Source organism: Artibeus jamaicensis, unplaced genomic scaffold, assembly GCF_021234435.1.
Source record: "Artibeus jamaicensis isolate MK-2021 breed Jamaican fruit bat unplaced genomic scaffold, CSHL_Jam_final contig_332, whole genome shotgun sequence".
Lineage (NCBI taxonomy): Eukaryota > Metazoa > Chordata > Mammalia > Chiroptera > Phyllostomidae > Artibeus > Artibeus jamaicensis.
In genome coordinates this window covers 4,183,564-4,243,103 of record NW_026521788.1, presented here as the reverse complement: position 1 = coordinate 4,243,103, position 59,540 = coordinate 4,183,564, and the positions used below count along the sequence as shown (strand labels likewise).

Below are 59,540 nucleotides of genomic sequence, written 5' to 3'. Positions count from 1 at the left end.
GCTTTAGAGAAGCATCCAAGACTGCCTTTCTATCTCAGAGGCAGGTGCAGGAAAACAGAGCAAGTGGGAATGGGGACTTCCATGTCCAGGAAGGACTTCAGGAGCCAAGGGCCTGCCACAACCTTGATTTTGGAGAACAGGGCTTCTAGCCAAACCACAAGAAATGACAGAGACAACCAATGGAGAAATGCATCCATTTCCTGAGAAAGGGCTTTGAGCTGAATCTTGACAAATAAGAGGATGCATTAAGAGACCAGAGATGTCATTAATAGACACCTTTAAGCAAACCTCACAACTATAAGAATACTTTACAATGTAGGCAAATTTTAACACAGAACAAGAAATTCAGAAAAAGCTCTGAATTACTCATAAGAATTTATGAATTCTCACCAAAAATTGCCTACCTGCTTCACCAGATCTAAAACTGCTCTGGGGGGGCGGGGGACAAATTTAAAATGCAAAAGCTCATGAATCAAATGGAAAAGAACAAATTGCACTGACTCTAAGGAGATATGCTAGGAATTCTTTTTTTAATACAATGTCTTCATTTTTATTTTTTCTTCCAGTTTTACTGAGGCATAACTAACATGCAATACTGTCTAAGGTATATAGCATAATGGCTTGACATATATACATATTGTGAAATAATTACCATAATAAGTTTAATTAACATCCATCACCTTATATACTTACAAATGAAATTGTTTTCCCTTGTGATGAGAAGCTTTTAGAATCTTCTTTCTGAGCAAATTTCAAACACAACATACCACATTAACTGTAATCACCATGGTATACTTATGTCCCCAGTACTTACTTATCTTATAACTTCCAGTTATCAGATGACCACTGTCACCCAGCTCCCCTGCACTCCTGGCTCTAGTGACCACAAATCTGATCTCTATTTCCATGAGTTTGGAATTTTTTAGATTTCACATATAAATGAGATCAGATAGTATCTGTCTGACTTATTTCATTTAACATTAATGCCCTCAAATTCCATCCACATTTTCACCAATAACAGTATTTCCTTTTGCAATTGAACAATATTCCATTGTATTCATCGGCCACATTCATTCACCCATCAGTGGACACTTAGGTTGATTTCATGTCTGAGATACTGTAAATAATGGTGCAGTAAACCATTATTTACAGATAAATAAATGGCTTATTTATTTAACTGTAAATATTTATTTATTTAATAAATTAAATAAATGAATTAAATACATAAATATATATTTATTTATTTATCTGGGGGCACAGATATCTCTTCGACATAGTGATTTCTTCTCCTTCAGAGGCATACGCAGAAGTTGAATGGCTGGATCATCTGATAGTTCCATTTTTAACTTTTTGAGGACACTCCATACTGTTTTCAGTAATAACTGTACCAATTTACATTCCCACCAATAGTACGTAAGTGAGCCTCTGTAGTTTGGATCAATAGAGTCCTTGCTCTTAAGCCCACGACTAAACAAATGAGGTTCTAGAGTCAGTTGGACCTGGATTTGTCTCCTTGAGCGTATTTTAAGCTCTCTGAGTCTTCCCTTATTCCTGCGGTTAAATGCCATCTCTCACATGGGTGTCCAATGGAATAAATTAGGCCAGTCCCATAAAGCCTTGAGCAAAGATTCTCAATTGAAGTTAGTCAGTGTTGTTACCAGTGACAGCAGCTCCCCTGAAGCCACACGGGGCCGGGGCCATTTAGATTTCTGGTTCTCTAAGGGCCATATTTATGGTCCTCCTTCTGGTAAAATTTCCTCTGCCTTGAGCTTCCTTCCGCAGGCTTCCTCCAAAACATTTTGTCCCAGTCGAGTTCTCAACCAGAAAGGTCAAAGGGCATCTTGCTAGAATCTCCTTTCTCTTAGCAGGAAACCAAAGTAGCTGAAAGTTAGCTGTGTTTGCCCAGATCAATGTTCATGTCCTGTGTGCAAGCACAGGTTCCCTTGCTTCTTGTCCTCAGAAGTCCGCTGCAGTCAGTTCCGGCAGATTCTGAGCAGCACACCAGCCTCTGCCAGACACTGCAGGAAGGACAGCTGGGCAATACCTGGCCTACGACCATGAGCTAGATGGTTTTGATCTTGCCTCAATCCCTCAAAATTGTGCCTAGTGTCTTTCAAAATCTTAAAGCAGGCTTCTCTTGAGTGCTAGGTTTTCGGTCTCTGCTTAAACATTTAACATACTTTAATCTAGATAAGTACTTTAGGCATTGCAAAGTCTGCAGCACTTCCAGGCTCACACAGCCTCTCCCTAATAGAAACTTTTAGAAATCCTAGCCAGGAAGTGGCCAAGGCTGAAGTACAAAGGAATTAGAAGAAAGGGCACCAGAGGCTTTGGGGATGGGGGAGGGGACGTGAATTTATTTCCTTCTGCTGCTGGAAAGTTTTCGTCAGTTCAAGTTGCAAACCAGGCAGAAATGTTCTTACAGGCTTTTACTTTTCTGTTGAAAAGTTGAAAAGTCGGGAGATTGCAGTTATTTAATTATAGTTTTAAATGGAAGGCATCTCTACCAGAACCCCATAGTGGCTGTTAAAAATGGATTCAGCTAATTATTTCCCAAAGAGCCACAGTCAGGCACCAAACGAGAGCCCACATCTCTGAGGGGCCTCCAAACCTCCAGAGAGGCTGGGCTTGGTTAGTCCCTGTGCCCACACTTGCTTTTCTGCCTTGTTTGTAATCCTCAGACATCTATGGACAACAAAAGAGCACACATACCGCACCCACAAAACAAAAATTATGAGGAACATTTTTAAGGATAAAAACACTACAAGCACACTTAAAAACCTTGGAAAAATACCAGCTAATATAAGGGGGAAATTCATATAGTCTATTAGGTATAGCCAACCAGAAATAAAACATTTCAACATTGATAAAACAAATCTGGGAGAATTTGTTTAACTTGAGAGTATATATTACATATAGTTTCGTCTTTTAACATTATATGGTGAGAATTTTCCATTTTTAACATTCTTTTATATTATGAATATTGAAGGCTTCATAATAACGTTGCACAGTATGGCTGCATCGTGATTTTCCCTGTGCCTTTCCCCCGCCCTCCTCCCTTCCTCCACCCACCCCTTCCTGCGTTTCTCCTCATTTCCTCTTTCTGTTTTTCCTTAGTCCTTTCCCTTCTTCCTCCCCTCCTTTCTTTCTGATTTCTTCTTTTATAGTCTAACCAAATTCATACATTCACACTATTTAAAATAGTCTGCAAGGCAGGAGAAACAGCAGTCCCCCACTGTATCTCCCACTTCCCAGTGGCAACCGTACATAATTCTTTTAGTGATTATTATGTGGTTCAATGCCTTATACTAAGTAATGCTTGTATTGTAAATTCTTGATTTTAAAAAAGGGTTTAGGCATTATCTATTGGCTTCCCAACATAGAACTCCCTCCCCCAACACACACACACACACCTCCTCTGCTACATCCTTCCATCCCAGTATCCCAGTGACTGTGATTAGATTAATATTCCGTGATTCAGTTATTGCAACCACGTAAATGCTGTTCACAACTGAGCCATGTCTTGTTTACAGTGACTTCAAGGCCTGCTCGGACCTTGCCTGCTTCTAGGGCATGACAAGTCAGGATGATGAGGAGGAGCATTACTTCCAGAAAGAATTCAGTAAGGATCTCACTGCAGGGAGAAACACGTGCTTCATCTGCAGAAGGGTGACTTTCAGCATTACCATGGGCTCTGCAATGATACTGCCATTCATATTCTACCGGACAGCCTTGACCATCAACAGGACCTTGACCGAGAAGGAAACACTGATGGTTAACCTGAGAAGAATCGCCAATAAACGGCAACCTGAAAATGCCTCAGACGCCGTGGGTTGGCAACCCCCTAGATTCATTCATGAACGGAACAGAAAAGGGTGGCCTACAGCGGCGGCTCTGAGAGTTCTGGGATGCTGCTGGACAGCCCGGTCACGGCCTCCGGCAGGTTTGTCCCTCTGCCTCCCTGGCAAAGAAAGTCCGCGAGGAAATGGTGGGGCCGGTGGGGCCCAGCACCCAGGAGAGCAGAAAGCCCTAGAAAGCGTCTATGGCAGGCCTCTGGGTTTCAGAGAAAGGACAGGGAGAGGCAGGCCAGGGTGGGGGGTATCCTCGTTTGGTGGTCACCAAGGGGAGGGAAACGAGGAGGCAGAGAAGCCCCAACTTGAAAGAGCTGGGGCTGGATGGCTAGGTTGGTCATTTTGCTGTCTTTTCCCCCCAGGTTTCAGTATTTTTCTCATCCAGATCTGGAAATCACTTTTCCTCTGTCATACAGATATTTTAACAAAACTCCTTTGAGGGAAAGCGCTTACCCTGGGACTTCGTAATCCTGGTTTCTCAGTTTGCTTCACCCAGACCCCGCACCCGCCCGCAGTACGGCTCCGTGGCCTGGCGCCCGTGGGACCCTCAGCGCTGCTGGGAACGAGTGACTAGGACACCACCGATGCCGGTCCCCGTTCCTCACTCCTCACACTCCAAAATACATTCCATGTAAACCAGGGTTTGACACGTTTAAACAATAGACATCATAAAATTAATGCAATGTTCTTGAGAGAATTGTTTTAATCATGGCGTCTGGAATTTGTACACATGAAGCCACAAAAGGTGTGAGACATTAATAAGTTTAGCTATATTAAAACATATAGTGCATAGAAAAGATGCATTTAGGATGTCCAAAAATAAATGACAAACTCAAAAACACTATTTCAACACATTACTGGGTAAAGATTCATTTAAACATATGAAACGATGGTCAGTGTTGCTCCTATTAAGAGCAAATAAAGCAAATTAACACCAAAAGGAAGACCAGCTCAGGTCAATAAGAAAACACCTTTCCTAAGAGTGCATACCCATCTTCGCCTCAGAGATTCCACTCTTATTCATTTATTCTGTATTTGCATATGCATGCAAGGGCAGACACATGGGTGTTTATGATCCTTGTTTATAATAACAAAGGACCGAAACAAGTGTCCCTCATTAAGGGACTCCTTCATTCAATTCTAGTATTTCATATATGGAGTAGCATGCAGCTATGTAAAAAAGAGGCTGTTCTAAATATAAAAATATAAAATACTACCTCTGAGATACATTAAAAAATTTCAAATGAAAGTGCAGGCTCTGACCAGTGTGGCTCAGCTGGCTGAGCATCAACCCCACAAAGCGAAAGGTCACCGGTTCAATTCCTGGTCTGGGAATATGCCTGGGTTGCAGAGTCAGTCTCCAGTCAGGGAGCTTACGAGGGGCAATCGATCTACATTTCTGTCTCGCGTTGATGTTTCTCTCTTTCTCCCTACCTTTCCCTCCCTCTAAAAGTAGATAAAATTAAAAATAATCATAATAAATAAAAGTGCAGAAGAGTGTGTACAGCATGCTGACGTTGTTCAAAGGAAGGAAGGAAGGAAAGGGAGGAGGGAGAAAGAAAAAAGAAAACACTTGTCGCAAGAATAGTTGGGAAAGGGGGTGCTGCCCCCGCGGTGGCCTCCGGACGGGGAAGCGTGCATACCCGGCTGGTCCCTGTTCCTGGGTCTCTCCCCATGCCTGATGTCTTCTACCACTACCCACTCGCCCCATCCTCCCCAAATATTTACAAAATGCCTCTTAACTCTTTTCACCGATCCACAATTGTATTCATCAAAACCGATTTTTGAAAATGTTACCACCTCCTGACATTTGCTCCATGGGTGAGGGAATTTACTTGTTACGCAGCAAACTGTTCTTGGGCTCCCAGTAGATGTTAATTAATGTGAAAAATGGGAGTATCACCGAGGTGAAAGGCACACGTGTTTTCACAGCTCACTCTGCAATATTGTGCTTCTGTTGACAGCACGGACACCCTTCCATTGTCCCATTTCCCAGGAACAGCTTCCTCCAGTCCCCCTGCTTTTTGGTTTTGGGTGGCTTTCCTCTGTCCTTAGATATGTGAAAGTTGAATCTTGTAATCAGATTGGAAATTCAGAAAGGCGGGGACTAGGGTTTTTATTTCATAGTGATACTTAACCTTTTCTGACATTGAGGGGCAATTTTAGCCTGAGTTGCTTGGCTGTGCCTAAGTTTGGGGGTCTCTGCCTGCAGCCCCTTAGTAAGTACACAAAAGGAGTCTGCCTGGAAACCGGGAAATATTCTAGAAGCTTTACTTCCAGAGACCTTGGTGAGGCAGCCGATGAGAGATGAGGAAATATTCTCACCACTAATTTAGAAAAAGAAACTCAGGAATCTATCTACAGGCAGAAAACACTTAATCTACACATTTGCTCTGAGTGGCCTTGCTGCTCCTGTTCCTTTATGTTGCCTTCTACATCCCTCTTTTACCTACCAATGCCTCTATGATAATTAACTTTTAAAACTCCTTTTATTCTCAGAATGTAATATTGGTAAATATTTGAGGTATTCCTTGGGGGCAGTCACGTTTTGAATAAATGTTCTCCTAAGGGCTACTATCGACCAAAGTTCTCTATGAAGTCAGTCTTGGAGAAAGTGTTATTCATTGTGGGTTTTCCTGCGCAAGGCAGGGAGAGAGCTGTACTTCTCCACAATCCTCTGCCCTTTTGTTAAGATAGACAGCTAAGCCTCTCCCAGCTGGGATCCTTACTTTTAGGTCTCACTCAAGAGTTACAAGTTCTAATTTACAAGTTCTATTTTTGTATAGAAACGTTTGTTAAATGGGCAAGGAATGCTGACCTTCTCTCTGACACACTGCATGGGAGGAGGGGAATCTGTGGGCTGGTTCTTCCTCAAGGTTCATTTCTCCTGAGAGCCCTGCCTATGTTACTTTCGGTTTCCATTTCCCTTTCCTAAAACCAGTTTCTGAAAAACAAAGCAAAGGAACCAGGGGCTGCTTTCGTGTGTGTATATATACAGGTTTCTTCAGCATTTCTCTGAGGCAGAAGAAGAAGATCTGAGGAGCAGAGGATCTGCAGAGCCCGAACTGCAGCCTTACAGACGGGAAGAAAAGTGCACAGCGACCATGAGGTAGGCATGCCCGGATCACGTCGAAAATGCTAATCTACCTTGTCATGGAATGCAAGTGCTGAGCAGACGTGCTCCTAAAAAGAAAGTTCCCGATTGCTTTGCTTTGGTGTGTGTTTCTAACCTTTACCATGCATCTGTCTATCTCGTAGCTTGCTGGCTTGTTTACTCTTAAGTCACTTTCTGCCTGACACCGCCAAGGGTGACTGGCACTGGGGAAGCTGAGAACTGAGTTCAGAAAGGAGCGAGGCAGGAAGGAAGTGGACAGGGAGAGACCGAATCAGGCAGCTTCTTCGCTTAAGGTGGATCTGGGGGAATTGCTTTTGGAGGCTCATTTTTGTTTCCTATTTGAAAGAACCAAGTGAGGGGCTTTTTAGCCCCACTAATAGGGTTCTTTTTATTGTTGTTTAAGTATTATTGTCTCCATTTTCACCCCACCACGCCCCACCCCACCTCCCACCCTCAAACCCACCCTGTTTGGCTTTGTCTGTGTGTCCTTCATATACGCTCCTTGATGACGACCCCTGTAATCCCCTATTATCCCTCTCCCCCCTCCTCGCCAGTGACTGTCAGAGTATTCTTTACTTCAATGTCTCTGGCTGTATTTTGCTTGTTTGTTTTGTTGACTAGTTTCCACTTACAGGTGAGATAATATGGCATTTCTCCTTCACCACCTGACCTGTTTCACTCAGCATAATGCTTCCCAGGTCCACGCGTGCTGTGGAGAAGGGTAGGAGTTCCTTCTTCCCTTCTTTCTTTCTGCTGTGCAGTGTTCCATTGTGTAAATGGGCCACACTTATTTAACAAATTAAGAGCAGCATTTAGCAGTATTTGGGGCATCTGAGCAGTGTTTAAAATGCACTCAGAGTAGTAGCCTACTTCATTAGAAGGTAGAATTTACTTTTTATGTGCTTATAGTTCATCTCAAATTTGCATTAGGGCTGACAAAATGTATTCACTCATTTAATAGAAGTTTAGTTTACTCCGGAATTCTACTGACTGGCTCAAGTCCTCTAATCTGAAGTATGGATTGGGGGTGATACTCTTACACTCCAGAAACAGATGTTTGCCGTGGGAGCCCACTGGGTTGGAAGGACGCTATCTTTTTACTCCAGTCTGAGGACAGGGTGACTACTCTGGATGCCTAAGCCTCAGTCCTGGAGCTGCAGGACCCAGGGACACCGGCCTCAGCACTTCCTTCCTGGAGAACATGTTGTCCTCCTCCTCTGAGTCTCCTGGTCTGTCTTCTGGAAAAACATTGTTTTCTGCTAATCTCCATGCATGCCTGATAGAAAAAATAAAATATATGAGACATGACAAGAGGTCTGTTTCTATGGTAACACAGAATCCTTAGAAACCCTACTCCTTTCATTTCAGCATGGTCTTCTCAAAGAATCTCCTTAGAATTTCAGCTTGGGCTTCTCATAGAATCTTTTTTCACGATAATACCGACCCACCAGTCTCTCTTCTAATTTTCTTTGATTGTTTAGCTATAGGCACTGTCACCAGGCGTTGTAGAGTTTAGTTTGCTAAAGATAGATTCCTGAGCTCACCCCTCCCCCCACCCCAGATTCTGATTTGATAGCTTTGGGACCAGGGCCAAGGGTGTGCCTTTCCCACAGGGCCTTCCTCGGTGGCGCTGTCACCGCACTCAGACACTGGGAGCAGCCATTAGTTCTGAGCCTGCTGAGCAAGAGTCACTGCGGCTTTTACCCAGACTAGAAGCCAGGCAAAAAAAATTGTTGCTGTGTAAGCAGGACTCTTAGAGGCATCAGGGGCAGAAGTCGCAAGTCTGTCTGGGAACAGCTTCTGCTTTACCAGTGGAAATAATAATCTATAACTACGCAGTGAAACTGGTTGCCCTTTGAATGGCTGCTCAAAGGGATTTTACTTAAGTGTACATATTAAATGTTTCTCTCTTGCAAATGCACAAGTGACTATATGCTTTGTTTGACATTATTTCAATTGTATTCTCTCTCTCTCTTATATAAAACAAGAAAGGAGCTAAAAAAACTCATGTGCTTAAAAAAGTCTTTCTGTAACCTCACCGAGAAGGTAGATGAGATTAGACATCCACTTTTCAAGGGGATGTTGCTGTTAGTACGGTGCGGACATGAAGCCAGTCTCTCTCCTGGGCTGTGCCCCTCCCCACCCCCAGACACATTACACAAGAGATGAGACAACCTGGCTCTTCACTAAGACCTGCCTGGGGCTTTCAAAGGACACAGTTTCCTTCCCTCAGTAGAAATTCCTTCCCACTTCCCTTCCTTTTTTTTTTTTTGTTTATTCTACCTGGGGTAGTTAAGTTTCCATTTTTTTAGACTTTTTAAAAGATGTTATTTATTTATCTTTAGAGGGGAAGGGAAGGAGAAAGGGAGAGAAATATCAATGTATGGTTGCCTCTTGTGAGTCCCCTGCTGGGAACTGGCCTGCAACCCAGGCATGTGCCCTGACCGGGAATCGAACTGCAGTTGTTTGGTTTGCAGGCCCGAGCTCAATCTACTGAGCTACACCAGCCAAGGCTTCGTTTCCATTGTTTTAAGTAACAGAATTTAAAGTTCGTGGAATGGTTCATAGGATGCCCCCGACTGCCCCCTGCACCGGGCCCACAGGACTATACCAATCCTGGGAAGACTAGAACAGGACACTGAGAAGCGTGGGGAGCCCAGACTGTCTGCTCCAAGTGCATCTGAGTCACTCTCCACAGCACATGGTACAGAATGGGGTCCCCGTCAGACCCCCAGCACACACAGCACTCATCTTAACATGCAAAACCTGCCTCTGGCTTCCTTGCTCTCTCTCAGATCCGATTCCAGCTTCCACTGGAGTCTGGGCAGACACCGTGGTCCACTCAAACTGTGGGGTGGAAGTGGGACATAAAAACACGAAAGATGAGGAGGAGAAGAAAACGGAGGGTTATCATCCATTTGGCAAATATTTCTAAAGTGATCCTACCACGTTATATGACTTCCCAGATTATCTATTGGTTCTCCACTTCAGAATCCATAATATTTAGAATATCAACTCCTGATAAAAGGGCCAATTAATGTATACCATAAAAACTTTTTTTAAGTGAGAAAAAGCATTTCAGGGACTCCAATGCATAGGCACTATAGAAAAACAATGTGGAGCTATTAATGAGTTTTAACCTACCCATCTCTGAAGTTACTCCAATAAGGTTTTTATTTGTCTGCTGTTTCTGTTTGGTTGGTTTTGTTTGTTTGTTTGTTTGTTTGTTTGTTTTGAGGACCAACACTACAGGGTATAGGAAGTCTTTCCAAGGGAGGTCACCCTTAGAGAAAAAGAGCATTTCTTATACGAAGTTAGCTTTCTTGTGAGCCTCCTCCTGCTGCCACACTTGTAACCCCTAGTTGTGAAAGCAAACCACAGGAGTAGAGAAATAAATTTCAGGACAAAAATGTTAACCAACAAATACAAAATTATTAATAAGTCAACTCAATGAGACATGTTAACAGAAATCAACAAAGTTGGGGGATTATATTTACTCTAAAATAAAAGTTTCAGATATCAATAACATGTGTAATATCAGTTAAGTTAGGATAATTCAAATGTGGAGAAATGAGTAGAAATTAAAATGGTTGAAATTAAGACTTAAATGGTTAAAATAGAAAAGTCCAAAAAATAAGACTATAGAATGTCAAAATAATAAAAAAGACAAAACCAATGTGATAAAAAGGTTTGGCTAAACAAAGAAAATCAGTTGAAGATGTATGAAAAGCTGGTATAATTGGACAGGAAATAGAAATTAATGGAGATTTTTAAAAAGACAAATTTAGGGGAACTAAGGAATTAAACATTTAGATATAAAGTGGAGTTGAATATCTTAGGGATAACAGAGATTAAAATCAGGATGGCAAAATACCACAAGAGAAAATTATAAATCTAAAATCTCAAAATGTCCATCTTTCTGCTTTTCCCTACAGCGAGGCCACTGAGAACTCCTTGAAGAGCAAACTACAGCTACTAAAATGCCATTTCACCTGGAACTCGTTAGGGGGAGAAAATTCCTTGGATGCTTTTGAAGACAGAGTGTGTTACCAGACTGAGTTTCAGAACAATGAATTCAAAGCAACACAGCACAACTTGCTGGCTTACATAAAACACCTGCGTGGGCAAAACGAGGCAGCTCTGGAATGCTTACAGAAAGCTGAAGAGTCAATCCAGCAAGCGCACGCCGACCAAGCAGAAATCCGAAGTCTGGTCACCTGGGGCAACTACGCCTGGGTCTACTACCACATGGGCAGGCTCTCAGAAGCTCAGGCTTACCTAGACAAGGTCAAACAGGTGTGCGAGAAGTATTCCAGCCCCTACAGAATGGAGAGTCCCGAGATGGATAGTGAGGAAGGATGGTCACGGTTAAAGTGTGGGGTAAAGCACACTGAAAGGGCAAAGGTGTGTTTTGAAAAGTGTCTGGAAAAGGACCCTGGGAACCCAGACTTCACCTCTGGACTGGCCATCTCGAGCTACCGGCTGGATAACTGGCCAGCGCCTCAGAATTCCTTTGATGCGCTGATGCAAGCCATTCATCTAAGTCCTGACAACCAGTATGTGAAAGTCCTCCTGGCTCTGAAATATCAAAAGATGAATGAGGAGGCTGAAGCAGAGAGGTTAGTTAAAGAAGCCGTGGAGAAAGCTCCATGTGCCATAGATGTGCTTCGCGGTGCAGCAATGCTGTATCGGAAAAAAAATGACCCAGACACAGCTATAAAACTGCTGAAAAAGGCTCTAGAATGCTCGCCAAACAATGCCTACCTGTATTGCCACATTGGGGTATGCTATAGGGCAAAAGTTCACGAGTATCATAATAAAAGCCAGAATGTAATATATAGGGAAAGAGAGGAGCTGCAGGAACTAATAGAGCAAGCTGTGTATCATTTGAAGAGAGCTGATGAGCTCAATGGAAATCTCAACAGTGTTTGCTCCTATCTTGCCTGCCTCTATGCACAGGCGGGTCAGTATGAAGAAGCTGAGTATTACTTCCAAAAAGAATTCAGCAAAGAGCTCACGTCTGGAGACAAGCAAATGCTCCATTTACGATATGGCAACTTTCAGTGGTTTCAAATGAAGTGTGAAGACAAGACCATCCACCATTTCATAGAGGGTGTGAAAATCAACCAGGACCCAAAGGCAACAGAAAAGATGAAATACAAACTGGGAAGTATTGCCAGAAGCAGGCTTTCTAAAAACAAATCAGACCCTGAAGCTTTGCATATCTTAGAATTTCTTGAGGAGTTTAATGGGAAAAGGCAGCCAGCGTATGAAAACTCTGAGAGGGGCTTGGACTCTGGACACCTTGTCCTTCAGCATCTTTAGTGGAGGAATGAGGAGTTGGGGCGTGGTGCCCATGGGTTACTCCTGGAAGGGAGCTGAAACCCTTCCTTCCAGTTCGTATCAAAATATGAATAAACTATTGGTGGGGCATAGACATAGGCTGAGAACCTGTCCGCAGCACTGGATTAGGGTTATGGAAGACCTCTGTTGGGCCAAGTGTTAACACTTGAATAGCTTAGAGAGCACCAGGAGAGGGGTCTAATGGGGGGAGAGTGAGGAGGGCCTATGGCTTGGTAAAGAGACTGTTTCCCAATTGAACGCTGTGGAGAAGTTTGTGCTCTGTGACATTCTTTCGGTCACCTTCTGAGGGGGGTTGCACTGGGTTTGTTCTGTAAGGAAGCCAGATTCCTCACATCTCTAACACTGGTCCATTCTTGCAATGCTTTTCCGTCACTGGAGTTTTCTGAGACTCTGTGTAGGAATGTGCTGTGTCCATCCAAAGGCTGGGGGACCAAAGCTTACAAAGGGCTGGGTGTCCTCTCTCTCACTTCTGCCTCTTTTCTCCTCCACCCTAGGCAACCCTCAATCTAGACTGCCCTACACAGCAGCGGTTCAATCATCCTATTAATGAGGTGGGAATATAATTTGAAAACCAGGGAGCAAAGAATAAGTTAAATCCAGGAGGGACATATCTCGGGGAAGCGATGGGGTCAATCAATCACAGGCCAGAGTTTCGGGTGGCACATGGGGAGATTTTGCCTCTATTATGCACTCCCAGTGATCATACAACAAGTGAAGAATAAAAGGGGGGGGGGGGTTTCTGACAATATGCTAAAAAACAAAATAATACATTTCTTTAAAACTTGTATGGGAAAATAAGTGTCTCACCCGTAGGGATAGAAACAGGGTAAGCAAAAGTGAGAGAGAGGAATGCTGGTTGTTATTGTAGATTGTAATCATATGGAGAAATTTTAATTTCCTTAGCCACTATTAGAAAAATTTCTTCGCAGGACGAAGGCTTGCTTTGTCAAAAGGAAATGTTCTGGTGAGCCCGGGTTCAAGATGACAGGAAAGCAACAAAACAGGGAACCGTTTTGCAGCTGAGGACCTCGTGAAAAGTCTTGGAAAATGACATCAAAACTGGAGGGTTTCCCCACTGTTAGAAATATTGTATATTTGGTGATACAAAACTTTTATGAACCCTGAAAATTTTTATGAAAATTCCCAAATTAATGGTATGTTTGGAGTGATTGGGATTTTCTAGGTAGATACTGAATAGCCTGGGACTCTGTCAAAGTTGGTGTGACTCAAAACATACCTGACCCAGCACAAAACCATCAATTACCTTCTGGTTGCAAAATGTTTGTCTGTTGGAATTAGTTTACGCTTAAGTGGTTGTTCCCTGGGGCTGGGAGAGGAGGGATAGAAGAGATTTTAAGGGTGCAAATTTGTAACCAGTAGAGAGAGGAGGGCTGGAGTCCTAATGCACAAACAGTGAATATATGCTCCAAACCTTAGTTATCCACCACAAAAAAGAAATAAGTATATGGTATGAAAGAGGTGATAATTGTCAAACAATGGCTTTCCTACTATAATATGTAAATGTGTCAAATCAGCATGCCATATACCTTAAATTGGTTATGTTATATGTCCAATATGTTTTGATAAACTTAAGTATATACTAACATTTTTATTAAGCAATTAAAACAGTAAATGAAATTCAAGGTTTTTAAATAAAAATGCCAACTACTGTAACAATGGCTTTTGTGTTATTTTCTGTATCAAAAATAACGTGCGTGTTCTGACACCATCAAGATGCATAGTATGGATTCCTGAAAAAAACCCATAGATTTAATTAATAAGTAATTTAGATGTGATGGAACATAAAGGGGTGTCCTGGGTTTTTCTGAAATGTTGATGGACCTCACTTCTAGCCTCTGCTACAGATAAATAAGATGTCACACAGGTATGAACTGGTTCCAGTAACCCAGGCTGGTCTAACTTCACTGCCACAGTGTAGAACAAACGATTTTTCCCTACAGCTTTCTGAAGAGTCCAGACTTCTGCTTACACTCTGACGGGAGTCGCCACCGGGTACCTTCATGCTCACAGGCACCCTGCCCCCAGGCTGACAGAGGGGGTGCTGCCCTCCTCCTCTCTGTTCAATCTGGTCAGCATCTGCTTCCACCCACATTCTCTCTTTTCTTCTGACCTCCATTATGAGAAATGAATGAGGTGCCCACATTCTATGTTAAGCCCCATCCTGGAGGCAGTCAGAGACACACCTACAGAACAGTTTTTCCTGATAAGTACAGAATAGAGAGAGACATGAAGCCCTTAAGTCTCTCTTGTTTCTTTAAGATTCCTCTGGTAGGAAACATGATCCATGACAGTTGCAAAGGTAAACTCATTCCATGGACTGAATTAGACAAGTGCACATCTCAGGGGGAGGGTTTAGCTCACTTTGCCTGAGTAACTTAGTGGATATGGAGCCTGGGGAGGGAAGCTGGCCATGTCCTGAGTTGCAGGTAAGATGGGCAGGTATGCTGACCTTGAGTAAAGACCACTGGCCCCTGTCCTGTGCTGAAGAGGGCACGTCAGGGGTCTGCAATCTTGCTCGTGCATGTCATACCAGCAGGAACAGAAACCTAAAAAAAAAAGGTGGAAGGGAGCAAGAGTAGGAAAGAGGCATACAACATATTACACTTAATATTTATTTGAGGACTTAAAGCTAATAGAGGTGATTGGAAAACAATAAAGCAAGTCGGGGATATAGCTATTTTTCCTGAAATGTCAATATCCAGGGAACAAATGGAACCACATTAACTGGAATGACTTGTAATTCCCTGGCTCTTAATCGTGTCTCCTAGTGCGAGACAGAAGACTCCTCTCATGTGCTCACCCTGGTACATAACATGCCCCAGTAGGTGTCTCGTAAGCCTTGATGAGCTAGTCTGTCAGATTTATCTCATTATTTCAGCACCCACAGCCATCAATGCCCCCTGCTCAGGAAAGGGCTTCAATCCGTCTCATCATTCTCCGTATTTGATTTTCACCTTGGCAGCACTCACATCCATGACAAAGATGCTCTTAAGTGTGACCACACCCATGAAAGTGAGGAGGACCTCTCGTGTTCTTGTCTGGGTTCCAAGTCATACTAATTGCTCCTCATCCTCCGAGTCCTCAGTGAAAGATTGGTCAGCCTCTGCTTGCAGGCACTTTTCCCCTAGAGCTCAGACACAGCCCCCTGAGTTATCTCTCCTCTGTCTCACCCTGACGTGTTTGGAGATGTGTTTGGATCCCTACTGTGTGCACAATCAACCTTGGATTTCAACCCAGGAAATGTGGGTTCCAAGTAGAGACCATAAGCTCCCGTATCCTCCTGCCCTCCCTTCACCATTTTCCCACCCTTTATTTTGGGGGAAAGGAAGTAACTTGGTTTGATGAATTAGAAATTTTCCATATGATTTATAGCACAACTGTCTCATTGCTGGTAATCTACACCTTCTTGGGAGGCTGTAAGGAGGGAAATCCTTAATGAGTAAAATTCTTAATGTCAAATGGTGCAGCAACTTTGGAAAACAGTTTGGCAGCTTCTGAAACTGTTAAACAAAGCATTACCATACAACCCAGCAATTCCATCCCTAGGTATATATCCAAGAAAAATGAAAACATAAATTCACGTAAACTTGTGCATGAATGTTCATAGTAGCATCATTCATTATAACCAAAAAGTGATTCCATCAACTGATGAACTAGATATTTAAAAAGATACAGTATATCCATACAGTGGGATGTTACTTGGCAATAAAAACCAAGTACTTACTCATACATGCTACAATGTAGATGAACCTTGAAAACATTACACCAAGTGAAAGAAGCCAGTCACAAGATGTCACATACTGTATAATTATTTTTAAAAGCTTTGATTTATTTATTCTTAGACAGAGGGGAAGGGAGGTAGGAAAAGAGAGAGAGAAACATCGATGTGAAAGAGAAACATCAATCACTTGCCTCTTGCATGCACCCTGACTAGGACTAAATCTGCAACCCAGGCATGTGCCCTGACTGGGAATCAAACCAGTGACCTTTCACTTTGTGGGAGGACACCCAACCAACTGAGCCACACCGGCCAGGGCCAGTATGATTCTTTTAAAATGAAATATCCAGAGTAGGCAAATATAGAGCCAAAAAGTAGATTAGTGGTTGCCTAGAGCTTGGCGGGACAGTAAGATTGGAGGTTATGACAAATGGGGTGTGGAGTTTTTGCGGGGGTTAATGAGAATATTCTAAAATTGACTGCGATAATGGTTGCACAGCTCGGTGAAATGCTTACACTACAACTGGATGCTAAATGGGTGAATTGCATGGTGTGTGAATTACATTTTAATATAACTGTGAAAAAAGAATGAGTACTAATATTTAAAATGTATATAAAGAAAGCAAGCTTCACCCTGGGTGGTGTAGCTCAGTGGATTGAGCACGGGCGCCACGCCATCTTCCAACCACGCTGTCTGACAAGGTCCGGGCGTGGAGGAGTCGAGTTCAAGGAATTTGTCTCCTCGGAGGAGAACATGGCATCCAAAATGCTTAACAACTGGCTGTTTTATTTTAATTATTTTACTCTTGCTACTGAATATAGACACTATACTATACTTACTTATTCCCATGAAAACCACCCAAGAGGAAGGGACAGTTCAGGGGAAAACGTTAGTATTCCCCACGGAACTGCCTGAAAAGATGGAAAAATCCCCACAGACTCCCCTCTCCCTTATACAGGGGAGTACAACAGCCAGGGTGATATAATTGTTAACCGTAAGGGAAAACATGCCAAGTTGTATAAATTACCCTGGTTTGAGCAACTTAAAGCTATCAGGACTGCCATGGTGTACCAGAAATAAGAAAAACAAGTTAGATCTCTTAAATCAACAGTTAAGGCCAGCTAATAAAGAACCAGGTTATTGTTGCAAACACAGGTTGTGCTGCCAACAGTTGAGGGAATGGAAGAACAGATTAGAAAGACTTTCCCACACCTGTTCCTTATCCACAGATACAAAGGGTCTTCCAAGAAGACAAGTAAAAACTATATAGACCCCTACCCACAGCCCAGGGATATGGTCAGGACGGTTGAGATGCATCTGCAGGGCAGAGGCAACTGTGGCTGGATTTCCTGTCTATCTCTCCTTACATGTTTGTTTGGGTGATCAAAAGGTGGTGGGATTGTTAGACATTTGTATTTCAGGTTCATTGATTCGCATAATTCCAATGAAGTTGTACAAAATAATTTCTTGACCAGAGAACAAAATCCCCTCAAATGAAATAGCCCCTGAATGTCTAAAAGTTGTTGTAGTAACAGCCCCTCCTTTACCCTGAACAAGAATATATATTAATTAGAATTAAGCAGGCAAAGAAACAGGAAAAAAGCTTGTTAGATATCACAAACTAAACACGTAGAAACAATTACCAAGGAGCTAGAGTCCATAGTACATAGAGAAACATTTTGGACAGAAAGATAGATAGCTAAGCTAGACATCACAAAGGCCTTATAATGAATTTCCTAACCTCTGCTTGGTCTAGCGTACCTTTTGCCCCATGCCAAATTCTAAGACCTTTAATAAACAATAAGACATTCAAACTCTGTACATAGAGCTATTTCAAATTATCTGATTAATGGCTCTCCTGGTCAAAACAACTTTTGTTTAATATAACTGAAACTATGGAAATTCTTGTACTTTTCCTGGTTACCTTTGTATTGATTTTTTTTTTTTTGCTTAACTGATTGATCATGCTGTGCTGCAAATGCTAATCACTACCTAAAATGAAAATATAAAAACCTGCTTGTACTTGCAATAAACAGAACAGAGCTTCACTGTCCTTTGAGGTGTGTTGTCGTCTGTTACCCTGCTGCGGCTGGTCCATGGCATGCGGGCCTGCGAACCAAAGGATCGCAGTTTGATTCCCAGTCAGGGCACATGCCTGGGTTGCAGGCCAGTCCCCAGCAGGGGACCCACGAGAGGCAGCCATACATTGATATTTCTCTCCTTCTCTCCTTCCATTCCCCTCTACAGATAAATAAATAAAATATTTTTTAAAAGAAAGCAAGCTTTTTAAATCACCTTATATTTTTTTAATTTTGTTTATTTTTAGACAGAGGGAAAGAGGAAGAGAGGAACATCAGTGTGTGGTTGCTTCTCACATGCCCCCTACTGAGGACCTGCACCACACCCCAGGCATGATTTCCTGACTGGGAATTAAACCAGTGACCCTTTGGTTCCCAGGCCAGCACTCAGTCCACTGAGCCACACCAGCCAAATGCAATCATTGCTTTCTATTTTTAACCTCTAAGTTTGTTTGCATTGTTTCGTGCCTATATAAATTCTTTAAGGCAGTTAAGGGAGAGGTAAAAATTTTCCTTGAGTTTGCTGGGTCTTGACTGTCTCCAGCTTAAAATAGTCCCTGTGCCAAAGTGGCACATTCTGGGGATGTTCATTCTGAGCCATTTCAGAAACGTTATAAAAATGAAAACAATCTCCTAGAGCAATGTTACTCCTTCAGAGCTCAAAGCATAAATATAGGTATGTAAACTTATCAGCTAGCTAGCCAGCCATTAAACAATATTACATGTTACTATTTCCCATTTTACAGCTGGGAAAACGAAATGTTTGCCTCAGGTTACTCAGGAAGTGAGACTGCTGGAGATTTGCTCCAGGCTTGGCTTCCTGTATTTAGCACAGGGCAAAACAGAAAATTCGGGCTCAGTGGTGTGTGACTCAGGGTAACCCCGGAGCTAGTCAATTGAACACACAGAATTAAACTGGACTCCCACGGATCAATTTACTGGACAAAACTACTTTTCACAAAATATTTCTGGAAACATTTTTCTACATTGTGTGGTCCCATAGACCCTTATGTCTGAATCTCCTGCATACTTATTAAAAATTCAGTTTCCTGTGACCCACTTTAAATTTGTGGTCAGAGGGAGTAGTGACTTCTAATTGTAACAGTGGAAAACTGTAACTCACCCCACCATTCTTTTGACATTGTTTCTGTAAGTGCTGGCTCTGACTGATAGGTAGCTTGTGTTTAAACAGCATGTTTCTATAAGAATCCTAAGAATTAACTTCAAAATATAGACTCCAACCTTCAGGCATCCCAGTCCCAGAAGATTTGCTGACCTTCAACCATGGAGCCAGGGACATAAAGTCAGGATGACGAGGAACCAGGATGACTAAAGCATGATGACATGCACCTACCAGGGTGACTAGACCAGGACGATGCACACTGGCCTTATCAGAATGGGCTGTGCTAGTCTGCAGGTGGAGAGCTTTCCAACCTCCTTCCTTGATCTCTTTGTTCTGTTCCCCTCTTCTTCCTCACAGAAACCTCCGCCTCCACTGAGATGTGGAGATGGGCTTTGAAATGTGAGTCCCCCATCTTCCAGGTGGCCGGCACCTGAAAATAAACCACTTTCTTTCATGCATCAGTACCTGCCTCTGGAGGACTGGCTTTAGTGGCGGGTAGCCAGAGATGTGTTCCAGTTACATAGTTTCAGAGTCATTTTTAAACAATGTACTTGGCTGAGGCAGAGCTCATCAAGCTTAAGTATTCTTTTCCTCCTCCTGACCTAATATCAGTTTCACTTTCCAATTCCTCTTCCCTTTCGTAATCACTCAGAAATGAAAAGAATGCTTTCTCTGATGCCTTCCCTCCCAAGCCCCACTTCACCTTTAAATAGCTCCTTGAGCGTTGACTTGCCACAGACCAGGAAGATTTCTGAAGAGCAAATCATCTTGGACCTCAGCTTCTGAGACCAGCAGAGAAGCCGAGTTCAGTCATGAGGTCAGTGCAATGAGAATGCATAAACATTGCCGATCGTAAGTGCAAATAGTCAGCTGAGTTTCTCAGGTTCAGACGAGTTCCTGAGTTGTCTGTTTTTTATGGACTTAAACATGCCTTTTTCAGCATTGGCACTTTTTATTTCTGGGGATTTTTCTGTTCTATGCACTCAGCTCCCTTAAATTTCTAGAACTGTTTCCCGAAACAGCTGGTGGAGCCGGGAGCCGGGAGCCAAACGAGAGGGAGGCTTGGCAGTCCTGGTTAAATGCGCCCTGGAACAAAGGTTGCTGATTCAGTGTGAGAACTAAGGGAACTGCTCTGTATGGTGGTTTTTCTTTGAAGGACTAAAAGGCTTTCTTCTTGTCATTTTAAAAAGGAAGCTTTTCTTTTCAGCAGACATTATTAAAAATGGAATTGGTAGTCCAAACCCAACTCCCATTGGGAGGAATTTTGCTCGGAAAGTTGGGTCACGTCATGGTGGGAAGTAGAAGAAACAATTCTTACAGATGGAATTTCCCCCCATTTCTTATATGAAAACAAATTGAAAGCTTATAGTTGATTTTTATTGCTCCAATGAGAGCTGGTGAGCAGCAGGAAATCATTTCTTTTCAAAACACAATGACCTAATCTTTTTCCTAACACGGACTTAATTTCTAGTGTTGGGAGAAAGAGAAATGGTTGCCAGGGGCTGGTGCGGGGTGGCGCCGGAAGCAACTAGGAAGGCACATGGGAAACTTGGAAGATGAAACAGATAGTCTATAAAGAGAGCGGTGATAGTCGCATGGGTACGTAGTATATACGTTTGTCAAAACTCATCAAACTGTACGCTTAAAATGGATGTATTTTATTGTATGTGAAGTATAACTTCAGTACACTTGATTTTAAAAAGTGCACATAGACCAGTCTTGCATAGAAGTGCTGAAGTTCTATCAGCACACAGAGCCTCTGGAGAAATAAAACTGAGAGAAAATAAGCCTTTCCCATCAAACAACCTGTGGAGAGGAAGGACCCTGGTGGCCACTCAGGGACTGAGGAAAAGAAAACCCAAGGGCTCCCAGTGCTCTGCAGACTCAAATTAGGGGGTGGGACAGGAGATGCTGGGGTAAGAGTCATTCACTGCCAAGGGCCTCAGGTTACCTTTTTTTCATATGATGAGCCCCTGGTTAATTGTGCCTGCCCGAGTAAGGCTAACCAGAAAAACTGGTCCTGCCCAGAGCCTTGGTAGCAGGCCTGCCCCAGAGGTCCTGCAGCGACCCATGCTTGGGTGTGTCCAGAGCCCCTGATGTGAGGAAACCTGACGTGGGCATTCTGGACTAGGCTGGACCAAAGTCCACCTCAATGCGCCCTGCTCCCAGAGGCTGCAGTGATCCCCGCAGGTTGGACTGCTCCTCCCCAGCAGTGCTAAAAATTGTCAAAAGGAGAGCCATGCGGGGAAATGCCCAGCACCTGCTGGTTGTCCCATGGGAGACAACCAGAGCCAGAGCTCCCCATCCACTGAGGAGCTCTGTTCACTGCTCCACTCACTTAAAACTGTAACACTAATATACCAGTAATCATGGTTGTCATGGCTCCTATATGATCAGTAGTTGGTAGTGTACTCTGTCAAGTGCACTTACCATCCTACGCATCAAGTACACTTAACCCATATCATCATGTCGGCAGCTGGCAGGGTACTCGAAGTGCTTTGTACGTGTCATCTCACATCATCTTTCCCATAGTCCTATGAAGGAAGGACTCTTCATTTTTATTAGCCTCATGTTCTAGTAAAATGGGGCTCAGAGGGTGAGTTCTGTACCCAAGAGCTCACTATAGAGAGGTGTCAATAGGGTCATTACTGGGGTGCTGAAATCTAGTTCCAAGCATCTCTTGGCTGTGTGCACAAAGGCCAAAAGGGTGAAAGGTCTTAATGCTTTTAATTATGCTCATGTTAGAGAGAAGGGGCAGGGACTGGGAGGACTAGGCCCTCAGGGCTCCTACTTGGAGAGAGAGAGGACCACTCTTTGACGGCAACTCACTCCTTAGGGCCACACCTTGGATGAAGGTAACAGTGGATCTCCCATGGCATAGTTTTCTATCATTTGGATGGAAGGAAAAAGACAATTCCTTCTAGGCCATTTTCAGAGTAAGGAAATGAGGCTAAATGATGTGGTCAAGAACTATCTAGAGCTGGTCAAAGAGACACCCCAATCCCAGGTGTCCTGTGGTTATATTCCTGGATGCTAGATTATCTGACTCACCACATTATCTCCAGCAAGAAACTAAGAAACTGGCTTTCAAAACACCGCTGGGACAGTGCTTCGTAAAACATGGCCCACAGACTCCTATTAATCCATCTGGCGCTGGCAGAGCCAAGAACTAGATACCGAGAACTGCAGTGGAGGGATATTGGCTATTTGCTCAAAAGCCCAAACTCCCCAATGGAGTGTAGGTAAGAGTAATAAATCCTCTCTTCAGGTCTTGAGGACAGCTCTAGGATTCTTTTGGATGTCCCTCTGTCTGACCTCATGGGAAAGTAGCCAGGAAGCCACTGCACCTGAGGGATCGGGAGCTGAAACATAACTTAGATGAAGACGTTACTTTAGCCTGCCAGAGATCCAGATCATTAGTCAGATATTGGCTCCTGTCTTCTGCTACCTTGGGGAGCTGCCTGGGAGAAAGGCTCATCTCTGAAGGTGACATATGTACACACACACACACCATATTTTCCAGACTATAAGAAGCACTTTTCCACCCTGGCTGGTGTAGCTCAGTGGATTGAGTGCAGGCTGTGAACCAAAGGGTCACGGTTCAATTCCCAGTCAGAGCACATGCCTGGGTTGTGGGCCCAGTCCCCAGTGGGGGCCATGTGAGAGGCAACCACACATTGATGTCTCTCTAACTCTCTTTCTCCTTCCCTTCCCCTCTCTCTAAAAATAAAAAAATAAAAAAGATGCACTTTTCCCCCCAATTTGGGGGGGAATGGGGCTGCATCTTATAGTCTGAATGTAGCTTACCTGGATTGCTGGGGCGGAGCAGTGGTGGAGCGGGGTCAAATGTTATTAAATATTTTACCACATTTTTCCTTCAAATTTCTTCTTCCTATTTTTCTCCTCTAAAACCTAGTGCATCTTATGGTCCACTACATCTTATAGTCCTAAAAATACAGTATGTATGTGTATGTATAAATACACACACACACACACACACATATATATGATTTCTAAGACTAGGATTTAAAGTTAAATTTAATGAAAATCATAATGACAGTCAGTTTCACTCCTGCAAAAGAGATTCCAGCGTGTGTGTAGAAAACACAGTTTCCCAAGCCCAAGCCCTGCCCCAGACTGGACTAGAGTCTCTAGCAGTAAGGCGTCTCTAGTGCCTTTCTACAAACTCTCGAAAGCGATCCCAGAACCTGTGTAGAACAGTCTTTCCAAAGGAGAGTGAGCTCAGCTCTCACACCTTCACTCTCAGTGTCTCCTCACCGGGAACCCTGACAGCATCGCCTCGGTTTCATTTTCCATTTCTCCTCCCTAAAAGCACAGACCTAAGGGCTAGCACAGGGCGCGGAAACCTCTTCAGCACTTGCTTGCGATGCACAAGCAGAACATAAAATCAGCTGTTCAGAACTCCAGGGAAACAGCCATCATGAGGTAAACATGCCTTGCTTCTCTGACAGGAAGCGGAGCACTTCTAACAAACCTTGTTCTGTCATGCGGCTTCCAGAATGATGCTGATTCAGTGTTTGCTTCTGGATTAAAGGTGCATTTAGCTTAGCTTAATCACGAATCTCTCTTACCAATTCGTGCATTTTTCTTTCTGTGGCTCTTTCTGTTTAGAGTCGGACAGCCTGTGGGCACCGAGGGGGGTTGCCTGGGCAGTGCCTGCTGCTGGTAGCAGGGAAGGAACTGGCGCTCCTCGAGGCTGACTCGAGGGAAATCCTGCTCCCGTCCTTTCAGGCAACTCCTGGGCCATGAGGACCAGGGCCTGCTGGACGGTCCCTGGAAGTCCTGGCCCCTATTTTGTTTCTTCTTTTCTGTAAGACTGAATCGGAGGGTTCGGGGTTCTGTTGTGCGGGTTGTGGTCATTTTAAAAGCATGCTGATTTCTCAGCAAAGTGCTAATGACTAATCCAGCCCTCCATATTCCAATCCATCATGAGGTCGCTTCTACCTTGTCATTTGCCTTTTTGGAATTGAGGACTATGGATTCTTACTAACCTGCCAGACCTCCCCTGGGAACCGGGAGAAAAGCGTTGCAGAGTTTCAAACTGGGCTGCAGGCGGCCAGCATCACAACCAACGGGAGTGCTCTATTAGAATACAAATTCCTGGGCCTTGCTTCCTGAAATCCTGATCAGAACTAAAGCCTAAAGGGGGAATGTATATTTAAAGAGGACCACACGTACCTCTAGACACTGCCTCGTATGTGTGTAAATGCGCGTGGAGGAAGCCCAAAGTGGAAGACGAGTCAGAGGGGAGGGAAGGGTGATGATAGAAGTTTGCCTATTGAAGGGCTATTTCAGGGGTGAGAAACTGGTGATTGGAAATCACTTCCAAAAAATGATGTCCTCCTGGCCCCTTGCTACTCACAGCGTGGTCTGCATGCGACACCCCGGAAAGATTGTTATAAAGGCAGCACCCAGACCTACTGAATTCAGAAGTCCATTTTAACAAGATCCTCAGGTGGGTTGGTCCATGCGCACGTTGATGTGTGAGGAACACTGCTCTGGAGGGTCCCTTGAAGGGATGGGCTCCTTGGGTTGTGCCTGTTGTGACCAAATAACTGGGCGTGGGTTCTGCCTGTTCCTCCACGTAGTCAGCTGGCACGTAACACAGCATCTGTGGGACCAGCCACCTCAGCGATTTCCCTGGGAACTCCTACTCTTACTATTTCAACAGGGCCTCTTTCTCAAAATGTCAAGATTCTGCTCTAGTCATGGCTTTGACGAGGCCCCGGGAGGAGGTGAGCCTGAGGTCTGTGGGTGGCAGCGCAACACCCTGTCAGTGGCTTGGTTCTGGGTGATTCCTAAGAAGTGGCAGTGCCGCTGCTCTTATCTGCTTCAGTCAGCAAAACCTCAAGGCTGCAGCTTGAGTCTGTGAGACACTTCCTCCCGGGCCAGAGGGACTTCTCCCTACCTCTCCAATGTCTTCTACTAGAGACATGGTCTCCAGGTAGGAAGAGCCTTCAACTCCCCAGGTTTCACCTGAACTTGGATAATTCTCTCTGTCAAGTTACTACCACCATCATTCTACCTACTTGCTTGTCCTTCCTTCAAATATCTGAATTTAATTGTTGCTCAGTGATTTATTAAATTTTATGCATATACATATAAAGAGTATTTAGAGCAACTTTGAAATACACATGATATCAGTAAATAGGGAAACCTGGGCAAATGTATTGGTTTTTAGAAAAGCAATAGTATTTTTAGTTAAATCAGAATTAACTTCAAATGTCTTATTTTCATCTATCCAGTTAAATATGTTAATGTTATCATAAATGTCAATTATATATGGATATGTAAATATGCAATTAACATGTACAAATATATAATGAAAATCGAAGGTGAAAAATGCAGAGTGTTTCATGTACTTAAACTACACTGAAGAAAAAGTGACAAGAATTTCTAAGAAAATATTTTGTAAAATTTAACTTTATGGATGTATAATCGACACATTAAAGTGTAAGGCTATTGACAGTGTACATTGTAGTGGTTTGCTATACATATACATTGTGAAAGGATTCCCTCGTCCATCTAGTTAATTAGCACACTCATCACCTCACATATTTATACATTTCTGCTGTCCCTTTATTCTTGGTGAGAACATTAGATTCCACTCTCTTAGCCATTTTAGTTGTACCATGTGGTGCACTGACTACAGCCACTGTTGTGATACATTCAGACCTTATTCAGCTCAGGGCAGAAAGCTTGTTCCTTTCACGTACACATTTCTCCCTATTTTCCCCTCCCTCTACCCTTGGCAACCACTTTTCTACTCCATTTCTACAAGTTTGATTTGTGTTATTTAGGTTCCATATATAAGGGATATTACACAGTATTTCTTTTGCTCTGTCTGCCTTGTTTACTCAGCATAAATGTCCTCAAGGTGCATCAGTGATGTCACAAATGGCAGGATTCCCTTCTCTATTATGGCCAAATAATAGTGGTCAGAAAAAATGCTTGAACGATTTTGCTCGTCTTACATTTTATTAAGACTTGTTGTGTGGCCTAACATACGATCCATCCTGTAGAATGTTCCATGTGTGCTTGGAAAGAGTGTATGCTCTGCTCTTGTCGGACAGAAAGTTCTGTAAATGTTTAACTTCATCTGGTCTAACCTGTCATTTGCAGTGTCTAACCTGGGCTAAGTTCACTGTTTCCTGATTGATTTTTGTCCGGTGATCTATCCTTTGTCAAAAAGGGGTATTGAAGTCCCTGGTATGATTGCGGTGCTATTTCTCCCTTCAGGTCTATTAATATTTGCCTTACAGATTTAGGTGTTCATGTATTGCGTTCATATATTTACAAATATGACATCCTCTCACTAGATTGACCCCTTCATTATTAAAAAAGGACCCTTTTTGCTTCTTGTTGCAGTCTTTGGCTTAAAGTTTCTTTTTTCCAGTATAAGAATAGCTACCCCTGCTTTCTTTTGTTTGCATGAAATATCTTATTCCATCCCCAAACTTTCAGTCTGTGTGTGTCCTTAAACCTGAAGGCAGCATATAATTGGGTGTTATTTTTTATCTATTCAACCATTCTATATCTTCTGATTGGAGAATTTAGTCTGTTTATTTTTAAAGTATTTATTGATCATTATGGACTTCCTGTTGTGAATGATGATAAAAATGCTGCTTTTCTCTCTTTTTAATAAACTATTGCTAAGACTAGATGATGAGTATCTTTTAGGATGATATTTCCCCTTGTGTCATTGTATTGCCACCTAAGTTGGCAGTCCTATTTGGTTCATAAATTTTTTTTCTAAAATTGTGCTAGTCTGTGAAACAAAACCATGTGGACCACACTGGGTTTAATGATTTCGGGGGGCTCTCTCCACTCTCGACATGCCAAGCATCTACTCGTAAAACAGGAGGAGCACAAACTCAGTAAACATACCCAAGCCTTAGGCAAATATAGGTGTGAGAACACACTTGGAGATCTTGCGTGACTCCAGGCAAAAGTAAGGCAAGTGATCACCCTTGGTATCTTCCAATGGACAAAACACAAATGTGTCTATTTTGCTTGTTTCTTTCTTGAAACAAATTCATCCTCTCTGGGGATCTGGCCTGTCAGGGAGACTACTTCAATCAGACTGAAACTGAGCCTTCCTGGGTCCCAATATGAATGTAGGAAGTGGTAGTGAAGATTAATGAAAAAGGAGTAAGTCACATAGCATGGTGGCAAACATTCCATGGGTTTTCATGTCTTTTCATGGCTCCTTCTAACCAGACTGTGTGCTCCTAGGGGCAGAGAGGGCCAGGATAATCTTTTTTCTTCTTAGTATGCCCAAAACTAGCAATGTGACACAAAAAGTAGCCATGTGAGGGACACTAGAAAGCTGAATAAAGCTTACTCCTCAGAATGTGTGAGGACCAAGCCCTGACTCAGTCACTGAGCAGGACAAGAGAAATCCAGTTCCTCTCACTGCAGGGATCCCATCTCATCCACCTCACTTCACCTTGTGCATATCTGCTCACACACTGGAAGCGATGTGCTTTGTGAGTTAAAGTGAGTCCAAGAAGCAAGAGGAAAGTACCTGCTCTTCTGTCTAGGAAAACTTATGGGTGTGCATTATTCAGGGCTCTCCAGAAAAACAGAATCAATAGGAAATACATAGACATGCTGCTGGTCGATGTCAAGCCCAACCTACAAAGGCTTAGAAGAGGCAAAGGGGGATTTGCTAAAAGTTGTCCCAGGCTCTTCCATGTTTCTTAGGAAATTCCATACTATTTTCCACAGTGGCTGTTCCAGTCTGCATTCCCACCAACAGTGCACTAGGGTTCTCTTTTCTCCACAACCTCACCATAACTTGTTGTTTGTTGATTTGGTTATCATGGCCATTCTGACAGGTGTGAAGTGGTATCTCATTGTGGCTTTAATTTGCATCTCTCTGATGTCTGGTGATGCTGAGCATCCTTTTATATGTCTCTGGGCCCTCTGTATGTCCTCCTTGGAGAAGTGTCTGTTCAGGTCCTTTGCCCATTTTTGAATTGGACTCTTTGTCTTCCTGGAGTGGAGTCATGTGAGTTCTTTATATATTTTGGAGATCAAACCTTTGTCCAAGGTATCATTGGCAAATGTATTTTCCTATATGGTTGCTTCCATTTGCATTTTACTGCTGTTTTCTTTAGCCATGCAGAAGCTTTTATTTTGAGGAGGTCCGTTCGTTTATCCTTTCCTTTACGTCCTTTGCTCTAGGGGACGTATCAGCAAAAACATTGCAGGGTAGAATATCTGAGACTTTCCTGACTATGTTCTCCCCTAGGACTTTTATGGTGTCACAACTTACATTTAAGTCTTATATCCACCTTGAATTTATTTTTGTGTATGGTGTAAGTTGGTAGTCACATTTCGTTTTCTTGCTTGTACCTGTCCAGATCTCCCAACACCATGTGTTGAAGAGGCTAATTTTACACTATTTTATGCTTCTGCCCCCTTTGTCAAATATTAATTGACCATAGAGACATGGGTTTATTTCCAGGCTCTCTAAAAATAAATAAATAAAATATTTTTTAAAAATTATAGCTTTACTTTCTCCTTTCCAATTTGGATGTCTTTTATTTCTTTTTATTGTCTGATTGCTGTGGCTAGGACTTTCAATACTATATTGAATAGAAGTGGTGAAAGTTACCATTCTTGTCTCATTCCTGATCTCAGTGAGAAAGCTTTTAGTTTTTGCCTGTTAAGAATGATGTTGGTTGCAGGTTTGTCATATATATGGCCTTTATTATGTGGAGGTATGCTCCCTTTACTCCCACTTTGCTGAGTGTTTTTATCATAAATGAGTGCTATACTTTATCAAATGTATTTTCAGCATCTATTAACATGGTCATGTGATTTTTGCCTTTCCTTTTGTTTATGTGAAGGATTACGTTTATTGATTTGTGAATATTGTACCATCCTCGCATCCCTGGGATGAATCCCACTTGACCATGGTGTATGATCTGCTTACTGTATTGCTGGATGTGGTTCGCCAATATTTTGTTGAGGATTTTAGCATCTACATTCATCGGTGATATTGGCCTGTAGTTTTCTTTCTTTGTTGTGCCTTTATCTATTTGGGGGGGTTAGGATGATGCTGAGCTCATAAAAAAAGTTAGGGAGTCTTCCCACTCCTTGGATTTCTTTGAATTGTCTAAGAAGGACAGGAGTTAGTTCTTCCTTAAATGTTTTGTAAAACATTTTGTAAGATGTTTTGTAAAATTCTCCTGGTCCAGGGCTTTTGTGTGCTGTGAGTTTTTTTTATTATTATTATTACTGCTTCAATTTCACCAGCTGTTATCAGTCTGTTCAGACTTTCTGATTCTTCTTCATTCAGTTTTAGAATATTATATTTCTAGAAATTTGTCTATTTCGCTCAGTTTTTTAATTTCTTGGCATATAGTTCTTCATAGTAATTTCTTATAATCCTTTATATTTCTGTGGTATAAGTTGTAATTTCTCCTCTTTCATTTCTCATTTTAATGTTTTGAATCCTTTCTCATTTTTTCTTGATGAGTCTGGCTAAAGGCTGGTTGATTTTGTTTATCTTTTCAAAGAACCAGCTCCTGGATTTATTGATCTTTTGAATTGTTCTTTTAGTGTCTATGTCACTTAATTCCTCTCTGATCTGGATTAGTTCCTTCCTTCTACTCCTTGGGCTTTGTTTGTTGTTGTTCCTCCAGTTCTTGTAGTTGTAGGGTTAGGTTATTTATTTGAAATGTTTCTATCTTTTTGAGGTTGGCCTATATTGCTATGAACTTCCCTCTCAGGACTGCCTTTGCTGTGTCCCATAGGTTTGGGTCTCTTGTGTGTTCATTTTCATTTGTTTTCAGAAACTTTTAATTTCTTCTTTGATCTCCTTATTAACTCATTCATTATTTAATAGCATGCTATTTAGTCTCTATGAATTTGAATGTTCTCGATTTTTTTCTTGAGGTTGGTTTCCAGTTTCAAACCATTGTGATCTGAGAGAATGCTGGATATGACTTCAATTTTCTTGAATTTTTTGAGGCTTGTTTTGTGTCCTATCATGTGGTCCATCTTTGAAAATGTTCCATACATATTTGAATAGCATGTATATTTTCCCTCATTGGAACGAAAGGTTCTGCACATATCAGTTAAATCCATTTGATCTAGGCTGTAGTTCAGTTCCACAATAGCCTTATTGATTCTTTGTTTGGAATATCTCTCCATTGTTGACAGTGGGGTATTACAATCCCCCACTATAAGTATGTTGCTCTCTATATCTTTCTTGAAGTCCTCCAGGATTTTCCTTATGTATTTGGGTGCTCCAGTGGTGGATGCATATATGTTTGCAATGTTTATGTCTTCTTGATGGGGTTTTGCCTTGAGTGTAATGAAGTGTCCAGTGTCTCTTTTTATGGCTTTTGTTTTGAAGTCTGTGTTGTCTGTTATAAGTATTGCTACCCCAACTTTTTTTTTCCTGTCCATTTGTTTGGAATATTTTTTCCAACCCTTCACTTTTATTCTGTGTAGGCCTTTTGTTCTGAGGTGGGTCTTGTAGGCAGCATATATGCAGATCATGTTTTCTTATCCATTCAGCTACCCTATGCCTTTTTTATACTGTTTTATTTTTTTTAAGATTTTTATTTATTTATTTTTAGAGAGAGGGGAAGAGAAGGAGAAAGAGAGGGAGAGAAACATCAGTGTGTGGTTGCCTCTCATGTGGCCCCTACTGGGGATCTGGCCTGCAACCCAGGCATGTGCCCTAAATGACTGGGAATTGGACTGGTGACCCTTTGGTTTGCAGCCCGCGCTCAATCCACTGAGTCACATCAACCAGGGCTATCCTATGTCTTTGGATTGGAGCATTTAATCCATTTACATTTAAGGCTATCATTAGTAGGTACTAATTCATTGCCATTTTCCCCTTTGTACCTGTGTTCCTCTCTCTCTCACTTTTTGTCTTCATCTTTTTAAAGCAGCTCCTTTAGCATATCTCACAATGCGGATTTGGTGGAGGTGTATTCTTTCAGCCTTCTTTTGTCTGGGAAAGTCTTTATTTCACCTTCCATTTTAATTGAGAGCCTTGCTTGGTAGAGTAGTCTCAGTTGCAGGCCTTTGCTTTCCACTATGTGGAATATTTCTGGCCATTCCTTTCTGGCTTCTTGTGTTTCTGTTGAGAAGTCAGCTGCTAGCTTTATTGGGGGTCCCTTGTATGTTACTGGCTATTCCTCTTTTGCTGCCTTTAAGATTTTTTTTTGTCTTTGAATTTTGTCATTTTAATTATGACATGTCTTGGAGTAGGCCTCTTTGAATTCATCTTGATTGGGATCCTCTGTGTTGCCTGGTCTTCCCTGACTTTTTCTCCCATTGATTTAGGGAAGTTTTCTATCAGTACTTTTTTCTGGCATGTTTTCTATCCCTTGCTCCTCACTTCTTCTGATATCCCTATTATATGGATATTATTACATTTCATGTTGCCCTACAGCTCCTCTACCCCTCTTCATTCTTTCTGAGTCTTTTTTCATTTTTTGGCTCTCTCTGGGAATTTTTTCTACCTTGTCCTTCATTCAGCTCAGTGATTCAATCCTGTGCTTCATATAACTGCTTTTTAATTCCTTTTACTGTGTTCTTCATTTCAAATATTGTATTTTTCATTTCCTCCTGTCTCTTACTGATAGTTTCTATGCACTTTTTCATGCTGGTGTAGCCTGCAGTAAGTTCCTTGAAACTTCTGGAATTCTTTGAATTTCTCACTGAGCTCAGTGAGAGTCCTTATAACCATTATTTTGAACTCTGAGTCTGATACTTGGGTTGCCTCAATTTTATGTAGCAGTCTTTCTGGGGATTCTTCCTTTCCTTTCAATTGGGGGTTCTTTGTCTCCCTATTTTAGATAACTCTTCTTGTTTTTTTCTGCTTGGCAGGTTTATCTGCTTTGACCCGCTGTCTTTGTGGTGTGCTCTTCTGTGGTAGGAGACCTGTGAGTCTCGGTGGTGCAATCTCCTGGTCACCTGCCCCTGATGCTCTTGCACTGCCCTGTGTGCCTTTCATGTGGTTGTAATTGGGTTTTGGTTGCTGTTGTGTCATTCTTTGGTGGGTTCTTCCTTCTGGCTGACTGACTGAGAGTCATTCGCCCTCCATGTCTTATATACTGTTGTACAGGTGCTGCCAGAACAAAAACCAAACAGCTCAGGAAACAGGCCCACCCCCACAAAGACATCCCCCACCCACAATTACACTGTCAACAGCCAATGCACCAATATTAATAAAGGTATAAAGAGATTAAGACTATTATAAGAAAGGAAAAATGAATATGAGATGACTAACTGAAAGAAAAGAGAGTTTGCAAGGGTAGAGAGAAGGGCAATAATAAGAGTAGGGAATAAAGACAAGGCAAAGCAGTAAAGAAAAGAAAACTTGCTTTGTAATTAAAAAATGGAGAAGGGAAGGTAGAATAAGAGAGAAGTGTACAGTATTAGGTTAAAGATGAAATTTAAAGAAAATATGTATATCTGTGTATATCCAGTGAGAGAAAAAAACAGACAACTACAGCAAAAAAATATGTATATATATACATAAAATAATATGTCTGTAATTGCAGAAAAATATGTCTGTAATCTCTACCACAGAGATATCAACAACCAACAAGTTAAGATTTATATAGGTGGAATGGGAATAAGAAGGCACTAGGACAGAAAGAAGAGCTTAAGAGATGTCTAGAGGAAAGAAGAGTTATTTTGAGAGGATAAAGGGAGAAGAAATACTAAGAGCGCAGGATGATAATTTGGCTAAGAAGGAATAATTAATATTTAAAACAAAAAAAGGAAAGGGCAGGAGGAAGGCAAAATGGTGTAGCAGAGGGGAACAGTGAAATTTGAAGTTTAAAATGCAAGGAGAGTCACAATCTAGAAATAAGATTGAAGAACTGTAACAACAAGCTCCTTATCCACTACCTATGAACAAAGATTGATAAAGGTGGAAAGAGGATAAGGGCATTTCAAGAACAGGAAAAGGAATGTGAGCTAATTACAATCACAAATGATTCTGAGAGGCTAGAAGGGGGAGTAATAGTAACAGTGCAGACTAGAAACAAGTCATAGCAAAAGAGAAAATGGAATTTTAAAAACATATACAAAGGAGGAGGAAAGAGGTAGCATGGAGGAAGAGAAGGGAAGAGCAGTATGAGATTTGAAATAAACTATATTTATTATAAAACCTGGTGTTTTATTACACCCAAACTTGAAGGATATGGAATGAAACTTAAACAGCTTTTCAGGAGAGAATATAGCATCTTGTTGCGCTTTGCTCTGCTCTGCTGGGTTTAGTATATCGGGCTGGGGAGCTGCGTAGCACGCAGTGCTGATGCAAGGCCTTTCTCTTCTTTCCCCTGAGGAAACGTACACAGCAACAGAAAACTCGTGGGCCCGAACCTCCCCACTCTGCAGAGCCTATAATCCCACAGGTGCGGACTGGGTTTGCCTGTCCGTGTAAGGCTCTGGCTTATAGGAGCAAATCTCAGACATTCAGCTCCTGCCCTCCAGATCTAAGACACGGGGCCAGTCTCCCACAGTAGGTTCACCCAAATTCTCCACTCTGCCCTGCCCTTTGCTTGCTACCTATGTTGGGTCGGGTCATTCCCCTCAGTGTTTTTCTGCCTCTAGATTTTTGGTTAGCAAAGCTATTGCATCCCACTCGGGTACACTGGCCTGCACACCTGGCCCCTGCCAAGCCTGGGATACCTCTCAGCTCCCCTTTTAAAAGAGTGTCTCTATGGCACCCATGATGTAATTCGGGTCCCAGGGGGTCCTATTCTCCACACTCTCCCTCTCTCTAAAAGTCACACAGTATCTCACAGTCAAGGTTGGCCAGCTCCTTACAGGGCCTCTGACAATTTTAGATAAAGTTTCTCTTGACTCTTTTAACACGAGGCAGTATGATGTCCCTGCTTCTTCCAGAGGTCTTTTGCCTCGGCCCTGCCTGTCCCTGACACGCCGTTTCTGAAGCCCACACCTCCCAGGCCCTCTCTTGCCATTTTGGTAGTTCTGGGCGCTAAGCCACCCAACTCTGTGACTCTGCGCACCCAGCGGTGGCTGGGCTGGGCAGTGGTGGCGGGCCACCGGGAAAGCCTGGGGCGCTCTGCCAAGGGCGCCCCCACAGGCTGGCGGGTTCCTGCGCGCGTACTTCCACGCACGCCCGGCGCTCTACTCCGCGCACTCTCACTCACAGATACTTTCATTCCCTCTCCTCTGAGTTCTGACTTCAAATCTGGTCAGTGTCTGTGAACGGATGAGTGGAGCTGACCCCTACTTGGCTGCTGTCTTGGATTCTCCAGAAGTAGGTGGGTACTGAACGTAAGGAATGGGTTCATAGAAAGTGACTTCAATGGGTGTTTCTAAGTGATTTTGTACATTTCCAGCTGGAAAATCAGGCTGGATCTTCAGCTTTATGTTCATTTCCTGCAAGGGAAGAGGGGGCTTTCTACAATTGGACATTTTGGTTTTCCTCTTTGAGAATTTTAACGCCCTTTTGTGTCATTTCTACTTAATTTGTAAACATTCATCTTTACCTGCTTTTTTAAAAGACTGCCCTTACTTTTTCCAATAAAAATCCTCACCTAGTGCTAGAATACATATTTATGTAAATGAGCTACAAGCTGCAGACACGGGAAAGCCAGTGGTGTGTATCCCAGTTGGAGGGAAGGAGCAAACCAATGTTCCGTTCACCCAGCCGCACCCCCCAGCCTCAGGCCCTCAACAGACTGGCTGCTGTGGGGGCAATCAGCTTCACTCAGTTCACCAACTCAAATGCGGGTCTCTTCTGGGAACACAGATATCCCAGAACTGATGTTTAACTAGACACCTGGGCATCGCGTAGCCTATTCAAGTTTATACGCACACTTAACCTTTGTTTGCATCACAGGGTTTAATGCTTGGAGAGTGCCCATCACAGTGACCATGTTTATTTTTTCCACAGTGAGGTCAGCAAGAACTCGCTGGAGAAAATCCTTCCACAGCTGAAATGCCATTTCACGTGGGGCTTACTTAAGGAAGAAAGTATCTCACCTGATCTCGAAGAGAGAGTGTGTAACCAGATTGAATTTTTAAACATTGAGTTCAAAGCTACCATGTACAACTTGCTGGCCTACATAAAACACCTGCGTGGGCAAAACGAGGCAGCTCTGGAATGCTTACAGAAAGCTGAAGAGTCAATCCAGCAAGCGCACGCCGACCAAGCAGAAATCCGAAGTCTGGTCACCTGGGGTAACTACGCCTGGGTCTACTACCACATGGGCAGGCTCTCAGAAGCTCAGGCTTACCTAGACAAGGTCAAACAGGTGTGCGAGAAGTATTCCAATCCTTACAGTATTGAGTGTCCTGAGCTTGACTGTGAAGAAGGGTGGACCCTGCTAAGGTGTGGAGGAAAGCGAAATGAAAGGGCAAAGGTGTATTTTGAAAAGGCTCTAGAAAAGAAACCCAACAACCCAGAATTCGCCGCTGGACTGGCAATCTCAATGTACCGTCTGGATGAGAAGCCACCAAAGCAGTTCGCCAACAGTGTTCTCAAGCAGGCCATTGAGCTCAGTCCTGACAATCAGTATGTCAAAGTTCTCTTGGCACTGAAATTGCAGATGGCAAATAAAGAAGCCGAAGGGGAGCCACTGGTGGCGGAGGCCCTGGAGAAAGCCCCTTGCCAAACTGATATCCTTCGCAGTGCCGCCAAATTTTACAAAAAAAAAGGTGATCTAGACAAAGCTATTGAACTGTTTCAAAAGGCGCTGGAATCCTTGCCAAACAGCCGCTACATCTGTCAGCAGATTGCCTCCTGCTATAGAGCCAAAGCAAAACAAATTGAGGACACGGAGGACTCTGAAACTGATAGGAATAGAGAGAAGATTGAAGAACTAAGGAAATATGCTAGGCAGTATTCAAATAAAGCTATTGAAAAGGGACTAGATCCTGTGTATGCATATTCTGACCTCACTGAGCTGGAAACAGAAGAATGTTTTGAGACAGCTTTCCCGAAGGCTGAGAAGAAACAATTCCATCAGGGCGATTCCAACGTTCAGGAGTATCAGGGGACGTCTGAAGACACTTCTGTCCTACATCATTTAAATCTTCTGACCGTAAACACAAAAGCGACTGAGAAGGAAAAGGCGAAGTACCAGCCACAGAATGGAGCTGAAAATCAGCTTCCTCAAAATGCACCAAATTCTTGGTATCTCCAAGGGTTAATGCACAAGATGAATGGCGACCTGCAGCAAGCAGCCGAGTGCTTTGAGAGGGAGCTGGGCCGCCTGTTGAAGAACAGCCCTTCCGGCATAAGCAGTTTTTTCCTGCCAGCGTCAGAGCTGGAAGAAGGCCGTGAAGAAGTGGGCCAGGGTACAAACGGCTTCCCTCTCAGCGAGCTCCCTGACCCCAGAGCTGAAACAGAGGGGAGGGAAAGGGAAGGGGAGGGAGGTGCCTGGAACTGCCACGAGGGGAAGAAGGATGGGAAGGCGGGGGTTCCCCAGTCTGAGCTTGCTGACTGAGCTGGTCTTGCTTCTGTGAGGCTTTAAGGTACATTGTTAGAGAGCTCTTTTCTCATGCCTGTCTCACCAGTTCCATACCAGCCACACATAAGAGCTGTAGTCTGCAGCTCTTGTAAGAAATGACTACTAGAAACAGTGCTTCAAACTCACAAAATGTGATTAATTCTTAGTGTGCCCTCAGTTCGCCACAAATCCCCCATTTCTGCCTTTTCTTGCCAAGGTTCATAGCTGGTGATTACCGACCAACAATCTCACATCTTTTATCCCATTACTATTTAACCTTCTGGGCTATCTTCTGGACACTCCTAGAAGACTAGTTTTTAATTAACCCTAAAGTATTCTTTACATGTTACTTTTGATTTCAGCCATGTATGTGTATATATATATATTTTCTGATAGTGATACTATAATGAATGTATATTGGTGATAGTGATATTACAATAAATTTTAAAATTTCAATTCACAATAAAAGTAATTGTGTGGCTTGCATGTGTGACTAAGAGTGATGTTAATTCCCCAAGTTCTCTGTTTAGAGCTGGATGGGGGCGGCGGGGGACGGGGTAGGGTAATTGCTACAGCCACGCCATGCTATTCTCAACATGTCCACATTAGCTCCTTCTTGGAACTAGCACTCTCACTCTGTAGCTAACCCATCCTAGGGCTATGGGGGGCTGTGACCCTCACTGCAGCTCAGGAACCTCAGCCAAGCCCAGTGCCCTGTCAGCAGCTGCTGCTGTAGACCAGGGTTGTTGTGTACCCAGGAATATCTTGGCAATTGCCTCCCTGCTGAATACAATTTTGTAGTCCCCTGCATTTTGTGGTGAGTATGGGGACCCACACACACTCACAATGATTATAGAGAAACATTGGCTTGCAATCTGAGATTAAGAAAGAAGAGTTTTGATGTTCCTGCTTCTTTGTCTCTATTAAATTATGTGGAAACATACTTGCAACTGGCATCTACCAGGAAATAGACTCTTATCCCATTTATGCCCAAGAATGGTGCTGTGTTCCTAGCCAGCGTCCCCATGGTTTGGGAATCTAAGAGCAGCCATTTGGGGAAGGAGAGTCTTACAAAGGAAAATCCTCACAAGAGCTTGGGTAGGCGGAGAGGGAGCCACACTTGGCCAGTCTTTGCCCGTCTTTGGTCTCCTTCACGCCTCCACGTGGACTTGCATCACCGAATAGCTCTTGCATTGTTTTTTCCAATGCAAAGTCTAAGAAGTCACATCAGGAGTCCCCAAGACAATCTGTGGGTCTGGTAGGTTTCACTGCAAAAACTCACGGGCCTCAATAGAGTCATACTCACAACAAAACAATACAAAGCAAAATCAGTACAGGGGAAAAAGCACAGGTCCAAGAATGAAAAAAACAAGGCACAAGTTTCCTGGAGTCTCTCCCGGTGGGAGCATATAGGATCTTCTTGATTCCTCCAGCATCAAATTGGGACAACTCTTATGAAGCTTGTTAGAGACTTCATGGCCAGTGGTTCCACTGGGGACTAGTTACATAAGGACACCTGGGCTTAGCAGGTGTCAGCATTAACCATATCATTTGCATAAACAATAACCATGCTTATCAGTTAGGGAATGGTGGGAACACTCCAAAAATCGAAGTTCCCAGATACCAGCTAAGAGCCAACCTTGCGAACTGGCCTTTCTAAAGATTGTGGTCTCCAGCCTAATGCTTTTCTGCACAGTCCTCCCCTTGGTCCCTTAACTAGGGTGTCTTTAAAGCCAAAATATTGTCAGTAGGATCTTCCATGTCAGGGTGAGATCCCATAGTATGGGCCTCGGCTCTGCCACTTAGAGATTCTGAATTTAGTCATCCTACTAATTATTAAGGTCTATGTTGGAAGTCAAGGCACTTCCTCTCTGAATTTCTGTACTACCCTTTTTACCTGATGGCATAGCAGAACTCTGGCTGTGACCTGGCTGCCTCCCGGGGCTGAGGCATTATCACTGTATGCATACGTAAGAAGGACAATCTCAGAAGACATATATGGTGCCCCTGGAAACAGAATTCACAGTCATCCAGGTATCCCAAGCTAAAGATACTTTAGTTGGGCAGTACAGGTTAATAGGCTCTCCAGGTGTGGTCTTCCACTGGAGGGCTTTCAGTCCAGTCCAAAAAATTCAGCTGGGTCCTTGGTTGTAGAGGAATTGCCTAACAGTTATTTCCAAACATTTGCTTAACCTTGATACCAACCAGTTCATATGCCTCGTGAGTGAAGATGACATCTGAGCTTTTCTGGGTGAAGAGTTCAGGGGCTGGTCCCCACTGCACTGCCCCCCTGTTATCCCCCTGCTGTCCCCTGTGCTCACTGGCTCAGCAGTCTGAATTCCAAGCACTCTAGCACACTTTGGAAAGGTGGAATGGGGGGATTTCCTCTAGAAGGGAAGGACAGCTTCCAGGAACAATTCTGAAAAACAAAGATCATTAGTGCTCTGTGCCTCCCCAGTTGCTGAATTTTTGTTTTTCTTCATTGTTACAAATCAAAGTGTCTCATTCGACAACATAACTTTCATTCTTTCTCAATTATCCCCTGTTCTCTTTTGCCCAGACCCAGGCTATATGCAAGAGGGAAAAGAGTGTTTTTATACAACTTAACCAAAAAGAGATATCATGTTTAGGAATGACCCAAAGTCCTGAATTTTTTTAAATTTTCAAAGTGGGTTTATATCACTCCTCACTGCTTTGTCCTGATCATTTACATGATGAGCCTAGAAATGAGCGACCATTTTCTGGGGTCACTTGCATTTAACAATCAGACCATATATATACCTTACTAAGGTGTGTATACTGGGACAAAGGTAAGAGACATGTAGTTGAGCTATCGCTCCATTCTCACAGACCACAACTACACAGAAAATTGAAAAGAACAAGTCGGTGGCAGTGAGAGGGCCTGGACAGAGGTCCGCGGCTTAATCTGCCAGGAGTGGGAGGAGAGGGTCACACTCCCTGTAACGTGTCCTCTCCCAACTCACAGCTTTCAGCAAGAACCACCAGTCAGAAATGCAGCTCGCCTCTATACCAGGAGGCCCATGTTGAGCTGAAAGCAACTGAGAAAAATCAGACACAGGACGAGTTGTTTGCCCTCCCTATCTGCCTGAACGAAGAAGATCAGTTCCCCGTGTCAGTGTGCCCTCCCTTGCCCAGTTCCTATACCAGGAAAGGATAACAGTCTTATTACCAGAGAGGAGATGGCACCAGAAAGAATACACACAAACCTTATTTTCCCAGTTCTCATCTTCCATTAATTTCCTCCATATGCTTACCTTCCCACAATTTGCAGCCCCTGGAAGCTCAAAGTCTCTTCCCTTTGTCTCATCTCTTTTCTACAAGTGTATTGTCCTTTTGATAAAATGCTATATAAGCCCAAGGTCTAACCATGCCTTTGAGAGACTCATCACTGGGTACTTTCATGAATATGCATGAGGCACATATTACTGAACTTGTTTGTTTTTCTCTTCTTAATTTGTTTCTTTGTCAGTCTAATTTGCAGGCTCCATCAAAGACCCTCAGGTGGATAGAGGAAAAAGATTTTTTTTTCCTTCTCTACAGTGAAAAATAGAGAGATAATCTGTTCCAGATGGTCACTATTCCAGATGGTCAATCAGAGCAATGTCTTTTCCTGTGGGCATTTGATCGTGACCCAGAAAGTCGGGCTGGCATCCATGATGTTTTTATGAATTAGGGCCCCACAGAGGGATGTCCTGTGTGTGCAAAGACCCGAGAGTCTGGGTTCTCTTCACTGAGACCTCTCTCAGGCCAGCACAGCAAAAACTAAGGCTAAAACAGCCCAGCAGCAGTCAGCCTCAGGTTTTACCTTGGAGTCCAGTCCAGGCAGTTTGGATCTGTAAGTTCCATATCTCAAGAGTCAGATGCTTTTCCTTCCTTGTTTTTTAAACAATTTATTTTTAGAGAGGGGGGAAGAAAGCGAGAAAGAGAGGGAGAAAAACATCAACGTGCGAGAGAAACATCAATCAGTTGCCTCTTGTAGGCGCCTTGACCAGGAACTGAACCTGAAAGCCAGGCATGTGCCCTGACAGGAATCGAAACTGCGGCCTGTTGCTTTGTGGTACCATGCCCAACACACTGAGCCACCCTGGTCAGGCCAGGAGTCAGCTGCTTTTCTTGCAAGAGCAGCAAAGCCTGGACAAGGCGGGGCCAGCCTGCCAAGGACTAAGAAGGCTTTCCTAAGCCTTCTCTCTTGTCAGTCTTAGAATTCTAATTGACTCACTCAAAAATACACACCGTACATCAGCCTGGAAAATCATCAGCCTCCAAGTGTCAGACATCTGATCTCACAAGGGCTCATCAGCAATGAAAACCTCCTTTTTACATCTGGAGGTTGCCTCTCTTTTTAGGTGGTCTTCATTTTTCCAGGGGCTGTCAAAGGTGAGCATCACAGCAAAAATCGCACCTTACAAGATTTTTTCTCTTCTATTTTCAGTACTCAGAGACTTTGAATTCCCACCCCTGCATAAGCTGCAAAAAGGAAGAAAATGGTGTCCCACTAACACATTTTCCTTTGATTATGGCCATTTTTCCTGACTGAGGAGACCCCACTAGCATTTCTAAAATTATAAGCGTATGACAGTTTATATGAATCTCATCATATATCCCAATGTTGTCACACGTGGGCCTGGACCTACGCAGGTCTGCGGGACTGGTCTGGAAATGAGTTCTCATGCAAAGTTGCAAGAAAAGAATTTCTAGGGACTTACACATTAGAGAATGTAAGGTGTTTTAGCAAGATTTATGGGAGGGATACATAGAGCATAGACGGCCCTGGAGAGGCTGCTACAGTGCCTCATCCACAACCAGATGGCTCAGGTCTGTCACTGCTGGAGAAGAAGTCCAGCCTCTGCCCCACAAGCCTGCACCCAAGCTCATCAGGTTCGGGACAGCCAGGACCCAGAAATGCAGAATGTCTCTGTGTCTCATTTCCCCACATGCATGTCCACCATCAAGGCCAATGGTACCCTGGCTGAGATCCAGCCAGCCAGCTGCCACACGCAGGCTCAGGCACTTGCTAAGGGGACAGAGAACAGGCACGTGCACCAGGGTGCCACCATGGGGGTCTTCGTTAAACTGCAATTATATCTCCTAGGGTTTGGGAAGGGGTAAGCTTTCTCTCAACCTAACCAATCTTCTTCCTAACTTTGCAGGCTTATGCTGGACCCACCTTGTATCAATCCCTCTCCTGGATCTGCTTGGGTTTCCTGCCCTGATCCTGTCCAATCCTTTTCCCAGATTTTCCCAGGTTAGACTCCTTCCCTTAGGTCACCATTTAGGCTCCTACTGCACATACCTCATAGTTTTGCCTCCTCATCTGGCTTCTACTGTGCAGGTCTCAGCAGAGGAATTTCCCCCCAGCTGTTCATCCCTCCCCCGAGTAATCCAGACCTTCAACTGGGCTGTTCCCTGGGGAGATTGGAAACTGGTCTTTCCTGTTCACTCAGATGCCTGGGGTAACTGTGAAGCTGCCCCTTTCTAATTAATCCAGCTGGATTAGATGTTTGGCTCCCTTCTCTTCCATTAATATCTAACTACCTACCTACTGTAACACCAATGGAATAGCCACCACACATGAAACCGTCTCCTTTTTTGATTTCCCATTGCATATTTACTGAAACTCCTCCCAGTAAATTCCACCTTACAGGGTTAATATTGGAGGGCTGGGGAGACCTGGACTGGAATGCAAGTGTTGGGGCAGAGAAGGGGGAAGCTATTACAGCAGTGGCAGCCACCAGCTGAAGAAATGACTAGAAAAAATTCCCCTCCATCCCCCTAACTGATTAACTTTTTTTCCCTCCTACTTGGAAGAAAGAACAATACAAACTTTTGATATGTTTGGCCCATCCAAAGTCACCTTTAGAAATGTTTCAGCCCTTTCCCCTCCCACTGGAAGGAGAGAATAAAAACCAAAGACATTTCCTTGGCTGCAAGATTTTTTCCTCCCCCTATTCAGCTGGGCCAAAAGCAGCCAAAGATTGAATCCTCAAGGCAACTCTCTTGTGGTTAAATACCTTGTGGGGGCAGTTTTGCCCATGAGTCCCCCATGTCTGCCAGGAATGAAAATGAAACTACCAAGACATGATCCGCTTGGAGAGGAGAGGTGGTCAATCTCTCACAGGAGAAGGACCAAGAACCTCTTCTTCAATGGTTTTTATTAAGTTGTAATACACAGGAATACAGGTAAAGCTCATCAGTCAATGTCAGGCACCAAGGATCAAACAGTAGATAACAATTCAAAGAAATCTGAGGGCTTGATCTGAGTCAGTGTCTGTCAGGTAAGGGGGTTGCAAAACCATACTCATTTCCTGCTTGGACCCTTATCATATGAATGAAAGCACTCTTAGCAAAGCAGGCTTCACAGGACTTTACATATTCTTTCTTATGCCTGATCACTCTGGAACCCACTCTAGCTAGCAAAGGGATGCACTGCCTTCCCAGTCATAGGTTTTTAGGCTTAAGTGGATTAGAGCCAGGAAACGCTTCTCCCAGATGGAAATGGGGACTCAGGCTATGTCAGAATAGCCGGGGGGTGAGAGTCCATCACTCCCTCTTTGCTCCAGCCCCCCGAGTCCTTTTTTGAGGGCCTTCCAAGTGATCGTGTCTGGTTTAGGTTGCCCCGCCTCTGAGGGGTCTTACCCATCTCTGACTAATCGACCAGGTGTTGGGGCCAGGGGATAAGCTGGCCCTATGCGTTGGGGCCAGCGCAGCAGAAGCAGCGCTGCTGCCAGAGACAAGCTTTGTCTCCTTAGTGGCTCCCATTCTGGAGGTTGCTCACTCAGCCTTAGCCATGGGGGGCAGTTACAACTCCTGAAACCAGGCAGAGCCGTTCCCAACAATACCTCAGTTTCATATGTTACAGGCACGAACAGATAAAAACATGGCTCAAGAACAACTCAGAGCCCCAGAGCCAATAAATCTAAGCGATGAAGAAATAGCCAGTCTTTCAGATGCACAGTTCAAAACACTGGTGATCAGGATGCTCACAGAACTGATTGATTATAGTCACAAATTAGAGGAACATATGAAGGCTAAACTAATTGAAATGAATGGAAATGCACAGGAAACCAATAGTAATGGAAAGGAAACTGGAACTCAAATCAAGGGAGCAGACCAGAAGGAAGAAAAAATGACCAAACAGAAAAATATGAAGAAATAAGAATTCAAAAAAAATGAGGAGAGGCTTAGGAACCTCCAGGACATCTTTAAATGCTCCAAAATCCTAATTATAGGAGTACCAGAAGGGGAAGAGAAACAGCCACAAGTGGAAAACTTATTTGAACAAATAATAAAAGAGAACTTCCCCATTCTGGCAAAGGAAATAGACTTCCAGGAAATCCAGGAAGCTCAGAGAGTCCCAAAGAAGTTGGACCCAAGAAGGAACATACCAAGGCACGTCATCATTACATTAGCCAAGATTAAAATGAAGGAGAGAATCCTAGAAGCAGCAAGAGCTAAGGGGAGAGTCACCTACAAAGAAGCTCCCATCAGACTGTCAGCAGATTTCTCAAAAGAGACCTTACAGGAAAGAAGGGGCTGGAAAGAAGTATTCCAAGTCATGAAATCCAAAGACCTACAACCAAGATTGCTCTATCCAGCAAAGCTTCCATTTAGAATGGAAGGGCAGATAAAGTGCTTCTCAGACAAGATTAAATTCAAGGACATCATCATCACAAAGCCCTTATTATATGAAATGTTAAAGGGACTTACCTAAGAAAAAGAAGATAAAAAAGATGAACAGTGAAAGGACAGCAAATTCACAGTTATTAAGAACCACACCTAAAACAAAAGCAAATTAAGAGGACAGCTAGATCAGGAGTGAACCATAGAAATGAAGATCACGTGGATGGTTAGCAACAGGGGCGTGGGAGAAGGAGAAGGGGGGAGAAGGTACAGAAAACAAGTAGCATAGACAGTAGGTAGAAGATAGATAGGGGGAGGGTAAGAATAGTATGGGAAAGACAGAATCTAAAGAACTTGAGACACGTGTTCACGAACTAAAGGGGGGGGAATGGTGGGGGAGGGGTGTGCAGGGTGGAGGGGAATGAAGGGGGGGAATAGAACAAATGTAATGGCATAATCAATAAAATAAAAATATATAGTTTTAAAAAAGATGAAAAAAAACTCCATTGGTAACCTAAACCTCTTACCAACAGACAGTAGCTCAGCTGCTGTTGTGTACCCCGAATGACTCCAGAGCCACCAGTCACCAGAGTTTTGTCATCTTTTGTGTCTTCATCATTCCCTTTCCTAAACAATGCTTCAGCATATTTCAAGAGTCAGGATTGTTCTAACATGGGGGGTAAGGGGATTCAAGACCACTCTCAGGTTTGCTCATTTGCTAAAAAGTCTGACAGACTCAGCATGTAGCGATGATCATCAGTAAGGTTTATTATAGTATAAGGGAGAAAAAGTTATTTTCCTCTACCCTGCTGTCACCAAACCGGTTCCGTTTGAGAGCCATCCTGGCCCTGCCCCAGGGTGGCCTGAGACCTTTGAATATGAGGCAACCTTTAGGCTCTTGACTTGCCCAGGAAAGATTTTAAGAATGAGTCGGAGGGACAACAAGCAAGTTTTACTCAGGTAGAGGAAATAGAAGAGGCTGGGACACAGATTCCTGGAGACAGGATTAGGAGTTGAGCTCAAGAGCGGCTGCCAGCACCTGTTGCCCACATGGCTGGGAGTCTCGCAGGCCCTGCTGGAAAAGAGGTGAGAGTGTGCATCCGAGTGGATGCAGACAAATGCACATGTCAGTTGCGCATGTGGTCTGTCAGGTCCTGGATTTTTCATGTTCTCGCTTTTTGAACTTTGTGGCACCAGATTCTGTCTCTGCCTTCTAGTTGAGCGGGTCCTAGTTCTTAAAATAGTTTGTTCAGGAAGTGTCATGGTGTTCACCTTGCTTCACCCCACCCCCTTTGTACTGGTGGTGTCAGTTTTCATTATAATGATGGTATAATGAGCTTTGGAATTGATTCTCTGGTCAATTTTTCCTCTATCTTAAATTGATCTGGTTTTAGCCAGTCCTTGCAATCACTGACTTCTGCGACCATGCCAGAGCTTTTCTTGCTGTAAACTGTTTCCCTTTGATCATGGTGGAGGTGGGGGCTCAGGTGAGACAACCTAGCAGCTTGTTGGCCCTGTGATGCCCGCTCCCACTTCCCCATTCCACTTGTCAGGATTTTCCCCTCATTTCTTTCTGTCCTGCCTCATTACCAGGTTCTCAGCCCAGGGCCTTGAAAATTAAACTGACAAAGAAAGATCAGCAACAGAAAAGTCAGCTGGAGTTTATTAACGTGTAGTGGGAGAACTCAGTAATGAGTAACTCCAAGGAGTGGAGAGAGTTTGGGCTTTTAGATAGTATAGGAGAAAAAGTCTTTTTCCTTCTACCCTCCTAGATTCAGTGGATAGGGACATCAAACTGATAAGAGACAGAGTCACAAGACAATAGTTTTAATTACATACATAGACACAGCTCACAAAAAAAAAAAAAACTGCCTCTCAGAGGCAACCAGATCGCCAAGGCTTATCAGGCAGTGTCCATAAATCACGGGCAGATCTAATCCCTTTTGGCTGGTGTTCAAACCTGACAGAATGAATTTGTCGACATGATGACGATAATATTCTCTGAGGCTTCAGTGCCTAGTGTAGTGTCTCCTGTCTCCACGAACCCAAGAAGCCCAGAGAGGCCAGAGGTCTTTGAAGAGGCAGCACCAAGCACCTGACAGTTTAGAAGGATGTTGACAATGTTGAACTTCCTCTGAGCCCTATGCTCCAGGAAAACAGCTATGGTCAAAATATTTACCCACCCACCCCCAATTGTAAACGTTGAGAGTTTTGTTTAGCTACCCCAGGGTACTGCTGCCTAGGTTTCCTTTTAGTCTGGCCAAGCAGCATGGGGAGGGCCTTAAAGCCTTAAACCAACTTTGGCCCCTGGAGTAAGTGCATGCCCTAATAATAACAGCCTGCAGAGTCACAAGCAGACGGAAGTTCCTGAGATGACTTCCCCATAAGCCCTTGGGATCGACCGTCTCCCCGGCCTCCCAGGAACTTCCCTTTGCATCCCCCTTAAATAAGATTCCAGTGGAGTTTACCAAAACCCTATTTGTGGTTGGAGTTGACTAATCCAGCCTCAGCATGGGATCACTAAAGCATTTACCGACAGACCATACTGAAGACCTGTGCCCCGGGTCCTGCCTCCCTCTCTGCGTCGGCAGCCTGCCTGGCCCTGCCTGCACGGCTTCCGGACCTATTGTAATCCACATGCCTATTTTAGTTTCTCTGGTGCTCTTTTGTTAAACTGCAAAGAATACCCTTCCCCCTACTACTTAGCTAAGTCTGGTCATGCCCTTCTCCTTACTTACCTGTGACAAATCCAAACACAGACCCTCCAAATTCCTGTCCCGTGTCTCATAAGTGAGTAGATGAATGATTTGTCCACACTGAACAATGTGAAGAAAATGCCTGTAAATTGAACTTGACCAAATTTCTCTCCACTGCCCCACTCCCCACCCCCACCAGACCCTGCAATCTGATGACACCTCAGATTAAACACACGATGGAATGCCAAGCAGTCCCCCTCAAAACTGGCTGAGGACCAGGAAAAATATTTCCTGCTCAGCTGGTGGATCTGCCACCCACTGGCCTCCTTGCCCACACCAGTTCTTTCCATCATTGTTTATGCCTCGGTAGAAAAGAAAGGCCTTTTTCTGATTCATCTTTGAGATATTTGCAGGACTTATGATCAAAGCCATCTCCCTCTTGCCATAGTCACCCTCCCTCCTTTTCAATAGTCACCCAATCTCCTTGCAAGTCTTTTTTTTTCTGATTAAGAAGCTTTTAGAGTACTTTTAGGTTTATGAGAAAAATGCAGAGAAAGTAGAGTTCTGCCACACCCTCACCCATCCAGTAGTCTTCCCTATGAGTAACATTTTGCATTCTGTGGTGTATTAGTTTCTACTGCATAACCACTATTAATACGTTATTACTGAAACCCAGAGTTCACTTTAGGGCTCACTTTTGTATTGCATGTGACATCATGTACCCACCATTACACTAACATAAGAAGGGTTTCATTGCCCCCAAAATGCCCGGTGCTCCACCTTTTAATCCATTCTCCACTCCCTCTAATTCCCTGGCTACTTTTCATCTTTTTTCTATTTCTGTAGTTTGGCCTTTTCCAGAAGGTCATACAGTTAAAAAGCATCCAGTATGTAGCATTTTAAGATGCTTCTTTCACTTAGCAATACCCATTTAAGTTTCCTTTGTCTTTTCGGGGCTTGATATCCTTTCACTGCTGAATAATATTCCATTGTCTGGTTTGTCCAGTCCCTCACCTGCTGACGGGCATCTTGATTGCTTCCAATTTTGGAAGCATTCGCGTGCACATTTTGTGCGGACATAACTTTTCAGCTCACCTGGGTAAATATCTGAGACAGGATTGCTGGATTGCACGGTTGGTGTGTGTTTGTTTAGCTTTGTAACGAGTTGCCACACTGTCTTCCAAAGTGGCTGGACAATTCTGTGTTCTCACTTACAGCGAATCGGCGTCCCTGTTGCTCTACATCCTCGTCAGTATTTGGTGTTCTCGGCGTTTTGGACATTAGCCATTCAAAGAGGCGCACGCCTACTGACATCTCACTGCTGTTTTCATCTTCAGCACCCCAGTGACATGTAATGTTGAACATATTTTCATATGCTTATTTTCCATTTTCGTATTTTTGGGGTGAAATGTGTATTTCGATCTGGTGCTCACTTTAAAATTTTGTTCTGTTTTGTTTTCTTATCGAATTTAAAGAATTTTGCGTGTGTTCTGGATACAAGTCCTGTATCAGATATACGCTCTGCACATACTTCCTCAAAGCCTGTGGGTCGTGGTTTTTATTCACTTAACGGTGTCTTTCACAAAGCAGAATTTTTAATTTGAATAGAATCCAAGTCATCAATAGTGAAATTCAACTTATCATCCAGCTTCCATGGATGATGGTTTTGATGTTGTATTCAAAATCTTACAGCTAAATCAAAGGTCACTTCAATTCTATCTTGTCCTGTCTCTGAAAATTTTTATGGTTTTGCATTTATATTTACGTACATGATCCATTTTCAGTTAATTTTTGTGAATGGTGTAAGGGTTGTATCTAGATTCTTGTTTTTATATGTGGATGTTTTGCTGTTCCAGCATTATTTGTTTAAAATGGATTTGTTAAAAAAGTGTCTTTTTGTTACTGAACAAGAGGTCCAAGGGGGGGGGGGAGGCAATACAATATTTGGCCCACCTAGGAATGCCAAAAACTGCTACACAACAGGGGCCCCTCCCAAGGACTGAATACTAATATCTACTGGGCTCCTCTGTCCGCCGCCAATTGGAAAGACATCTCTCAATGCCAGAGATTTGTGAAAAGGAAACAAAATGTTTATTTAATGCTATTTAGGCTTAATGCCTCCACTAAAATATCAAAGTCCTTTAGGGTATACCCCTACACCCACACAGCTCCCTTCTCCCACTGTCCCAACTCCGGGTACTGTAAATCAGGAAAAGAACACACGTCTGTGTTTCAGGCCACCGGCACCATCAGCTGTGTCACCATGCAGGCAGGATCTCTCGAGTTAATCCAAAAATCATGTGGTACTTTCTCACGGTCCACTGGCAAGAGTTCTTTCTACCAAGTTCTAGTCAAAGTCTCTCCTCCTTCCAGGACCCTTGACCAAAGGGGGCACCCCAAAGCCGAGTGGGCCTCTTCTACCAAAGCTGCAGGAGTCCGCACTCCACCAAAAGCATGTGGCTTTCTTCTTCACCTGGCTGCAGGGATCTCCATTCTGGCAAAGCTGCGTGGTTTTTCCCTTTCACCTGGGAAAGAGGGGGTCCGCACCCTGCCAAAACCACGTGGCTCCCTCTTTCACCTCACCAAGAGGGGGTCCTCACGCTGCTGAAACCGCGTGGCTCTCTCCCTCAATGGCTGCTGTGTCTGGCTTTTAAATCCTTGCACCCATCTTCCTCTGTACCCCTATTTCTGACTCCTCCCAAGATCAGTTACACCTGCCAGTATTTCTGTATTAATACAAGTTTACTGGGCTGCCATCGTTAGTCTGGGCAGGTATCATCCCATGTCCTCGAGCCAATCTTCTCCAAGCCCCTACGCAGGCGCTGTAACTTGGGGGACCTGCCCCCAGTTACGTCTTGGGGGAAGTGACTTCATCCCCCTAGCTCCAAGCCTGGCCACAGCCATTTAACATATCCAAGTGACCGCCAAAGGCTATAGATATGTTAAAAGACAATGCCATGGATTAGCTGCAAGGCTGTGGCTGTACAAAACAGCCCTGCATGTTCCTGCTCCATGTGTCCCTTCCCTCCAACTCACACCTGTGGGGGGGGAGGGGGGAGGACATCTTATATGTCTCTCCAATATTCCTATACACTTTGAATTCTGGGCACCATTCCAAATCTTTTTGGGGAGCCCCCCCGGCTGCACCCTGTATCACTTTCTCAATTGAATTACTTTTGTCCCCCTGTCACAGATCAGTTGCCAATGTCTGTGCAGGCCTATTTCTGGACTCCGTTCTGTTCCCCTGATCCGTTTGTTTGTTTTCTCTTTGGCCAATACCACCCTTCCTGTCTCGGTTGTTATTATAACCCCACACTAAGTCTTCAAGTAGGGTTATGCCAGACCTCCGAGATTGTGTTTTTTTGATACTGTGATGGCTATCTTAGGTTTTTTGCCGTTCCACTAAAACTTTAGAATCAATTTGTTGATATCCACAAAATATCTTCTGGGATTTCCTCAGATCTCTGAACCAAGTTGGGAAGAACTGGCACCTTAATGATACTGACTCTTCCTGCCAATAAACATGGAACTAGGTCTTCTTCAACTTCTTTCGTCAGAGTTTTGTACTTTTTCTCATATACACCTTGTGCATATGTGGTTTGGTGCTAGTATAAATGGTTTTTATTTTGAATTTCAAAATTCTAATTGTTCATTCCTGGTATATATGAGAGTCATTGACTTTCCTATAGTCAACTTGTCTCGTATAATTTTACTATAGCTGCCCATTAGGTCTAATAGTTTGTTTATTGACTCCTTGGGAATTTCTATATAGAAATCATGTCATCTTCAAACCAATACAGTTCTATTTCTTTCTTCCCAAGTTGTATACCTTTTACTTTCCTGTTTGTCTTATTGTGTTAGCCAGGGATTCTAGTACAACATTGATAGGGGTGTTGGGAGGGAACATCCTTGCTTTGTTCCTGGCCTTAGAGGAGAAGCATCTGCCTTCTCATCTTCAAGTGTAATTGTGACTAAGTATGATGCTAGCTACAGGCTTTTCATAGGTCTTCTTTATTAAGTTGAGGAAGTACCCTTCTGCTCCTAGTTTTCTGAGATGTTGTATTGTGAGTGGCTGTTGGCTTTTGCTTCTCCTAAATCAATTGGTATGACTTCGGAAACACAGACTCACATAATAGCCAAGGCAGAAAGAATCCAGCATTTAGAGATGGCTTATGAGAATGAATTGGCAGAATAATAATGAGGAGGGAAGTACAATGAAAATGTTAAGATGTGTTTCAAGAAAGTTCTGGAAGAGATGCTCAACAACCCAGGTTGTTGGCAGTTCCGAAGAACAATCTGGTTTGTATACCCATGAAGTTCCCCTGAACCCTAGAAGCTGGGCCATGGAGGTGAGTTCTGAAAACTGGTATGTTACAGATACCTTTGTCAAGGAACCTCAAAAAGGTTATGAAAAAGCTGAAGGAGGGACATTAAGGAATAAGCCGTAGTGAATGACAGATAATACTTTTTCAATAAGTGAAGTGAGCTGCCTGTGCTCTCTACTGCCATCATCGTTACTTGTAAGCAAGTTCTACAGGAACATGAAGTATTCAGACACAAGAACCCCCATCTTTTAGGTTGTTTGTTTGTTTGTTTTTAGGGGATACTCATTGGGGTATACACACGGAAGAAATGGCAAAGAGAATGGCATTACTAGTCTCCCACTGAGCAGGGACACATAGGTGTATTTCCCACAATACAGCGAAAGATCAGGGTGCCCAGAAGACATGGGCAGTTACTAAATGAACTGTGCAGGATGTAAAAGCTGCACACTCAAGCAGTTAGTGCCTTCCAAGTCACTGGCTGTTTCCATCAAGGTGGGTGGAGCAAGCCAAGCATCTCACGGTGCAGACCTTTATTGAAAGCCGCACTGTTCATTCCTATAGCCACTATATACATATTTACATTAACTAAAATAAAATCTAAAAAAAGAATTCCTCAGGCACACTAGTTTCAAGTTCTCGACAGTAACCTGTGGCTGGTGGCAACCGCATTAGACAGCACAGATTTAGAGCATTTCTGTCTCTGCAGAGAGTTCTTTCAGAACAAATTAGTGTTTCTCAGCCATGGCACCATCACCATTTGGGGCCAGATAATTCTTCATTGTGGGGGGCTGTTCCATGCATTGTAGGATGCTTCACAGCAGTCCCAGCCTCTAACCTGTAGATAGCAGTAGCTTCCCCATCTCCAGCTGGGACCATCAAAAATGCCTCCAGACATTGCCAAGGGCCACCTCGGGGCAAAAGTCATCTCTTGTTGAGAATCTCTCATCTAGAGCCATGCCCAGCCCCAGCATGGATTGGCCACGCACCGCCTCCCAGAGGCGATACCTTAGAACCCAATCCAGAGAGACTGACTGAGCTGGAGGCTTAAGGTATCACTGCCAGACCAAGCACCTCTCGGCATCACTCCACTGACACTCCAGGGTCTCAACACAGCCTCAGCTGATGGCCCGCTCACAGATAAGGAGTCTTATTTGTAATCATAAAGTCATGAAAATCCAGTTAGAACTGGAAAACATGGGAGCCAGTCAGAAATGTCAATAATGGTGGGCCAAAGATAGCTACCAAGACCCCTGAGATGGTGTAAAAATTGCTGAAGCTTTCAGAGAAGGGTAGTTTTTGGTGACTGAGTATTTTTTCTGTAGACGATTGGCACATATTTGCAAACATGGGTACTCTCAAAAGCAAACATCAGAGGGAAAAACACTTTGAGCTCCATCCCTTATCACATTATGTGGATTATTAAGGTGCACACAGGGACACCGGAAACAGAGAAATGAAGTTACTGATTCAGAGCCTCACAGAAAGACAGGTATGTAGCAGAAATCAGCCCCCGTCCACCCTCCATAGCATTTAAACCTGAAAGGGACCTAGGGATCAGCTAAGAAGGCACCTCTCAAACTTCAACATACCAACGAATCCCCTGAACATCCTGAAGACTCAGATTTAGTAGGTGCATGGAGGGGCTTGAGATCTGCATTCCTGATAAGCCTTAGTTGATGCTGATGCTGCTGGTGCACAGACCGTAGTCTGAGTAGAAAAAAATCTAGCTTGGTGCTTTTAAGCCATGATTACACAATAAAATTACCTTGGGGTTTCTGTTTGTTCATTTTTATTAATTATTGATAATTCCAATGCTTAAGCCTTACTCCTAAAATTTCTGATCCATGGAACTAGAGATTAGGTCTCAGGCATTTAAAGATTCTAGCTCAGTATTTAAAGATTCTCAGGGAATTTTCCAGTTTGCAGCCAGGGTTGCAAACTACTGTCCAAGGCCAATCTATCTGTTTGACTGTGAAGGCAAATAATAGAGTTTAAGTTAATCAAATTCACCCAGCTTGTCAGTCAAACACAGAGCTGATCCTTGAATCTGGATATTGAACTCATAGTTCAGTACTTAAAGCTCACTTTTTCAGGGAGGAACCCTGTGCATTAGAAATTAATTGCTCTTTCTAGTTGTCATTGCTCTTTTCTATTTGTAAACACACACACACACGCACATACACACACACACACACACACACACACACATTTACTGACTTTGTTCACTGTTGCCTCTCTCCTTAATGCTTCTCTGTCCTGTGTGGTTCATGGGTCTGTTTATGTCAAAGCACACTAGGCAAGATTCTAAATACCTAATCAGCTGGGCCAGAGTTCTGCAGAATCAGGACTGTTGCCAAGTTCACACTGCTCATGGGATGAACACTTGCCGTTTTCCTAACACACAGCCATACTCCTGCGAGAGCCAACAGCCCTCCCATCCTTCATTTCAGCACTTACTTACACTTCCATCCCTTTCTTTCAGAACAGGGCTAGCACTGATGCCTTGCAGAAAATATCTTCACCTGAAAAATCAATTAGCCTGCTAGCAGCTTTCCAAATGATACAGGACTAGAAGGTGATAACTGACCAGATGTGACCCTTTTAAAGTCTCTTTTCCCCCTGCACAGGTCAGTCCCTCCTTGGGAAAGGCTGGGTGCCAGGCTCTGGGTATGAGCATGGCCACGGCTCCCTGAGACCTAAGGTGGGATCATCTAGGTTGCCCTGGACCAAAGCTCCCAACAGAGTGTGCTACCTTAGCAGATACACAGTCAGAGTCATGACACTGAGGGACCTCTCAGTCCCCACAAATTAACAGTGGCTCTCTAGATTATTCCTTTAGACATAAGCCACTCACTCTGGCCCAAGTAGTTTCCACTGCAGACATCCCCAGAATCATCAGTGAGTACATTGTTTGACTGTTACAAATTAGACAAGAATTGGACATATTACACAAAAATCTAGATCTCTCTCCCCCCACTGATCTTTCTACAACACTGAAGTTATCATAAGGTCCGGGTAGTCTCTGTGCTCTAGGCCACATTGATCCCTGTAGGAAATTTGCATACCAGAATGGCTTCTCACAAACCTCCTCCCAGCTGCAAAGCAGAGCATGTACTGGCAATCAATGCAGAGACAGCCCCTCTTTGTAAGATTCATTTTCACCAAGATGGAAAACCTGCTGATCTTATTGGGCCTTCAGGGTGTGCAAAACCTCCTGGGTATAGCTCCCATATATAAATACCGTGCTTATCTGAGAAGCCTTACAGCTGTGTGGACCAAATCTCAGCGCAGCCTCCTACCCTCCTGAACACAGTGCCTGAGGCCTTGTGGCACCATGAGGTAAAGACATTCTCTGACTTGCTGATCTTGTTTCTGTGTCTTTCGACATTACTCAGCTTTCCTAGAGGGCCGGTTCTTAGGCCTCCTGCCAAGGGAGCTGATTCACTCATGCCTCTGACTGTGACAGGCACCCCTAATAACCTGGTAACTGAGGAGAGTTTAATAAGAGGGCTGTTTAAGACCGAGTGGAAAATCAGCAAAAGATGGTGCTGGACCCAGGACCTCCCAACGGTGTTAACACCTCTAGGCCAGCAAGGGCAGGAGGAGGGACAAGCAGTCACCAGACCTGTTGAGACCCCAGCTATACCTGTAGGGGAGGGTTTCTCAGGAAGTCTTTGGTACAGACTCAACCACTGACAACCCAAAGCCTGGCACAGTGGGAATCAAGACCCTGAACTTCACCTCCTTCTGTGCTCTAACTTCTGGCTGATGCCTGCCAGTGGGCCAAACCCAAAAGGAAGTCAACAATGAAAGAGGTCCTGTTAGTGAAATCCTTACCATCCGCTTCCATGAGCACACAGAACAGGAAAGAACGTAGGAAGGGAGATGCAGAGGCAGAGAGGGGAGACAGACTGTATGCACAGAGACACATTTCCTAACTGTCCCATTACCAAGCTTGCTCAGTAAGGGCAGCAGTGCTTTTAAGAGAATCAATGAAAAAGCTGTCTTAATTCCAAAACAGTCATTTGTGTAGCGCTCTGCAAATGCAGTGACTATTTCCCAGGAGACACTGACAGAATGAATGTTCACCAGACAACAGAGGCCTGGGCCTACGGGGAGACAGGCCTGGGGACCAGTCAGCATTTAGATCCTTTCAGGCAATATTGATTATCTTCAAGTGGCAAGGAGAAGAAGCTCTCTATAAGATGGCCATTTTTTCTGTTCTTTTTTTAAAAAATGTTTTTATTGTTATTCAAGTGCAGTTGTCTCCCTTTTCCCCCCACAACTACTCTCCCACCCCAGCCATTCCCACCCTCGATCCCACCCGTCCTTGGTTTTGTCCATGTACCTTGATGGCTCTTCCTCCTTCCCCCTCCATTATCCTTTCCCACCTTACTCTGGTTACTGTCAGTTTATTCTTTATTTCAATGTCTTTGTTCATATTTTGCTTGCTTGTTTATTTTGTTGATTAAGTTCCACTTATAGCTGAGATCATATGGTATTTGTCTTCTACTGCCTGGCTTATTTCACTTAGTATAATGCTGTCCAGAGCCATCCATGATGTCACAGAGTGTAGGAGCTCCTTCCTTCTTTCTGCTGCGTAACATTCCATCATGTAAATGTAGCACAGTTTTTTGATCCACTCATTTACTGATGGGCATTTAGCTTGCTTCCAGCACTTGGCTATTGTAAATTGTGCTGCTATGAACATTAGGGTGCATAGGTTCTTTTGGATTGGTGTTTCAGGATTCTTAGGGTATAAATCAAGCAGTGGAATTGCTTAGTCAAAAGGCAGTTCCATTTTTAGTTTTCTGAGGAAATTCCATACTGCTTCCCCAGTGGCTGCACCAGTCTGCATTCCCACCAACAGTGTACTGGGGTTCCCTTTTCTCCACAGCCTCACCAGCACTTGTTGTTGATTTGTTTATGATGGTCATTCTAACTGGTGCGAAGTGGTATCTCATTGCAGTTTTAATTTGCATCTTCTCTCTGATGGCTAGTGAGACTGAGCATTCTTTCACGTGTCTCTGGGCCCTCCGTATGTCCTTTTTGGAGAAATGTCTGTTCATGTCCTATGCTCATTTTTTTATTTGGTTGTTTGTCTTCCTGGAGTGGAGTCATGTGAGTTTTTTATATATTTTAGAGATCAACTCTTGCCCAAGATATGATTTACAAATGTATTTTCCCATACAGTTGGTTCCCTTTACATTTTGCTGATGTTTTCTTCAGCCATTCAGAAGCTTTTTATTTTGATGAAGTCCCATTTGTTTATCCTTTCCTTTATGGCCTTTGCTCTAGTGGACATATCAGTGAAAATATTGCTGCATAAAATATCTGAGATTTCCCTCCCTGTGTTCTCCTCTAGGACTTGTCTTATTGATGCAAAGTCTCTTGATTACTGTGAAACCATGCAGCTGGTGATCACTATGAAATTCACTCTCCGATAAATCAACCATCCTCCCAGTGTGGTCCCCTAATGATGCGCATCCACATCACCTGGGAATTTGTTTTAAATGTAGATTCTCAGGTCTCAGATTCAGGGGCAGAGGGGACCTCAATCTGTGTGTTCTAGGTGATCATGATGCAAGCTGAAATTTGAGAAGCCAGTTAGCCCCTCTACTAGATGTTAGAAAATAAGAAATCTTATCGGGGTTGTGATGTGTTAGTTCCAAAGAGCACATATTCCTTTCTTTCCTGGTTTGGTTTGAACTGGCAAACTGTAGAACAGATTTTCTGATCCAAAGTTTTCTCACCCGTTAGTCATCCCATCTGCCATTGCAGTCAGGGGACAGGAAGAACTTGCAGGAAAGGGGGACCCTCCTTCAGGATCCCTTCTTCACTGAACAACTGTACCTGTCCCATGAAAAGACTGCAGTGAGAATTGCAACAGAGTTCACCACAGGAGTCTCCAAGTCGCTCTTTTCAATATAACTAACTGCTGGTCATAAACTGGTGTTAGCAACATCTGTATCTGTAGGGCTGACAGAAAACAAGCGCTCCCTTTTCCCCAGCCCTAGGAGTGAGGCTCTCTAAGTCATTTGGCTGTGGCCTGTAGTTATGTTTGTAGAACCTCCTGGCATAAGGCAGCCTAAGGGGGGTTTTGCACTATTCTACACTGAATAAAATCCATATTAAAATGTGTATCTGCCATATACGAGGGGGTCCTCTCCAAAATGGAATTATCTTCTGGAGGGCAGGCCCTTGTAGTACAGGCTTCCCCCCGTAGGTGAGTGTTCTAGGAACCCAACCATATCAGTGTACCAGCTGGTGTTGTTGTGAGAAGCTGTGTTTGGCCTCAGTGAATTTTTTTGACCAGTTTTTCAACACATTTGTCCATTTCATGATGGGTGATTTATGAGCATTCAGCAGTTTTTTACCAACAATGGCATGACCTCCATGGTCAAGCTCCTGGGGTGCAGCTCTTGGGGAAGGAGCTCAGCGGCTGGGGTGGTGCACAGCCTCTATGAAGGCTCTGTGCAAAACAAATGATGAGCACTATTCTTTTTGCCCTTTCACAAAGGTGAAAACTCTTTGAAACTTTCCATTTTCAAACAAGTACTAACATATGTCTTTTGTAAAAGCAAATGGCGTGAAGCAAAGTTTTGAAAAGTGAGCACCCATGGAGCTGCTTCTCCTCAAAGGAAGGCACCACTTGGAAGAGGCACTGGGGCATCCACGACTTCATGTTGCTCCTGCAGTTTCACTGGCAGGTGTGCTGATGGCGCTCCTGGAAGGGCCTTGGGGCTCTCAAGGTGTCAATCACAAAGGGTTTCCATATGCAGCCTACAACATTGCGCCCCAGGAAAGATCAGTATCCTGTCCTTACAAGCTTTGAAAGCTAGCACTGAATTGGCATTGTCTCGGCATCTGCCAACTTCTCATCTCTATTCAACTTTCCCTCTGCTACCTGAATTCCTTCTGCTATCTCTTTCAGGCTCTGCTGTAAAAACTAATTAAAAATAAAATTTGGCATATACATGAGGGTATTATTTGTAGCAAGGATTTTCAACTGGCGTTAGTGGGGGAGGTGAGAGACAAGAGGAGAATTTTGCCACTCAAGGCAAAAGTGAGGTGCATTTGGCAACAGCTGGAGAAAGTATGTTTATTTCTTTTTCACCCGAGGTCGTGCCTATGAATTTTAGTGAAAGTTGAAGGAAATGAAAGAGAGAAGTTGGGAAATACTGATGTGAGAGAGAAACATCCACCAGTTGCTTCTTTTATGAGCCTCAACTGGGTAACAAACCTGCAGCCTAGGTGTGCGCCTGGTAGGGAATCGAACCCATGACCTTTTATTTAAGGGATGATGCTCCAATCAGCTGATCCACACAAGCCTGGGCTGGAGACTGGTTTGATGGTTGCAACCACAGGGTGCTCCTGACATCTAGTGGACATACTTAATGATGCTGGATAAGCATCGTACAGTGCTCAGGACAACTTGCCACAACACACAGTTATCCAGACAAAGTCAATGGAAACCAAGGCCGAGAATTGTGGCCAACATCCATCTCTTGGACAAGCTATTATTACTGAGGATTCAGGGTTCACAGCTGGTTTAAAATCACTTGGTTGTTTTAGTTTTTATTTTTCTTTTTCTTTAGTTGCTGTGTTTTGCATGTTTATAGTAGAAGTTCACAAGACAACCCTATTGATTTTCCCAAGAATTCACTCAGTCCCACAGTCAGAGAAAAGAAGACTGGGATTCAGATCTCTGTAGGAATTGCAGTATGATCAACATCCACAAAACAGCCAGATCTTTCTTCCTTCTCAACGCTGAACATCCATTTTCCTTTAAAATTTTTGTAGATGGCTTTTTCCTTTGTGAACTTGAGGTTCTAAACAGTATAAGTAGGCCCTGGCTGGTGTGGATTGAGCACCAGCCTGCGAACCAAAGGGTGTCCAGTTCAATTTCCAATCAGGGCATATATATATTACCAGTCTACAAAGACTGGTAGTTCCAGCAACGCCATATATATGTGTATGGCGTTGCTGGAACTACCAGTCTTTGTTGAGCTGTCTTCCAGAATAAGGACGTGTCCTGGAAGCTGAGCACCAGACTGCCCCTGTGCTGGAATGACTTGGCCTTGGCATGTCGTGGCCAGTTCTCTTCTGGTGAATATG

The 59,540-nt window shown here is 43.6% G+C and overlaps 2 protein-coding genes across 3 annotated transcripts; both read left to right on the top strand.

The window, feature by feature from the left end:
• Positions 1–6,762: 6,762 nt before the first annotated feature.
• IFIT2 (interferon induced protein with tetratricopeptide repeats 2) lies at positions 6,763–13,943 on the top strand. The gene is given in 3 exon segments (XM_037156612.2): positions 6,763–6,960; positions 10,902–12,271; positions 12,274–13,943. Coding segments are annotated over 3 exon segments (1,404 nt in total). The 5' UTR covers positions 6,763–6,955; the 3' UTR covers positions 12,303–13,943.
• A 5,961-nt stretch (positions 13,944–19,904) lies between these two features.
• On the top strand, positions 19,905–37,187 carry IFIT3 (interferon induced protein with tetratricopeptide repeats 3). 2 transcript variants are annotated; one of them, XM_053663933.1, is made up of 2 exons: positions 19,905–20,088; positions 35,203–37,187. In XM_053663933.1, exons 1-2 carry the CDS (start codon positions 20,084–20,086, stop codon positions 36,755–36,757), a joined length of 1,560 nt encoding a protein of 519 aa, XP_053519908.1. In that variant the 5' UTR covers positions 19,905–20,083; the 3' UTR covers positions 36,758–37,187. The 2 variants fall into 2 exon arrangements, with proteins under 2 accessions (XP_053519908.1, XP_037012506.2); XM_037156611.2 differs by lacking the exon at positions 19,905–20,088 and adding an exon at positions 23,624–23,717.
• Positions 37,188–59,540: the final 22,353 nt, after the last annotated feature.

Coding starts and splice junctions, on each gene's coding strand:
- IFIT3 (XM_037156611.2), top strand. CDS start 23,659: ATGCACAAGCAGAACATAAAATCAGCTGTTCAGAACTCCAGGGAAACA. Junction 23,718..35,202: donor AGGGAAACAGCCATCATGAG/GTAAACATGCCT, acceptor TTTTTTCCACAG/TGAGGTCAGCAAGAACTCGC.